Source organism: Carex rostrata, chromosome 14 (assembly GCF_964058835.1).
Source record: "Carex rostrata chromosome 14, lpCarRost1.2, whole genome shotgun sequence".
In the NCBI taxonomy this organism is placed as follows: Eukaryota; Viridiplantae; Streptophyta; class Magnoliopsida; order Poales; family Cyperaceae; genus Carex; species Carex rostrata.
This window is the reverse complement of record NC_135931.1, coordinates 909205-981293: the sequence shown is the minus strand read 5'-3', so window position 1 is coordinate 981293 and position 72089 is coordinate 909205. Positions and strand designations below refer to the sequence as shown.

General features: G+C 33.1%; 5 protein-coding genes, 1 long non-coding RNA gene and 1 pseudogene across 8 annotated transcripts; all 7 read right to left on the bottom strand.

Annotated features, from left to right (window-relative positions):
- Window positions 1–17452: 17452 nt before the first annotated feature.
- LOC144564999 (uncharacterized) lies at window positions 17453–19439 on the bottom strand. Its single transcript, XR_013514811.1, has 3 exons — window positions 19268–19439; window positions 18395–18455; window positions 17453–17648 (listed from the first exon to the last, which is right to left on the bottom strand). It is a non-coding gene; the product is annotated as an uncharacterized LOC144564999 (long non-coding RNA).
- A 2249-nt stretch (window positions 19440–21688) lies between these two features.
- On the bottom strand, window positions 21689–27288 carry LOC144565677 (jacalin-related lectin 3-like; annotated as a pseudogene). The gene is made up of 7 exons (XR_013514936.1): window positions 27088–27288; window positions 26607–26852; window positions 26169–26522; window positions 25834–26052; window positions 22847–23425; window positions 22549–22731; window positions 21689–22205 (listed from the first exon to the last, which is right to left on the bottom strand). The product of XR_013514936.1 is annotated as a jacalin-related lectin 3-like (transcript).
- A 1677-nt stretch (window positions 27289–28965) lies between these two features.
- Window positions 28966–33246, bottom strand: LOC144565467 (LisH and RanBPM domains containing protein). The gene is made up of 7 exons (XM_078315232.1): window positions 32991–33246; window positions 31101–31242; window positions 30251–30398; window positions 30096–30171; window positions 29727–29838; window positions 29438–29526; window positions 28966–29343 (listed from the first exon to the last, which is right to left on the bottom strand). The coding sequence occupies exons 1-7, from the start codon at window positions 33024–33026 to the stop codon at window positions 29299–29301; spliced, it is 648 nt and encodes a 215-aa protein (XP_078171358.1). The 5' UTR covers window positions 33027–33246; the 3' UTR covers window positions 28966–29298.
- Window positions 33247–36887: 3641 nt separating this feature from the next.
- Window positions 36888–41233, bottom strand: LOC144565214 (Transducin/WD40 repeat-like superfamily protein). Of its 2 annotated transcripts, none has more exons than XM_078314899.1 (12): window positions 40827–41233; window positions 40561–40652; window positions 40412–40457; window positions 40056–40200; window positions 39709–39846; window positions 38969–39108; window positions 38516–38563; window positions 38293–38403; window positions 37775–37953; window positions 37480–37601; window positions 37305–37381; window positions 36888–37209 (listed from the first exon to the last, which is right to left on the bottom strand). In XM_078314899.1, the coding sequence occupies exons 1-12, from the start codon at window positions 41121–41123 to the stop codon at window positions 37099–37101; spliced, it is 1506 nt and encodes a 501-aa protein (XP_078171025.1). In that variant the 5' UTR covers window positions 41124–41233; the 3' UTR covers window positions 36888–37098. The 2 variants fall into 2 exon arrangements, with proteins under 2 accessions (XP_078171025.1, XP_078171026.1); XM_078314900.1 differs by having other exon boundaries at window positions 40412–40454; window positions 40827–41208.
- A 3809-nt stretch (window positions 41234–45042) lies between these two features.
- LOC144565177 (purple acid phosphatase 2-like) lies at window positions 45043–51778 on the bottom strand. The gene is made up of 8 exons (XM_078314850.1): window positions 51437–51778; window positions 47690–47890; window positions 47320–47431; window positions 46953–47179; window positions 46485–46623; window positions 45751–45971; window positions 45423–45544; window positions 45043–45332 (listed from the first exon to the last, which is right to left on the bottom strand). Exons 1-8 carry the CDS (start codon window positions 51617–51619, stop codon window positions 45137–45139), a joined length of 1401 nt encoding a protein of 466 aa, XP_078170976.1. The 5' UTR covers window positions 51620–51778; the 3' UTR covers window positions 45043–45136.
- A 6974-nt stretch (window positions 51779–58752) lies between these two features.
- On the bottom strand, window positions 58753–61030 carry LOC144565431 (uncharacterized). The gene is made up of 4 exons (XM_078315189.1): window positions 60709–61030; window positions 60239–60349; window positions 59579–59647; window positions 58753–59078 (listed from the first exon to the last, which is right to left on the bottom strand). Exons 1-4 carry the CDS (start codon window positions 60877–60879, stop codon window positions 59025–59027), a joined length of 405 nt encoding a protein of 134 aa, XP_078171315.1. The 5' UTR covers window positions 60880–61030; the 3' UTR covers window positions 58753–59024.
- A 1527-nt stretch (window positions 61031–62557) lies between these two features.
- On the bottom strand, window positions 62558–67207 carry LOC144565064 (Vps51/Vps67 family (components of vesicular transport) protein). Its single transcript, XM_078314693.1, has 6 exons — window positions 64986–67207; window positions 64356–64547; window positions 63953–64260; window positions 63688–63873; window positions 63414–63588; window positions 62558–63082 (listed from the first exon to the last, which is right to left on the bottom strand). Exons 1-6 carry the CDS (start codon window positions 67137–67139, stop codon window positions 62915–62917), a joined length of 3183 nt encoding a protein of 1060 aa, XP_078170819.1. The 5' UTR covers window positions 67140–67207; the 3' UTR covers window positions 62558–62914.
- Between the last annotated feature and the right edge of the window lie 4882 nt (window positions 67208–72089).

Here is a 72089-nt window from a genome sequence, read left to right as displayed (position 1 = left end):
TGTGTTTCCAGAAAGCAAGAAAATAGGGAATCTACAACCCTAATACAACACTTCAAATGAAGGTGTTTGGAGCACTCTCGTCGTGTCTCAAGATAGCAAAATAATAGGGTATTTACAACCCTAATACAACACTCCAATTAAACCTGTATGGAGCACTCTTTTAGGGTCTCTATATGGCAAGAGAAGAGGCTAGTTGCAACCCTAATACAACACTCGAATTGAAGTTGTTCAGCGCACTCTAGTAGTTTCTCCAGATGTCATGATAATAGTTCATTTACAACCCTAATAAAACAGTCCAGTTGAAAGTGTTTGGAGCACTGTAGTAGTGTCTCCAGATGGAATGATAATAGGGAATTTACAACCCTAATACAACACTCAAGTTGAAGGTGTTCGGAGCACTCTCGTTGTGTCTCCAGATAGCAAGATAATAGGGTCTTTACAACCCTAATACAACACTCCAATTGAAGGTGTTTGGAGGACACTCGTAGTGTCTCTATATGGCATGATAATAGGGCATTTACAACCCTAATTCCACACTCCAAATGAAGGTGTTTGGAGCACTCTCGTTGTGTCGCCAAATAGCAAGATAATGGACATTGACAACCCTAATACAACACTCCAATTGAAGGTGTTTGGAGCTCGCTCGTTGTGTCTCCAAATAGAAACATAATGGGGTATTTACAACCCAAATACAACACTCCAATTGAAGGTGCTTCGAGCACTCTAGTAGTGTCTCCATATAGCAAGATAATAGAGAATTTACAACCCTAATATAACACTTCAACTGAAGGTGTTTCGAGGACTATAATAATGTCTCCAAATGGCAAGATAATAGGGCATTTACAACCCCAATACAACACTCCAATTGAGGGTGTTTGCTGCACTCTTGTTGTGTCTCCAGGTAGCAAAACTATCGGGCATTTATAACCCTAATACAATTGAAGGGGTTTCTAGCACTCTCGTAGTGTCTCCAGATTTCAAGATAATAGGGAATTTATAGCCCTAATACAACACTCCTGCTGAAGGTGTTTGGAGTAGTATAATAGTGTCTCCAAATGGCAAGGTAATAGAGCAATTACAACCGTAATACAACACTTAAATTCAAGGTGTTTGGAGTACTATAATAGTGTCTCCAGATGGCAAGATAATAGGGCATCTACAACCCTAATATAACACTCCAATTGAAGGTGATTCGAGCACTCTAGTAGTGTCCTTTTATGGCAAGATAATAGGGCAATTACAACCCTAACACAACACTCCAATTGAAGGTGTTTGGAGCACTCTCATTGTGTCTCCAAATAGCAAGATAATGGGGCATTTACAACCCTAATACAACACTCCAATTGAAGGTGTTTCGAGCACTGTAGTAGTGTCTCCATATGGAATGATAATGGGGAATTTACAACCCTAATACAACAATTCAACTGAAGGTGTTTGGACTAGTATAATAGTGTTTCCAGATGGCAAGATAATAGGGCATTTATAACACTCCAATTGAAGGTGATTGGAGAACTCTTGTAGTGCATCCAGATTACAAGATAATAGGGCATATACAACCCCTATACAACACTCGAATTGAAGGTGTTTGGAGCACTCTTGTAGTGTCAATATATGACAAGATAATAGGGAATTTACAACCCTGGTGCAATACTCCAATTAAAGGTGTTTAGAGCACTCTCGTTCTGTCTCCTGATAGTAAGATAATAGGGAACCTACAACATTAATACAACACTCCAATTGAAGGCATTTGGAGGACTCTTCTAGTGCCTCTATATGGCAAGATAACACGGCATTTACAACCCTAATACAACACTCCAATTGAAGGTGTTTGGAGCATTCTCATTGAGTCTCTAAATAGCAAGATAATAGGCCATTTATAACCCTAGTACAAAACTCCAATTTAAGCTGATTCGAGCATTCTAGTAGAGTCTCCATATTGAAAGACAATAGGTAATTTACAACCCTAATACAACACTTCAATTGAAGGTGTTTGGAGGACTATAATAATGTCTCTAGATGGCAATATAATAGAGCATTTACAACCCTAATACAACACTCCAATTGAAGGTGTTTGGAGCACTCAAGTAGTGTCCTTCTATGGCAAGATAATAGGGCAATTACTACTCTAATACAACACTCCATTTTAAGGCATTTGGATAACTCTTGTAGTGTCTCTAAATTACAAGGTAATAGGGAATACACAACCCTTATAAAACACTCCAATTGAAGGTGTTTGGAGCACTCTTGTAGTGTCTCTATATGACAAGATAATAGGGCATTTACAACCCTGATACAACACTCCAACTGAACGTGTTTGTGGCACTCTCGTTGTGTCTCAAGATAGCAAAATAATAGGACATTTAAAACCCTAATACAACACTCCAATTAAACCTGTTTGGGGCACTCTTTTAGTGTCTCTATATGGCAATAGAAGAGCTTAGTTGCAATACTATTACAACATTCCAATTAAAGGTGTTTGGAGAACACTAGTAATGTCTCTATATGGCAAGAGAAGAATATAGTTACAACCCTAATACAACACTCCAAATGAAGGTGTTCAGAGCACTCTTGTAGTTTCGTGTCCATATGGCAAGATAATAGGGCATATACAACACTTATACAACACTCCAATTGAAGGTATTTGAAGGACTCTTGTAGTGTCTCTATATGGCAAGATAACACGACATTTACAACCCTAATACAACACTCCAATTGAAGGTACTTGGAGCACTCTCGTTGTGTCTGGAGATAGCAAGATAATAGGGCATTTTCGACCCTAATACAACACTCCAATTGAATGTGTTTGGAGGACTCTCGTAGTGTCTCCAAATGAAGTTGTTTGCATCACTCTCATTGTGTCTCCAAATAGCAAGATAATGGGCATTTGCAGCCCTAATACAGCACTCCAATTGAAGGTGTTTCGACCACTCTCATTGTGTCTCTAAATAGCAAGATAATGGGGCATTTACAACCCTAATACAACACTCCAATTTAAGCTGTTTCGAGCATTCTAGTAGTGTCTCCATATTGCAAGACAATAGGTAATTTACAACCCTAATACAACACTTCAATTGAAGGTGTTTGGAGCACTCTTGTAGTGTCTCTATATGACAAGATAATAGGGCATTTACAACCCTGATGCAATACTCGAATTGAAGGTGTTTGGAGCACTCAAGTAGTGTCCTTCTATGGCAATATAATAGGGCAATTACAACTCTAATAAAACACTCCAATTGAAGGCATTTGGAGAACTCTTGTAGTGTCTCTAAATTACAAGGTAATAGGGCATACACCACCCTTATACAACACTCCAATTGAACGTATTTTGAGCACTCTTGTTGTGCTATATGAAAAGATAATAGGGAATTTACAACCCTGATACAACACTCCAACTAAAGGTATTTGGAGCACTCTCGTTGTGTTTTCAGATTGCAAGATAATAGGGAATTTACAACCCTAATACAACACTCCAATTGAACGTGTTTGCAGCACTCTCGTTGTGTCTCAAGATAGCAAAATAATTGGGCATTTACAACCCTAGTACAACACTCCAATTAAACCTGTTTGGGGCACTCTTTTGGAGTCTCTATATGGCAAGAGAAGAGGATAGTTGCAACCCTAATACAACACTCCAATTGAAGATGTTTGGAACACACTAGTAATGTTTCTAAATGGCAAGTGAAGAGGGTAGTTGCAACCCTAAGACAACACTCCAATTGAAGGTGTTCGGTGCACTCTAGTAGTTTCTCCATATAGCAAGATAATAGGGCATTTATAACCCAAAAACAACACTCCAATTGAAGTTGTTTCAAGCACCCCCGTTGTGTCTCCAAATAGCAAGATAATAGGGAATTTACAACCCTAACACAACACTCCAATTGAAGGTATTTGGAGGACACTCCTAGTGTCTCTATATGGCAAGATAATAGGGCATTTACAACCCTAATTAAACACTCCAATTAAAGGTGTTTGGAGCACTCTCGTTATGTCTCCAAATAGCAATTTAATGGGGCATTTACTGCCCAAATACAATACTCCAATTGAAGGTATTTAATGCACTTGTAGTGTCTTATATGGCAAGATAATATGGCATTTAAAACCATAATACAACTCTCCAATTAAAAGTGTTTGGAGCGCTCTCATTGTGTCTCCAGATAGCAACATAATAGGGCATTTACAAACCTAATACAACCCACCAATTTAAGATGTTTGGAGCACTCTTGTGGTGTCTCTATATAGCGAGAGAAGAGTGCACTTACAAACTAATACAACACTCCAATTGTTGTTTGGAGCATCCTAGTAGTGTCCCTCTATCCCAAAATTAAAATGCATTTACAACCCTAATATAATATTCCAATTGAAGGTGTCTGGAGCACTCTTGCAGTGTCTCTATATGGCAAGGTAACAGGGCATTTACAATCCTAATACAACACTCCAATTGAAGGTATTTGCTGCACTCTCGTTGTGTCTCCATATAGTAAAACCATAGGGCATTTACAACCATAATACAACACTCGAATTCAAGGTGTTTGGAGCACTCTCGTTGTGTCTCCAAATAGCAAGATAATGGGGCATTTACATCCCTAATACAACACTCAAATTGAAGGTGTTTCGACCACTCTAGTAGTGTCGCCAGATTGCAAGATAATAAAGAGTTTACAACGCTAATACAACACTTCAACTGAAGGTGTTTGGAGTAGTATAATAGTGTCTCCAGATGGCAAGATAATATGGCATTTACAACCCTAATACAACACTCCAATTGAAGGTGTTTGGAGAACTATTGTAGTGTCTCCAAATTACAAGATAGTAGGGCATATACAACCCTTATACAACACTTCAATTGAAGGTGTTTCGAGCACTCTTGTAGTGTCTCTATATAGCAAGATAATAGGGCATTTATAACCCTGATACAACACTCCAACTAAAGGTATTTGGATCACTCTCGTTGTGTTTCCAGATAGCAAGATAATAGGGAATTTACAACCCTAATATAATACTCCAATTGAACGTGTTTGCAGCACTCTCGTTCTGTCTCAAGATAGCAAAATAATAGGGCATTTACAACCCTAATACAACACTCCAATTAAACCTGTTTGGAGCACTCTTTTAGTGTCTCTATATGGCAAGAGAAAGAGGTTAGTTGCAACCCTAATACAACATTTCAATTGCAGGTGTTTGGAGCACACTAGTGATATCTCTATATGACAAGAGAAGAAGGTAGTTGCAACCCTAATACAACACTCCAATTGATGGTGTTCAGAGCACTCTTGTAGTTTCTCCAGATAGCAAGATAGTAGTTCATTTACAACCCTAATACAACAGTCCAGTTGAAGGTGTTTGGAGCACTCTAGTAGTGTGTCCAGATGGCAAGATAATAGGGCATTTACAGCCCAAATACAACACTCCAGTTGAAGGTGTTTGGAGCACTCTGGTTGTGTCTCCAGATGGCAAGATAATAGGGAATTTACAACCCTAATTAAACACTCCAATTGAAGGTGTTTGGAGGACACTCGTAGTGTCTCTATATGGCAAGATAATAGGGAATTTACAACCCTAATTAAACAATCCAATTGTAGGTGTTTCGAGCACACTCGTTGTGTATCCAAATAGCAAGTTAATGGGGCATTTACAACCCTAATACAACACTCCAATTGAACATGTTTGGAGCACTCTTGTAGTGTCTCTTTATGGCAAGAGAAGAGAGTAGTTGCAACCCTAATACAACACACCAATTGAAGGTATTTGGAGCACACTAGTAATGTCTCTATATGGCAAAAGAAAAGGGCGGTTGCAACCCTAGTGCTACACTCGAATTGATGGTGTTTGGGGCACTCTAGTAGTTCCAGATAGCATTAGGGCAATTACAACTATAATACAACACTCCAATTGAAGGTGTTTCGAGAACTCTTGTAGTGTCTCCAAATTACAAGGTAATAGGGCATACACAACCCTTATACAACACTCCAATTGACGGTGTTTGGAGCACTCTTGTAGTGTCTCTATATGACAAGATAATAGGGCATTAACCAACGTAATACAACACTCCAATTGAAGGTGTTTGGTGCACACTTATGGTGTCTCCAGATAGCAAGATAATAGGGCATTTACAACCCTAAAACAACACTCCAATAGAATTTGTTTGGAGCACTCTTTTAGTGTCTCTATATTGAAAGAGAAGAGGGTATTTGCATTCCTAACACAACACTCCAATTGAAGGTGTTTGGACCACTCTAGTAGTTTCTTCAGATGACAAGATAATAGTTCATTTACAACCTAATACAACACTACAGTTGAAGGTGTTTGGAGCACTATCGTTGTGTCTGCAGATAGCAAGATAATAGGGCATTTATAACCATAACACACCACTTCAATCGAAGGTGTTTAGAGGACTCTTATAGTGTTGATATATGACAAGATAACAGGGCATTTACAGCTCTATTACGACACTCCAATTGAATGTGCTTGGAGCACTCTCCTTGTGTCTCTAGAGAGCATGATAATATGCCATTTACAACCCTAGTACAACACTCCAATTAAACATGTTTGGAGCACTCTTTTGGAGTCTCTATATGGCAAGAGAAGAGGATAGTTGCAACCCTAATACAACACTCCAATTGAAGATGTTTGGAACACACTAGTAATGTTTCTAAATGGCAAGTGAAGAGGGTAGTTGCAACCCTAAGACAACACTCCAATTGAAGGTGTTCGGTGCACTCTAGTAGTTTCTCCATATGTCAAGATAATAGTTCATTTACAACCCTAATACAACAGTCCAGTTGAAGGTGTTTGGAGCACTCCAGTAGTGTCTCCAGATGGCAAGATAATAGGGAATTTACAACCCTAATACAACACTTAAATTGAAGGTTGGAGTACTATAAAAGTGTCTCAAGATGGCAAGATAATAGGGCATTTACAACCGTAATAGAAGACATCAATTGAAGGTGTTTGGAGTACTATAATAGTGTCTCCAGATTGCAAGATAATAGGGCATCTAAAACTCTAATACAACACTCCAATTGAAGGTGTTTGGAGCACTCTAGTAGTGTCTCTATATGGCCAGATAATAGGGCACTTACATCCCTAAAACAACACTCCAATTGAAGGTGTTTGGAGCACTCTTGTAGTGTCTCTATATGGCAAGATAATAGGGCATTTACAACCTTGATACAACACTCCAATTAAAGGTGTTTGGAGCACTCTCGTTGTGTCTCCTGATAGCAAGATAATTGGAAATTTACAACAATAATACAACACTCCAATTGAGGGTATTTGGAGGAGTCTTGTAGTGTTTCTATATGGCAAGATAACACGACATTTATAACCCTAATACAATACTCCAATTGAAGGTGTTTGGAGCACTCTCATTGTGTCTCAAGATAGCAAAACAATAGGGCATTTACAACCCTAATACAACACTCCAATTAAATATGTTTGGAGCACTCTTTTGGTGTCTCTATATGACAAGAGAAGAGGGTAGTTGCAACCCTAATACAACACTCCAATTGAAGATGTTTGGAGCACACTAGTAATGTCTCTAAATGGCATGTGAAGAGGGTAGTTGCAACCCTAATACAAAACTCCAATTGAAGGTGTTCAGTGCACTCTAGTACTCCAGATGGCAAGATAATAGTTCATTTACAACCCTTAATACAAACTCTAGTTGAAGTTATTTGGAGCAATCTAGTAGTGTCTCTAGATGGCAAGATAATATGGCATTTACAACCCTAATACAACACTCCAATGGAAGGTGTTTCGAGCACTCTCATTGTGTCTGCAGATAGCAAGATAATAGGTCATTTACAACCCTAATACAACACTCCAATCGAAGGTGTTTAGAGGACTCTTGTAGTGTCGATACATGGCACGATAATAGGGCATTTACAACCCTATTACAATACTTCAATTGAAGGTGTTTGGAGCACTCTCGTTGTATCTCTAGAGAGCAAGATAATAGGGCATTTACAACCCTAGTACAACACTCCAATTGAAGATGTTTGGAGTACCCTAGTAGTGTCCCTCTATTGCAATATAATAGGCATTTACAACCCTAAAACAACACTCCAAATGTAGATGTTTGGAGAACTCTAGTAGTGTGTCTATATGGCAAGATAATAAGGCATTTACAACCCTTATACAACACTCCTATTGAAGATGTTCCGAGCACTCTTGCAATGTCTATATAAGGCAAGACAATAGGGCACTTACAACCCTAATACAACACTCCATTTGAAGGTGTATCGAGCACTCTTGTAGTGTCTACAGATTGCAAGACAATTGGGAATTTACAACCCTAATATAGCACATCAATTGAAGGTATTTGGAGTACTATAAAAGTGTCTCCAGATGGCAAGATAATAGGGCATTTACAACCGCAACATAACACATCAATTGAAGGTGTTTGGAGTACTATAATAGTTTCTCCAGATGGCAAGATAATAGGGCATCTAAAACCCTAATCTAACACTCCAATTGAAGGTGTTTGGAGCACTCTAATAGTGTCTCTATATGGCAAGATGATAGGGCACTTAGAACCCTAATACAAACACTCCAATTGAAGGTGTTTGGAGCACTCTTGCAATGTCTATATAAGGCAAGACAATAGGGCACTTACAACCCTAATACAAAACTCCATTTGAAGCACTCTTTTAGTGTCTCTATCTGGAAAGAGAAGAGGGTATTTACAACTCTAATATAACACTCCAATTGAAGGTGTTTGGAGAATTCTAGTAGTTTCTCCATATTGCAAGATAATAGTTCATTTACAACCCTAATACAACACTGCAGTTGAAGGTGTTTGGAGCGCTCTTGTTGTGTCTCCAAATAGCAATATAATAGGGCATTTGCAACCCTAATACAACACTCCAATAAAAGGTGTTTGGAGGACTCTCGTAGTGTCTCTATATGGCCAGATAATAGGGCATTTACAACATATATAAAACACTCTAATTGAAAGTGTTTGGAGCACTATAGTAGTGGCTCCAGATGGCAAGATAATAGAGCATTTACAACCCTAATACAACACTCCAATTGAAGGTGTTCCGAGGACTCTAGTAGTGTCTCCATATTGCAAGATAATTGAGTATTTACAACTCTAGTACAACACTCCAATTGAAGGTGTTTGGAGGACTCTCGTAGTGTCTCTATATGGCAAGAGAATGGGGCATTTACAACCCTAATACAACGCTCCAATTGAAGGTGTTTGGAGCACCCCCGTCGTGTATCCAGATAGCAAGATAGTAGTGTATTTACAACCCTAGTGCAACACTCCAGTTGATGGAGTTTGGAGCATTCTAGTAGTGTCTCTATATGGCAAGATAATTGAGCATTTATAACCCTAATACAACTCCAATTGAAGGTGTTTGCAGCACTATTGTAGTGTCTCTAGATAGCAATATAATAGGGCATTTACAATCCTAATACAACATTCCAATTGAAGATATTTGGAGCACTCTTATGGTGTCTCTATATGGCAAGATAATTGGACATTTACAACCCTAATACAACACTCCAATTGGTTGTGTGTGGAGCACTCTAGTAGTGTCCCTATCTGGCAAGAAAATAGGACATTCACAACACTCATACAACATTTCAATTGAAGGTGTTTGGAGCACTCTAGTAATGTCTCTATATGGCAAGAGGAGAGGGTAGTTGCAACACTAATACAACGCTCCAATTGAAAGACTTTGCAAAACTCTAGTAGTGTCTCTAGATAGCAACATAAGAGCGTAGTTGTAACCCTAATAAAACACTCCAATTGAAGGTGTTTGGAGCACTCTAATAGTGCCTTCCGATGGCATGATTATAGGGCATTTACAACCCTAATACAACACTCCAATTGATGGTATTTGGAGCACTCTAGTAGTGTCTCTATATGGCTAGATAATATGGTATTTACAACTCTAATACAACACTCCAATTGAAGGTGTTTGGAGCACTATAATATTGTCTCCATATGGCAAGATAATTACAACCCTAATACAACACTCGAATTGAAGGTTTTTGGAGCACTCTAATAATGTCCGTATATGGCAAGATAATAGGGCATTTACAACCCTAATGCAACACTCGAATTGAAGGTGTGTGGGTACTCTAGAAATGTCTTTATATGGCAAGAGAAGAGTGTAGTTGCAACCCTAATACAATACTTTAATTGAAAGTCTTTGCAGCACTCTAGTAGTGTCTCCAGATGGCAACATAAGAGGGTAGTTGTAACTCTAATAAAACACTCCAATTGAATGTGTTTAGAGCACTATATTAATGTCTTCATATGGCAAGAAAAGATGGTAGTTGCAACCCTAATACAACACTTCATTTGAAGGTGTTTGGAGCACTATAGTAATGTCTCTATATAGCAAGAGAATAGGGTAGTTGCAACCCTAATACAACACTCTAATTGAAGGTCTATGCAGCACTCTAAGTAGTGTCTCCATATGGCAACATAAGAGGGTAGTTGTAACTCTAATAAAACACTCCAATTAAAGGTGTTTGGAGCACTCTAGTAGTGTCTCCAGATGACAAGACAATAGTGCATTTAAAACCCTAATACAACACTCCAGTTGAATATGTTTGGAGCACTCTAGTAGTGTCTCCAGATGGCAAGATAATAGGACATTTACAACCCTAATACAACACTTTAATTGAAGGTGTTTGAAGTGTTGTATTATAGTGTTGCATAATTGTACTTAATTATTATAGAATGCTTAAAGTATAGTTTAGTTAGAGTTCTCATATGAAAACAAACGAAATTTTAAAAAAAAAATCAAAGTAATAAACTTATACAAATTATGTTGAGGTAATTTCTAAATGAAAAATTAGCATAGTCTTCAAGACACTTGATTAAAATTTTAGATCTTGAAAGACTAAGGTTAAGAACACATCGATTAAAAAAGAAATATTCTTGAGAGATAATTTCCTTATACATTATATAGGTAAAATTTCTTAAGGTAGAAAATATTTTCAATAATACATCCTTTTAAATTGAGACCCGATAAAGTGGCAAAAATATAAAAAAGATATTGTTTATTCATTGTAGGTGCAACTAATAAATACAATAGGACATTAAAATAAGTCCCACCAAAAATCCAAAAATCCAAAAATAATAATTATTAGAAGAGGACCCAATATAGGTCCCACCATATTGTTCCAATTTGGGATTTAATGAAATCCTTAGGTGCATTCGAAACACATAACATCTTGTTTGTATCTATGAGTTAGAAGAATCACGCGATAAAATCCTTAGATACATTCGGAACGCATAACCTCTCGTTTGTATCTATGCGCTAGAAGGGTGAAAACAATTTGGGTAGGGTGTATTTACTTTTTTGCATTTATTTTCATCGTAGAGTTGCACCCTACTAACACACTTAGTCTATAAAATTTTTAGCTCAAGGAAGGGATTGAAAATTTAAGGGGATGAAAAATGGGTATTGATCAATTTTAGGAATTATTTTACCATAATAATTTTTTGATGTTTTGTACAAACAATAGTTTGTTTTAAGACATCCAACTCTATCATTAGGTTCCTGCCTATTCCTTCTCTTATAGTGAAGACTTTGCTATTTTACTGATCTATCCTTTATAAATTGCATAGCCTTCCTTTAGAGAAATTCTAGATTTAATCTATCATATTATTCATGAAAAGTGGTGTTCTCTGATCTGAAATGATGGGTTGTGCTCCAGATACCAAGTGGTATTCGGTTAGGTGCTTATATAGGCCTTAAACCCTGACCTAGAGTTGTAACCATTGTTATGGAAGTTATCTTATGCGGATGCCTTAGTCACATGTGGTTCACCTGTTGGTCGTACGGCTAGCATAAATCTTATGCAGTCGCTCTCTGGGTCGCATGCGGATGAATGCATCCGCACGCCCTGGGCTGGTCTCTGACTTTGTGTCCAACTTAATGCATTTCTTCTCTTTTTAGACCAAATAATCCAATATTCTGCAATTCCTTAAAATCAAGTAAAATAGCAAAAAGAAATATGATTCTTTAGAAAATAGATAAATGTAATTCGATAAATGTCTATTTTTTAGGTTAAGTGATAGGGTAAATCACTACTTATTTTACCCTTATCAGCAGGTTTTGGAGAAAGTTGCGATTTTAGGGCAAAAACAGAGCAAAAATGTCATATTAGGCGATTTTCGAAGATGGCGTCTAAATCAGACATTATATGGAGCATGCAAAGACCTCACACGAAGTGCACAACATGCGAAATGGCAAAATATCAATAAAATTTGTTAAGTCAAAAACCGTGCGGCATCATCTATGCAGCATGCAGCATAACCCTTAGGCCGCACAATTCGAGGATTGTCCTATTTTGGACTTTCTGATGGGTCTTCTAGAAGAACCTATTTTCCTAACATGCCTTCTAGGAAGAATATGTTTTAGCTATTTTTGGAAGATCATGGGTAAGCTCCATGCCCCTCATGATCACATGATCTCCACTACCTCCACTATCTCCATGATCTCCACTACTACCTCAACCTTATCCACAACCTTATCTACTCAATTTAGAAAGACTATAAATATCCCTCTTGTATTTGGATTTAGTGTGTGTGTTTTAATTGTGTAAGTCCAGACAAGAGTCAAGGGTTCTTCCATCTCTAAAAGGGTTGTATTCTATGTTCTCTTTATTTTATTTATTTTCTTTTTTTTCCCATGGCTTTGATTATTTTATTTGTTTATGTTATGTTTGAGTTTTTTTCTATACTTTGAGTTGTTTTTTTATTAAGTCCTTGCATACATAGTTCTGCCTACTATATGTCAATGTCCTACACATACCAATAGGTGCGTAGTCATTACATCCTAGTGTGAGAAGGATAGTATTGTAAGTACTAACACTTTGGATAATGAGGCTTGGCAGCGGTTCAAAGACTAGTATTAGAATCCAGTGAGCTCTTTTGGCATGATAGCGTAAGTCGTAATTTAGATTATATTAGGAGATACTTAGTTTAAGTAGGATCTTTGGGATATTTTAATTGTGGGGTAGAATAGGGAATGATCAATTATTTTTGTGTGAGAAGGATAATTACATGCATAGAATACTTAGAATTGATAACCCAAAAGTAGATCAAAAGATCAAAAAACCTTTCAAAATGTATAAGTAAATATTTTGAATATCCTGCGAGTAGTGATAGTACGTATGCGGGGTAATCTGTGGGACAATATATGCCACACATGGTAGTGACAATGCTGTATATGAGGTAGAGTGACGTTTGAATTTATATTTGTATAATTAGAAGAATAGTAAACCTGAACCCTAGAGGCTCTCTATTTATTCTAGCTTAACATTTATATTCAGCACCGCGTCAAAACTATAAAAACCTGTATAAACCAAACAATCTAAACTAGTGAAAATTGTTAATAATCTAATACACTATTATGTGGATCGACACTCTAATCTATAATACGTGGTAGGATTATGCGCTTATAATCCGATAACAAGTAGAAATTAGAGTTAAAATGTATATTAATTTATACTAAAAGTAGTAGTCACGATTTGACTCATCAAATATCAAAGTGAACTGATCACACTGCAAGTTATGTTAAATTTTATGATAGAAACTTAACTTAAAATTAACTTAATTTATTAAAATTAAATGTTGCTAGTTTAATTATTGTTGTTAATTAATTCTTGTATTAGTAAGTTGTGTTTTTTTAATTAATTTTAATCTTTGGACTTGTTTAAATTATGTTTGTTTTATTATATTATTAAATTGTATTTGTTTAATTGTACTTCTTTAGTAAAGTTTAATAGTCCAAATAAATTGTATATATGTATAATTAATGATTAGTGGTGGTGATTAAACAAAAATTTGAAAAAAGAAAATAAAAAGAAATAGTTTATATGATTAGCTGGAATTTTGAGAGAAGAAAAAACAAAACAAAAAAAATGAAAAGTCGTGAGTTCTAGCTTTTGAGAAAAAAGAACGGAGCTTGGAGTAGATTTTATTTTCCCTACAAACAATAAGGAAGTAAATAAGAAAATAACATTTGAGGATTTGAAAATAAGTTTTACTATGAAGCTTCCGAAAAATTCATAAATAAAGGTATCAAAAAAATTTAAAATATCTAACAAAATCTATGAGAACTACTGTGGTGACAGGGCCTTAATATTATAGTTTTGGTTGAGAGTAGGGCAACACAAAAAGTTTGCATAATTCGATTTGAAATTAGTTCATTCTGAAACAAATTAAATCAGTTTGGTTCAAATCTTATTCAAATCAAACTCAAACTGGATATAATTTGTTCAAAATTGATCCGCGAACTAATTAAGTTAGAATCTCAAATAATGCAACTAATGGATTCAACCATCAATCTTTAATAATGTAGGAACCAAACTCATATCAGAGTTCATAATTGTTAATATAATAGTAACTTATAATAGGAAAATGTTTCGGTAGCATAACAAATTAACAATTAAATAATTTCCATTTGACTAGATCTATGTTGTGATTTTAATCAATCCAGCAGCGTAAAAGGTAAGAGAATCTTGAGCTAATCCATAATCCATCAGTGTGAATTCGTGAAGGGTAAAAGGAAACTGTGTGAATTTTGTTTCGCGAGAAGAAAACTAATGCATATACCAGTATAACTAGGGATACTAAAAAAAATGTAGTTCATAATTTGGTTGACTTCGATTCGAAAAATTTGTAGATTGCAATTAGTTCGATTCGAAATTAGTTCGTTCTAAAATAAATCAAACCAGTTCAATTCAAATCTTATTCAAACTAAGATAAGTTCGATTTGATTCGTTTGCAGCCTAGTTGAGACCCAACCGTACCAAATTTTGGGGTCAAAGCTGGTAATATAAGAGTAAGGCTACGGTACTATGGGTTGCATAGAGGGGTCTCTATGCAACGGCTCAATATTCGAGTTTTCAAAATCCTAACGGTCAATCCAAACTGTTCAACATGATCTCCATATGAATATGTACTTGCAAACCAAATTTTATATTTTTTAGAATTTTTTTACTATTTTTTAGATTGGTAAAAAATCAAATATCTGAATGGTACATAATTTTTTAAATTAAGTGATTTTCTATCTATCTAAAAAAATAGTAAAAAAATTTAAAATTTAATTTACAAGTACATATTCATATAAAAATCATGTTAAACGGTTCGAATCGACTGTTAAAATTTTAAAAACTCAAATATTAAGCCGTTACATAGAGGGCAACCCATCGTAGCCTTACTCATATTTCTTTGTTCTTTCTTTCCAAACAACTTCAAAAAAGTCGATAGCAAGCAATTTGAGCACAATTTTCACGAGATAATATTGCATGTATAAAGCTGCCATCCGAAGTCCCTGTCCTAACTTTTTTTTTTTTGTTGTGGTCCTGTGATATAAAGGTCTTATTTGTGGATACCAAGAAAGATATGCGAATTTATATCACCTTTTTCTTTTTGCCGATTATAATTAAAATAATCAAGGAGCATCTATGGTACAAAAGGATTTGATATTTTTTAATTTTAAAGTCTAAATATTCAATTCGAACCATTTAACATGATCTTCATACTAAAGTGTATTTCGATAACAAATTTTAGAATTTTTAGAATTTTTTTACTAATTATTTAGAGAAGTACAAAATCACTATTTTTGAATGGTGCAAAATCTTCTAAAAACAATTATTTTGTACATATCGTAAAAAAGTGAAAATAATAAATAAAATTTTGTATCCAAGCACATTTTAATATGAAGATCATATTAAACAGTTCACATCGATTGTTTAAACTTTGAAAATAGAGATAATAATGTTGCATCATAAATGTATAATAGAGCACAAAATCAATAAAATATTTTAATCCTACTCTAAATCGACTGTTTAACTATTAAATCCACCGATGACGGTTTCTTTCTCCAATGTTCTCCTTGTACATTTTTATAGCGTTTTCTGCGATCACAATCGTTAATTTTTCATATATAAAATTTTAACATTAATTTGATAAAAGACAAAGCTAAAAATTCCAATGCCACAAGTTTTTGGCGTCACAAAATGTCATAATCACACTTCTTCATTTATTTATGTTTAATTTTAAAATACAAATATCTAATTCAATCTGTTGATCTTGTTCAATTTTAATAAAGATGTTTTCACGTGTAACTTTATATTTTTTTGGAATCATTTTTTTAACATCTTGATTTTGTATAAATTGATCTTTAAAAATCATAAAATTTTGTATCTATGAATCTCTCCCACAAATAAACAAGATCAATTTTGGACTAAACATTGAAATGTCGAAATATTAATATTTTTTTTATATTTTGTGACACCATAAACTTATGGCACTGAAGTATTACTAAAAAATAAAGAGAAATTATCTGGTCCCGCTTTTAGTCCACTAAAAATCTCCTAACCTGCTTTTTTTACTTTTGAACTTCTGTAACACTTTTATTTTTTTTTTATCAAATTTAACATTTTTTGCACGCATACTTATATGTTAGATATAAAAATATTTAATATGTTATATATTAACATTTGCACTGTAACACTTACATCACAAATAAATATATATATATATATATATATATATATATATATATATATATATATATCATTTTCTCTTTCTCATCATTTCCCCACCTTAGAGAAGGTTTTTTTTTTCTCTCTGTTCAATCTTGCACATATTTCTAACGATATATAAGTAATTTAACAAATCTAAACTACGAACATCTTGGACTCGATTTTCTCTTTCAAATAAAATATATATTGAAGTACTTTCGGATTTTAGTCGCTCCGTTTTTTTTTCTTGATATGCAATGTATAAAGACTTACTATACTAGATATAAATACTTGAAAATCTAACTATTTAGACTTAAAAGCTCAAGTGTAAAATTTAAAAGCATATATGTATAATGAGTATGGTTAAAATACACCATTGGTTTTGTGTTCTAATCCCAACCATATCTCACATCTTTATCTCATTTTTCAAAGTTCAAATAGTCGATCCAAACCACTCAATATAATATCCATATTAAAATGTGCTTAAAGACCAATTTTATATTTTTTGGAAAAAAATACTATTTTTTAAATATGTACAAAATCACTTTGATATGTTAGATATAAATGCTTGATATGTTATGTATAAATACTTGATATTTTTTTGGACATGATGAAAAGTTTAAAATCAATGTTATGTATAATGTATCAACACTTGCATGTATATGTATGTTCGGTTTTTAGAAAGACTTAATATGTTAAGTATAAATACTTGAAATGTTATATATTAACACTTGCACGACAACTGTAAATTCGTTGGTGATTTTTTAGAAAGTAGTTCTGATAAAAAATAGTTAGAGTTGGAGGATTTATAGAGTATATTTTTGTCACACCCCGAGACAACCCGCCACGTATTTATACGTAAGGCGTGTGCACATCACATACATTATCAATAATAAATATTCATGCAATATTTACAAGTCAAACAAAGTCTTTTAACATCACCAATAGTTCAAACACATAACATACATTTAACATGAGTTCAAGACAAACATGGCAAAGAAATCGATAATTGCCACGTCAGTCAATGTATCCACTTTCAAAGAGATAATTAAAGTTTAACTAAAAGGAAAATAAAAAGTCATCTGCTCGTTGACTTCCTGATCCGCATCCCTTCTATTCGTGCTCCTCGTCGGTTTCATCATTTCCTGGAACCCACATAAAAGTGGAACGGGTGAGAGATCGAACAGTCTCTCAGTACGGGATTCAGTTCCAGTCACGGAGTTTGTCAAATTTACTTATTAACACAAAAAGATATTAAAATTATATCCTCACATGCTATATTACTAAAGCATATTTAAAACACACACACACACACAAACAGACAAGCACACACACACTTTTTTAGTTATCTTTCATGTTTTTAACTGCCTCACCAGGGGGACTCAAACCCCACCAGATCTTGGTTGTGCCACTAGACGGGGACTCTAACCACCGCTAGATCTTCTTTGCCTCACCAAGGGGACTCGAACCATCCCAGATATTGGCGTCTCACTAGGGGGACTCGAACCACCACTAGTTCAACTGTGTCACTCAACGGGGACTCGAACCACCGCAAGATATTGACCCGTGACGGGAAGTCCAACCAACGTCACGTTAACGAGAGGTCCAGTCGAATACTAGACCCAATGTATACATTCCAACACACGTTCAACGCATATTGGCCCCTGTTCTTTAACTTATCCGTTACATTCCATATTCGCTTCATTAATCACACCAGCGTCACACTCAACACAACACATCCTATAAGTCTCTTGATCAAACGAACAATCCTATCCTAGTAAATCTAAACAAAGCCAAAGGGATTGTTCGATTCAACATGCATAATTTCCTAAATAAATAGATGTAAACAAAACGGTAAGTAACAATTTGACAATGTCCAGGAAACCCGTACCTGTTATCGTGGGGCAGTTCGTTGTTGTCTCTATTGTTTTTCCTTACTTTGACACTCAAACCTAGACCACGGAACATGATTTCTAAATTAATATTTATTCAAGTTTCTAATTAAAAATAATAATATTTGTTTAAGTTTATGATCTGTGTAAAATTCAGAAATCCACGTGAAATCCAGAAATATAATCTTTACCCTGAAATAAGACAATTATACAAATTGTTTTTCATGAAAAATATAATTTAATCATTTGTAAGGATTTAGAACTAGACTTCTTACTATAAAATAATTCTAGGGTCATCGCTAAATAAAATCTCAAGATTCTTTGATAAAAAGATAACCCTTTAATTAAAATAGTAGATGCAATTCTCTGACAATCGAAATCATTATACGATTTATAAAATTTATTCGGTGAAAAGTAAGGTGTTCTTATATGATTTTTTAAAAAAAATGATGAATAGACATATTCTGATTTGTAAAACCTACTCAATTTATTTTACCTATAAACTCATCAAGCATCCAAAAGTTTGCTTACATTAAATTAATAAAAATAGAAGAATTGATCTTCATGAAATAAACCAAGATACATTGTTTCATGCAATAAATGAACGTAAATTGAAATTCATTAGTGAATTCAATTATTTGTATAAACGTAAATTTCATATTATAATATTACCAAAGAAATATTTGATAATCAATTAAATTTTTATTCGAAAATTACTTTTAACTAATTGACCAGACTTATAAAATTTCAGAAATCAAACTATTAGTCAATAAAACAAATATATATAATTTTCAGAAATCTTATCAACTAAATCAATATAAAAATTATTTAGTCTACTTACTAACAAGAACCTAAGTATAAAATTTGGATACCTTAATGTTTTCATCACTTGATTTTTGGGCCTTTTGGCAAGAAAGATGCGGCTTGGGATTATGAACGAAAGAGGTCTCATTTCTAATTGATATGAAGAAAGCAAAGAGAGAGAGAATGGACAGATGGGATAATTTTAATTATAGGAGCAGTAGTTGAAGAGGCGCTAGTTGAAGAGGCGCTATTTGGAGAGTAGTTATTTTGGAAGTTATTATCTTCAGTACGTACTTAACATATAATAAATCGTGGGTTGCTAAAAATAATATATTAAATCATACCTTGTGTTTTGGAGTAACTTATAAATATACAAACTATTTTAATTAGTGATGCAAATCGGACCACAGAAATTTCTATTCAAGGTGGTCATTTTGGAGTTACTTGTTATTGCTAAATTAGTCGATTTACATGATAGAAAATAAGTATAAAAATATATATATGTTTATGTTGTGCTTTTATTTTAGTACTTCAATTACGTGACGCTAGATTTAAAATATAAATGTTTAATTAGATTGAACTCAATTACTTGGCGTTACATTCCGCCCCCCCCCCCTTTAAAGTGAATTTTGTCCCCAAAATTCCAATAATAAATTGTAGTTAATTTACATTAAAAATATACCTAATTGGTAAATGTTATATTCTTCACTCCTTTAAAAGAATTTTGTCCTCAAAATTCAAACATACGGGTGCGTTTGGATTGGGTTAGAATAGCACTAACCCAGGAATTGCTCCACTATTCTTAAATTGTGTGATCCAAACGTAAAGCTGGGTTTAAGAATAGCTCAAGAAATGTGCTATTCTGCTATTCCAACGAAAAGCTGGATTAGCAAATTTCTCATATGGCTGGGTTAGCAATATTAATAAAATAATAACCTACCCATATTATTTTAGATTAAATATCATATCATAGTCATTTAAATAATAAATATAATATAATATTAGTTTAAATATTATATTAAATAAATATAATACTATATTAGATTAGTATTAAATAAAATATTATATTAAATATAATATAATATTAGTTTAAATATTAAATGTAATACAGTATTAGTTTAAATGTTAAATGTAATATAATATTAGTTTAAATATTAAATGTAATATAATATTAATTTAAATATTAGATTAATAATTAAATAACTATAATATCAAATTAGATTAATATTAAATAAAATATTAATTTAAATATTATATTAGTATTAAATAAATATAATATAATTTTTTTTTAATATTAAATAAATATAATATAATATTTTTTGAATATTAAATGTAATATAATATTACTTTAAATATTAGATTGGTATTAAACTAAATATTAAATTAAATATTAAATTAAAAATAAAATAATATTAGTTTAAATATTAGATTAGTATTAAATTTAATATTAATTTAAAAATAAAATAATATTAGTTTAAATATTAATATAATATAATATTAATTTAAATATTAGATTGAAGTATTATTGAAAAATATGATGCTTTATATATATTTAACAAGTCATTATAAATATAAAAGTTAGTTGAAAAAATAAAAACAAATAAATCATTATTATATTTCTTCCCTTCATTTGCTATTCCTAACATACAATCCAAACAACATTTCTACAAATTCGGAATAGCCAAAGTTAGTGCTATTCTTGAATCCCTTGGATTAGCACTATTCTCAATCACTAATCCAAAAATCGCTATTCTTGAGCTATTCCTTGCATGATCCAAACGCACCCGTACATAAAGCATATAATTTTAATTATACTATAAGCATAAATAATTTTTACTATTTTTTTTTTCAAGGTATCACAATTTTTCTTGGGAGACTAATAATTAGATTTAAAAATAAAATAGATTCACAAATTTAATATTATATTTAGTGTCCATATTACAAAATGGATCCATAATGCTATAATTTTTGTCATGGTTAATTAACCATGAAGCTTTTTTTTAGATCTAACAAAGAAGGCAGCGATCTATCGTTAATACTATAAATAAGCATCGTTTAACACAGCAGCAAACTAGGATCATTTTGAACTCTCATTATCACACATTATACAATGTTTTATTAAATATAATAATAATAACAGTTGGCAATTAATGTGGCCGAACTCAGAAGACATGGGTACACAAACCTAGACCATAATAGTTCAGCCCAAAAAACCAGGTTGGGCCCAATATGACAATTTTCATACCTACTGAATCTGTATGTATCAAGCGGCTTTGATCTAGCATTGGCACTGACAAGAGCATGTCAGATCAGATAAACAAATTTAGGGAACTAGATTGTTATCTTTCTAATTTCATTGTGTAAACAGACAAACAACACTTCTCATCCTTTTAGTTCTTAGTAGCAAAACATGGACTAACTTGTTTTTAATTTTAACAAAACAAAGAACATTGTTTTTAATTCGCAAGCAGTAAGGTGTGAAAATGGTATGTCAAAATCTCTCATTATTAGGCTCTTTAGGAATCATAAAAACAAATTCACAAGCAGTCAGATGTTTTACAACATTACACACTCAATAGTGCAAACCATAAAAACTAATATTATAAAAAAACAACAAAACATGCTATTTACATAAAACAAAAAAAAAATAAAAACACAACAACACCAGCTAAGTTTCTAACAGCCAACTGATTTGCATCCATCCTCATTCCTCCAAACAGCAGCATCAGAATAAATACTTGGAGAGAATAATTTTCACAGTGGGTCTTCACTAACCAAGTCAGTGTTGTATGTGAACTCCGATTGCATCGAGATATAACCCGCTTCGGCCATGAAAACCGACCACCTTCATTTTGGTTGTGCCTGAGGCGAAGTACGTTCCAACCTCTTCACCAAGCGGGCCATATTTTCCCTGATTACTGTAAAGAGATATTGATCTCAAGGCAACCGGCCCCTCATGGGGATTTGTGTTGTAGTAGCCCGTTATGTCGGGTAGTCGAATTTGATCTGTGGAGTGTTAGGCATAGAAAATCATCTTTTAATCTGAGAATTTTAAATTTTTATGTTGGTTGATATGGAACAAAGCACGGCATATTAAGCTCCAATTAGTCATATTAATCTCACATTATTGGCAAATAGTTTTCTTCTAAAAGGAAATGTTCCAGTAATAAGGAGATGATTGTACTAAACAGTCAGAACAAGCAAATGCACTAATCCACTTAACCTTTTATAAAGAAGATTTGATTAAGAAAATTGCCAATGTTTAGGAGGTATATATGCATGTATAGATCAATCATTTTTTTTTTTTCAGTTGCATTGGCAAGCACCGTGTAAAATGGTTTTCACTTACTCTATGACAGAATTCTCCGGTGCCTCCATGTCTTGAAGACCATACAGATTGGCCGCTGTGATCATACTCGATTTGAATGGAGTGGATAAACTTGCCTCTTGTAATTAATATTTGCTTAATTCCTGTGTAAACCCCGTCATCCCATGGCCGACAGTCATCTTCTTTCAGCACACCAAAAGTCACCTGAAAAACATGTCCAGTAGCTCCAAGTTGAAGTCGGCGTAATAAAAAATATTAAACTTTGGAATTTTTATGAGAAGATTTCTTTTGGAATTTTTCTCTAGTTATAACCAATCACCTCATATCCTCCCTTTCTCAGTACAAGAGAAAACTTGTTGGAGTCGCTTGAAATATCACGTGAAATCTGTCTTTGATCTGTACCAGTACCACCAATTGTTTGTTGTGAAATCTTTCTTTGATCTGTACCACCGATTACTTCTTGTGAAATCTGTCTTTGATCTGTACCACCAATTACTTGTTGTGAAAAATGTATTTGATCTGTACCACCGATTAATTGCTGTGAAATCTGTCTTGGATCTGTACCACTTATTAATTGTTGTGAAATCTGTCTTTGATCTGTACCACCGATTACTTGTTGCGCCAAGACCTTTCTCTCCAGGACATGAACCCCGATACTATCTATGTACCAACCCTCGCGGCCATGTAAACCAACCACCCGACCCTCAGTCAAGCAAGATGAGAAAAACTTACCATGCTCGTGGCCGTAGGGACCATGTACCATCTTCGTAGTGTGACCATGTACCATCTTCGTAGTGTGAAATGTGAGAGATTTTATCACTGTGGGACCCATCAACATTGTGTGGCCAATATAACCGGTTATGTGTGTTAATATCTCTGTTGGGAAATCAAATTTTATCTACAGCGAAATGTTTGTAAAAACATGATATTAAAATACAGTGTGTAAGAAAAATATTCCGTCTTATAACTAGTCAGTTTTCGATGACAAATGATTCATTTCTTTACTTGTGATGTTTACACAGTGATATTTAGGCGTACGCCTATGTATAAATCACATTTAAAGAAATAAATCATTTGTTTTCACAACCGACAAGTCATAAGACGGAACATTTTTCTTACTCTAACTACATATTTTTATTTTATTTTTAATAAAGGGTAAAATTGGTACTTTCTGAACTGAAAATGAGTTTCTGTTTTGATAGAAAAGAATAGTTTGAGCAAATTTGAGTTTTTTTTATATTAGAAGGGTAATTATGATATTATGAATTTTAGAGGCGATAATACGTAATTTTGAAGTTGTTGAGAGGTATTAATGAAATTCCTCCCATAATTTAAAGTTGAAACCCTTTCTGAAAAAAATATTGTTTCCAAGTTCTCCATCACAAAGAGAATCTATTGTTAACGATGGAAAATTAAAAGAACTACGAACTAGATAAGGAGAATTTGGTTCCTGTATGATGGCTGTTTGAAAAAGGAAGAAAAAAGCTAAAGAGAATTTCTAACCCTTTACTGTTGACTTATCAAAAGAAATTCGGTACCTATTGTAGGTACGGAGGATCTGTATTAAGATCCGTGCCAGAGTTAAAGGAACGCAAATTTTGTTAACTATAACGTAAAAGAAAAAGAAAAAGAAAAATCAAACAAAATATCATATTGCTAAAATTTTAAAAAAATATCTGATTTTGTCAACAGTATGCTTGACCTCTTATTTATCGCTAACAAAAGTTGGCGGTATTCACAAGGCATGATTTTATTTCCGATATATTTTGCTGAAGATTTTAATAGCTAATTGGGTCATAACCGCTTTTCCAGGTATACTCAAAAAAGAAAAATATTTATCTCAATTATTAGAAATTAAAATAATGAAAATTATAAGTCTTTAATCTAGTACTTAATTAGTTAATGAATTTGAATCCAATTAGTTATTTAAATCTAATTTGTTATTTTTTTGCCTCTTCACCCCTGCATTGAGCCCGTCGAAAATTCTAGCAAAAAAATAAATAAATAAATAATGTTTCCACGAACTATCAGAAATTCTTGTGACCCGAAAAAACAAAATAATTTTCTTTTTCATGGAACAAATTTTACTTGCTTGCTGCCAAACTAAAAAGTTTCTAGAAACACCAATTTTATATTCTGAATTTCTCGACCTGCTTTCCTTCTTTGTGTCGATCAGGCCATAAAAATCCTCGAGAACCTGTTCCACATCATTCTCTCACCAAACACAATGTACGAGCCCTCTCTCTCTCAATGTTTGTTTTTTTAAATAATAACACTTGGCAAGTCTAGACAATAATATTTCAGCCAAAAAAATCAGGTTGGGCCTAGTATGACAATTTTCAAATGGGGGCAAATCAGCCTGAATATGTACAGACAACAGCATGCCAGATTCGATAAACAAAATTAGGGAACTAGATTGATTGGTATCTTTCAAATTTCCAGGTGTAAACGGACAAAGAACACTTACTAGCCATTTTAACAAAGCAAATAACAATGTTTTCAATTCTCAAGCGGTAAGGTGAGAAAATGTTATATAAAAAAACTCTCATTATTAGCCTCTAGCTAGGTGTACACGCATTCACGCCATTGACATATAATATGACAATAGATAATTAAAGAAGAATATAATTTTATCAACCCTCCTTGGTTCCTTCTTCAAATCAGAATAAATACTTGGAGAGCATGGATTTCGTAGTGGATCTTCTCTCGCCAAGCCAGTGTTGCATGTGAACTCCAATTGCATCGAGATTTAACCCGCTTCGGCCATGAAACCCAACTACCTTTCCTTCGGTTGTGCCCGAGGTGAAGTACGTCCCGACCTCTTCACCGAACGGGCCATATTTGCCCCGACTACTGTATAGAGATATTGATCTCAAGGCAACAGGCCCCTCATTTGGATTTGTGTTGTAGTAGCCCGTTATGCAATTCAGCACCTCATTCGGGTAGTTGAATTTGATCTGTGGAGTGTTAGGCATAGAAGATCATCTTTTAGTCTGAGACTTTTAGATTTCTAGGTTAGTCGATATGGAACAAAGCACCACATTTTAAGCTCAAATTATTCATACTAAACTCACATTATTGGTAAATAGTTTTGTTCTAAAAGGAAAATGTTCCCGTAATAAGGAGATGCTAGTACTAAACAATCTTAACAGGCAAATGCTGAGAGTTAAAAGTCAGGGCTCTTATCTACTTAACCTCTTAAAAAGAAGATTTGATTAAGAACATTACCAATGTTTAGAAGGTATATATGCATGTATAGATCAATCTTCTTTTGTTTTCAAACCATATAAAATGATTTTCACTTACTCTATGAGAGAATTCTCCAGTGCCTCCATGTCTTGAAGACCATACAGATTGGCCGCTGCGATCATACTCGATTTGAATGGAATGGATAAACTTGCCTCTTGTAATTAATATTTGCTTAATTCCTGTATAAACCCCGTCATCCCATGCCTTACCGCCATCTCCTCCCCATGGCCCCGGCCCTATTGGCACCGGTTCTTTCAGCACACCATAAGTCATCACCTGATCAAAAACATGTCCAGCAGCTCCAAATTGAAAATTGGCATAACAAAAATATTAAACTTTGGAACTTCAATGAGAACATTTGTTTAGATTTTTCTCTCATTATAACCAATCACCTCATCTCCTCCCTTTCTCAGGGCAAGAGCAAACTTGTTGGAATCGCCTGAAATATCACGTGAAATCTGTCTTTGATCTGTACCACCGTTTACTTGTTGCACCAAGACCTTCCCCTCCAGGATATGAACCCCGATACCATCCAAATACCAACCCTCGCGGCCATGAAAACCAACGACCCGACCCTCGGTCAAGCAAGATGAGAAAAACGTACCATACTCGTCGCCATAGGGACCATGTACCGTCTTTGTAGTGTGAAATGTGAGCGATTTTATCACTGTGGGACCCATCAACATTGTGGTGCCGAAATAGCCAGTTATGTGTGTTAATATCTCCGTTGGAAAATCAAATTTTATCTACAGCATAAATGTTTGTAAAAACATCACTACACACATCACGAATAAAAGCAATAACATTGAATTCTTGCAACATCAGCATACCTTGTCAGATATCCCGACTGTACCATTGTACCCGTGCTTATTTCCCCAAACGGCTTGACCATTTCTATCGTACAGAATCTTAATCGAACATATTCCAGAAGCACGTGTCAGATTAATTTGTCTGATGCCGGTGTACATGCCATCATCAAATATCGTACCGCCACTACCGCCCCAAGGGCCATATGTAATAGGAGTCCCAATAGTTATTGATCCACCGTCTCCTATATAACTAGGAAACGATAGCATCTGAAAATGCCGAAATTAAGCCTCGGTTAATTGTCAGTTGTACAATTTCACCTTATTTTTCAGTTTATTTATGATTGAATTAGAATTCATATATCATGACTCTTTTGGGAGATATAACATTGTATATAACATTCTAGACCAATAGGTTTAGAAATGCCTCACTTCTACACAAAAAGAGAAGTACATCAAAAGCAAAATTAAAGTTTCAAAACAAATGCAATATGCTATTACATACTCTATTATGCAAATTTGCAAGAGAACTAGCACCAAATCCTTCACTTGCATAACCATTAGTCACTATTGTATTGTTCTCATAGCTGCTCTTCATACTTACAAAAAAGACTTGAGAGTAAATTGATGCTTTTGATGGATTCAGATTTGAGATTTGGTATGGATAAATTAAAATGTGGCTAGCTAGTTCACAAAAGAAGAGTCTAGTTTTCTCATTAATATAGAAGAGCTATTGCCTATTAGAGTGTTGCATTGCAAAGCAGGAATATTATGTGCACTGTCATTAGTCATTATCAATACTGGAACTTTATTCTAAAGTGATTTTGACAATAAGAAAGCAAGTATTCATAATTTAAACTATTTCTGAAAAAGAAAAAATATACTGTTTCCAAGTTTTCCAAAGAATCTATTGTTAACGATGGAAATTAAAAGAACTACAAACTCCTTTTATATGGAGAATTTGGTTCGTGTATGGTGCTTGTTGTAAAAAGAAGAAAACAAGATAAAGAGAATTTCTAACCAATTGATGGATCACATTTTTGTCTCTGCCGCTTTCATTTCTTCGACTGATGCCAGAAAAATGAACAACGGCATCATTTGGTCTAATTTTTTAGCAGATGAAATTCGTCTAATTTTTGACAAACATTGATGGATTTTAATTCACCTCTCAACAATTCAAACTAAATATATTACTTTTTTTTTTAAATACAGTACCAACCAACACTTGACTCTTGATTAGTGGAAATAAATTCTGCCAACTGTAACTAAGTGTAAGTAGCAATTTATACCTCTCTTGATAATTGTTATATTTATAACTGAGGAAGAATCCCTGACACTTTTTTATATTGACAATCTTAATAATATTCATAAGTAAATTAAAATTAAATATTATATGCATAATTTATATTATTCACATGTCATGTCAATAAAAAACGAAGAGGGTTCAAATGCCTTTATTTTATGTGCCTCCATCATGTCTCCATTTTTAATTTTCCAATAACATAAATTTAAACTTATATGTCAAAATAAAATTGTTAGATGTGATATATATATTATTTTCTCTACATACACATAAAAAATTTATTAATTTTCGGTTTTATTTTTATATGAATCGATAAGTTGAAAATCAACGTTCATAATTTATCTCTATCAATGTATTTTTGCAAGCTCTTGATATCGATCAAGACAGTCAAAATATCATAATATTTTATATGTGCATAGTGAAAATAATATAGATCAAATCGAATGATTTTATTTTGATATTTGAGTTTTAAATTTTAGTTTATTAATGTTTAAAAAATGAAGACACATTTGAGTTTTAAATTTTAGTTTATTAATGTTTAAAAAATGAAGGCACAATGGATACGCAAAAAATAGAGACATTTGAACACTCATTAAAAATAATGAAATGTAATACATATTTCATTATGCATCAAGTGACTTAAATTTCGACAGTCTAAAGTTAACCGTCTTTAGTGCATCATTAAACAATTCTTGAATTACATAAAATTTAATTTTAAGATTGTCCATGACCAATATCATATTTATATATTTGCTTTTTTATTTATAATTTTATTGGAACTTTTTGAAAAATAATTGTCAGTAAAATAGGAATGAGATCCGGTGCTTTTCTTTCCATATTATTCCCGTGCTCTTCTCTCTATCTCTCTCCTCTTACTTTGGGGCCCACGTAATTTACTTTCTCTCTCTTCTCTTCTTTGAAGAAAGATATAGAGAGAAAATGGAGAGCAGCCGACAGCTTTTAAAAGCTACTAAGAAAAGCAGCGGATATGGATCCAATAAAATAAACATTGTTCGGTTATCCCACCTGATTGTAATTTGAAAGCTTCCACATTTTAGTTTCATATACTTCGGACAAAAATGCGCAAAACCAGAAACTAAATAAATGTCATGGATACACACACAGCTTCGCCATCATCTCAAATACACATACAATTATAAATGAAGTAATTCACTAAATTATCTATATACAAATTTGGCCATAAAAGACCAATTACAACTAGAGTCCATGAATAAGAAAAAACAAAAGAGTAAATCATTTAACCTACAATGTTCTAACAACCGTTTGGACCATGTATTAGCCTTTTGCAACTTGCACCACCACTGAAAGATTGAATCTTAATTCAATACCTTCGGAACCTGACAAGACACGCAACATGGTACCACCAATTTCTTGAGCCCAATTACCTCCCAATTATTCATTCACAAACGCCTTCAGTGAAAATGGTGGATGTGAATCCTGTTATAGTGGGGAAAAGAAGTGTGTGAAATTGATTACCTCATATACATCAGAAGAAGAAAAAGGAAAGAAAACAACAATAAGAGATGTTCACCTTGTCAAACTCATGAAGATATTGTCTAACCACAGTTGCTTGTTGTGCTAACCTTTCCAGTTCCGAATGGGCAGGCATGTTAGAATGCTCTAATGAAGGTTAAATTGTCACAGGATAAACATAGGAAAAATAGAGGCTAAGTTTATGGTCCAAATAGTAAATAGAGAAGGAAATATCAGATGCATATAAAGAGAAGTAAAAGCATACAAATGATAAATTGAAGTATATAGGATGTTACATGTTACATTTACCTCAAAATAATGAGTGAAAAATAATAACTACTATGTACCTAAAATAGCTTGATTGAGACCATCAGCAACACTCTGACGGTATTCTAAACTCAACAAATGGAACATAGGTGATTTCTCTGGGTCTTCGTACGCCATTAATGCCATCACATCCTATTTATTTTTCATGTTAGAAGAAATACATAATGTGATAATTAAAGTAATATATGGCTATCATCACAACCAAACCAATTAAATATTTCCATTGGATTTTTAGTACGATATTTTTGGAGCTTAGAAATCAACCCCTGCACCCTGGTCAATAGAATGTGAAAGGCAACCCGTAGTAGTTGACCAGATACCAAACTTGTCTGCCTGGTACCTTTATGTACCGATATGATCGGTAAAGTATACAAACATTGGAAATGTACCTCCATTTTCTCAATATACTTTTGAACCTTTCCAAAGCCAATCAACTTCTTTTGACCGAACTCCAAGGCCTCACCACTGGATTAGAGAAAATATAAGCATAACCAAAGAACATGAATCCTTCCATAATAAAATTGTAAAATAGCCAATTCCTCACCATTTTCGAGTGCGGATAAGATCAATAAAATGAAGAGTTAAAAGGTCAAAGTGCAAATCCATGTTTGACTCAAGTAATTTTGGTGCCAGCTGCTCTGTCATTTCTATAGCATCTAATACCTTCCCCTCTTGCACATGTTGTAAAATCACTGAAAAAGAACATTCCAATGCCCAATTATAAAATTCAAAGGAAGGTATCTGGAAGAATATATCACAATCATTACTCCTGAAAACCCTAGAACATTTTAGGACTTCCCATTGTTGATATTGATTTTTCACTTAATACTTATGTAGACTATTTACTACTTTATATAAAATGCATTATCCGGTTCTTTTTTTAATCTTCATTCATCTTCAGCCAGAGGACGCACTTTTATTTGCTGAAGTAATCAGAAAAAGGATGGTAATAAGAGAACAGATCAATTACCAGGTAAGTAGGTTATCATCATCCAACCCTACTGTTCTTCAAAAAACAAAGTCTCAGTGGACCTTAGTTGGAACATATGCTAGTGTGCTGAAAATCAACACTATCTACTGTAATTCTCAACTCTATTATAGGTATCCTGAAGTACTTAAATTTAACAATAGGAATGCTAACTGCTTATGTCGTGTTGCCAGGCTAATTACTCATTTGATAAAACCATAAAGAGAGAAATGTTGCACATATACATCACATACACAATGTACTCTTTCTACTTTACCAAAACTGTCAACCTTTTCCTACATTTACAGAAGAAAGTATAACCACTTTAAAAGTTCTTATACTTTTCTTTTTCTTTCAGAAAACCACAAAAGAAAACCCTAATTATCTTAACAGAGTACATTCTAATAAACTAACTATAGGGACTTACGCTTCCTTGTGTCCATGTCCAACATAGGTTCACTAGAGTTCTTTATTCCTGCAGTGGAGAGAAATGCATTGGCCGTCTCTTTATAACAATTATGCACCAGATATGACCACACAATGTTCCGCACATCATCATCGCAAAGATTCTGTAATTGGCTCAGTATCATCAAAAAAATTTCAGAAATAAAAAAAAAAACAAGGAGAAAGCCTGAGAGTAGCTAGGTTTTCTTAAGCCTTGTTAACAACACTATGACTGTCAAAAAGGATTTCAGATTCAGTCTCAGATAAGCAATAGCAAGGTTAACTTTGAAATCTGTCTCATTGGCTCAATTTAGGAGGTACTAGTAACAACAATATAGGTCAAATTTGGAACTGCAAAGCAGCTCCACAAATTAGAGCTTGTGTGGTGTTGACCACAAAGGTTAAGATTTTGGCAAAAGACATTTAGCTGAAATAAATATGGTATAGGCACCCTAATTATCCAATTTATTGTCAGGTGGATCTATTGATAAACTTTTTTAATAGATATGGTATAGGCACCCTAATTATCTAATTTATCGTCAGGTGGATCTATTGATCAACTTTTTATGGTACGTGCAGCTTACCAGCCCATTCCGTTCTAGTTTATGAACTATGGCAATTTACTGACAATTCAGAGGTAATAGGGGCCGTTGTTTTGAAAAAATGTTATGTGTCACTTATTTGGGAGGAAATGAACAGGTTATGTTTTATAGAAGGACTAATAATCTCTCTAGTTAAACATCGACAGGAACCATTGTTTTGGAAAATTTGGTTATGTATCAAGTTGTGGGTTATTTGGGCGGAAATGAACAGGTGTTTTATCCAAGGTATACTTAGTAATAGAAGCTTAGAGCTATGAAAGGACTAATAATCTCTCTTAAACATTAATTAGGTATAGATATTGATTGTAAGTGATGACAGGTGTATTTAACAAAGCTGCTACCACTACAGCTGATCCATGCTGAGACAGAAGAGATGATTCTGGTTCAGGGATGAAGTAACAATAGAAGCTGATATGAAGTGTTTAGGAGTTCTGTTCTTTTAAATATCTTAGTTTCAATCAAGTGAGTGTACACGGGCTTTCTATTAATTCAGAGTCAATCCTCATAGATTAGTGGTTTTCTAACAAAGTTGGTTATAGTATGGAATGTTTATTATGGATTTTTATTGGGAAAGTTTGGAGATAGAAGAAGCTTCCAATTATCGTTGTAAAGAAACGCTTGTAGCTGTTTCTAAATATCCAAATTGCTGTCAATTTGTGAGTGTACACAGGCTTTATATTAATTCAGAGTCTATTCTTCACAAGTTATTGGTTTTCTAACAAAGTTGGTTATAGCATGGAATGTTTATTACGGCTTTTGTTGGAAAAGTTTGGAGATCGAAGAAGTTTCCAATTAAGGGAAAGGGTTAATTAGGCTTAATTGTAAACCCTTGTACCTGTTTCTTTTCAATTTGAAACAGGAGCAGGAACCTTCTTTTTTTTTCAAATGAAGAAGATCACAAGGAGAATTGTGCTCCTCAATAGAGAGAAAATTGAAAGTTGAAGTGCTTTATAAATATTCTATCAAGTGGATTCAGAAGTCAGAACCCTAAACTTACCTTGTTTCAATGTTGGTAATTCAAGCACAAAACCAAAACTCGGTTCCTTTCTCCACTGAACAGTAAAAGCCTCAAGCTCAACAAACAAAACATATGTTACTCGATAACAGCTAGAAATTCAACTAAACAGAAGCTGAGTAACTCGAATGCAACAAAATAGAAAATTATTGTTCCAGCGAAATGGAATTTGGCAGCCTCAATTACCAAATTGAGCTAAGATTTAGTTAGAAAGTGGTACGTAATAAAAGTAAACAGAGACGGGAAGGAGACGCACCACTTGCTGGTATTGCTTTGGATCCAAGTCCATCATTGCTCTCTCAAGTCTCAAGAACGAGAGAGCGGGAGAGAGAGGGGAGGGGGGAGCGGGGTGGAAGGAGATCTTGTAAAAAAAAAATTTCTTTTTTTTTTTGTTCCTTTGTTTATTTTGTATATACTTTTTGTTTGTTTGTTTCTTCTTTTATTGGCACTTTGTACATGGTTCGGGTCATTCGGGAGTATCGGCGATGAGACCAGTAAAAAATGGTTTTGTGGGTGAGAGGCAGAGAGGGTGTAAGACTGTAAGGTAATGTAAATGTTGTGTTATCAGTCAAAACCCTAATCTCTAAACAAAAGATGAACCGCTGATGATGAAATGTTGAAACTTCAAAATCAAGGTCATTGAAAAAGCTAAGTTGAGGAGATAGGTAGGTAGATAGGTAGGTAAGTATAATTTTTAAGGGCCTGACTGAAATGAGTACGATACGAATTGAAAGCATTTTCATATTTTTATTATTAAATTATAAAAAAATCTTTATTTATATTAAGTTAACGAAATTTTTTCTACTAGTACTTATCTTATCAAATAAAATAAAAATCAAATAATAAAAATATGTTATTGGCACTTCTATTTGTGCCCTAACTCAAAGCAAAAGAAAGGAAAAAAAATAAACTTTTTTAAAATTAATATTATATCATATATATTGAAATCATAAATACAACTTATATCATATCATCCGTAGGCCTATATAAATTTATATTTATATATATAATTTTACTTTTTATAATTACATATAAATTTATATTTATATATATAATTTTACATTTTATAATTACATATAAGGTAATAGATACAAAATAGTTTTTTTTTATTGTATCTTTATACATTAAGCTAACAAAAATAATTTTATCTATATCTAGAGGCAGAGGCCGAATTTCAAACTATGGGAATCAATTATATATTAGAATTGGTCATATAAATTTTTTATATTGAAAATGAGGATTAATTGATCTTATTCACTCTATATTTGATAAGGTAACGAAAATAAAAATCTTATCCATGTTTGTCTTATATAATACAAAGATAACAGATAAAAATATGTCATTAGCTTACTGGCACCCTACAAAAATAGTAAATTTTTCTTTTTATAATCTTTTTTTCTCGGAAAGGTGTAATAGACTTTTTGTCTCCATATACGGAGAGCTCCCTCGAAAAATATAACAAATAAAGAAGAGTGAGTCTATGGTACTATGCATATCACGGGTTATTACTGTGCTACGGCTCTATATTCGAGTTTTCAAATCCTAACGGTCGATTCGAACCGTTCATCTTGTTCTCCATATTAATATGTATTTGGAGACCAAATTTTATATTTTTTGAAATTTTTTACTATTTTTTTAGATATTTAGAAAATCACTTGATCTGAAAATTCTGGATCATCCAAAAATAGTGATTTTCAATAAATCTAAAAAAAATAATAAAAATATTTCAAAAAATGTAAAATTTGGTCTCCAAACACATATTAATATGGAGAACAAGATGAACGGTTCGGATCGATCGTTAGGATTTGAAAACTCGAATATAGAGCCGTAGCACGGTAACAAATTGTAATATGCATAGTACCATAGACTCACTCAATAAAGAATATTTCCTTGTTTGTTTAACTACATGAAGAAATTCATCTTCCATTTCTCAATTAAACTTACCTCTGAACTACAAGATTTAAGATTGACGCCCTGGATATGGACTAACACCATGTTTGGTTGTGGCCTAAAGGGTGGAATAAGAAGTTTAGGCCTCGTTATTCCACCAAACGTGTCTTAATTGAGTCGGACTAAGATGGCATAAGCCGATCTTTAGGCCGGCCTAAATTAAACCACCTCACATGATGGTTTAATTTTTATTCCACCTCGTGGCCTAACTTGAATGATTATAATAATATTTTATTTGTATATAATTAGTATATTATCATTAATAATTATTATAATAATATCCTTTTATTGATAATTATTATTAATAAATAATTATATAATTATTATGTTATATTGTTAATATATTAAATAATTATTATATAATATTGTAATATATTATAGTTATTATTAATGTATTAATATTGTGTAATTAGTATCTTATTAACGATATATAACTATATAATTAATATGTTATATTGTTAATATATTAAATAATTATTATAATAATATTATAATATTTTATAGTTATTATTAATATATTAATATTATATAATTAGTATCTTATTATTAATAATAATTATTAATATATAAGTATATAATCAATATCCTATATTGTTAATATATTAAATAATTATTATAATAATATTATAATATATTAATATTATATAATTAATATTTTCTTATTCATAATTATTATTAATATGTAATTATATAATTAATATGTTATATTGTTAATATATTAAATAATTATTATAATAATATTACAATATATTATAGTTGCTATTAATATATTAATATTATATAATTAGTATCTTATTATTAATAATTATTATTAATTTATAATTTTATAATTAATAATTAATATTGTTAATATAGAAATTTTTTATTATAATAATAGTATAATATATTATAGTTGTTATTGATATGTTAATATTATATAATTAGTATCTTATTACTAATAATTATTACTAATATATAATTATATAATTAATATTTTATATTGTTAATATATTAAATAATTATTTTAATAAGATTATATAATTAGTATCTTTTTATTAATTATTATTAATTTATAATTATATAATTAGTATTTTATTATTAATAATTATTATATAATTAATATTTTATATTATTAATATATTAAATAAATTTTATAATAATATATAATATATTACAGTTATTATTAAGATGGGGAGGGTTCAAATGCACCCAAATTTTTGTGCACCCAAATGCACCCTATCTTTTAAATTCTTTTTCTCCGTTTTCAAAGTTCAAATAGTCAATCCGAACCGTTAGATGCGATCTATATATTAAGATGTGCTTGGAGACCAAATTTTACATTTTTTGGAATTTGTTTACTATTTATTAAACCACTTTGAAAATCGCTGATCCAATGGTCCAGAAAATGTAAAATCAGCGATTTTTCAAAGTGGCTTAATAAATAGTAAAAAAATTTCAAAAAATGTAAAATTTGGTCTCCAAGCACATCTTAATATATAGATCGCATCTAACGGTTCGGATTGACTATTTGGACTTTGAAAACGGAGAAAAAATATTTGAAAGATAGGGTGCATTTGGGTGCACAAAAATTTGGGTGCATTTGAACCCTCCTCTATTAAGATATTAATATCATATAATTATTATCTTATTATAAATAATTAATCAATTTAGACTTTCAAAACTTTAGTCCTCCACCAATTCTAACCAAACAAGGAATAGTTTAAGCTATGATTTAACTTTAGGCCTCAACCAAACATGAATAATTTAGACTGGCCTAAGTTGGAATAACCAATTTAGGCCTCCTTAGCTTTAGGCCACAACCAAACATGGGGTAAGAGTTTTAAGATCTTATCTCCAATTTAGGTCAAGAAGAACATAAATTATTTATATTCTATATGTATTTGACGGATATAAAAATCATATTCACATGCACAAAAAATTTTGAACAAGTCAAAACTATTTTTCAATAGCTAGTAACAATCTTGATCTTTCACACTCTTTGAAAAATCCTTAAAATACACTTTCACTATTGTGTTAACACACATTTAGTTTTTTTTTTTTTTTTTTCTAAAACTTGTCTAAAAACAGTTGAAAATTATTTAGAAGGTGAAGAATTAGAGACTACATATAATATTCCTGTATATCAGTGTAGTTACAATGGTTCATCTTACTGGTAAATGCTAATACCTGATTCAAGTGCATGCAGCATGATCCAGAAACTAACCAAAGAACAAATGTGAATTTCAAAAGACAAATATAGGGAAGTACAATAATTATGATACAAACAAACAAATCAAATCAAATTACATATGACTTGTATCACCTTTCCATTTCTCTGACTATCAGAAAGTTTTACTTTTTCCCTGGGATACAGCCATCCGTATCATTTACAAGAAAATTTTCTGTACGACATTTTTGTATGCTAAAAAATACCATCAACCAATCTTTGCACGTTTCCAGACAATAACCATACCCTCTGAATCAGATGAAGCCAGTAAATTCTCACCATGATTCCATGCAACACCTATTACCGGCGCACCATGCCCCTGGATTGGAAAAAAGGCAAAATAATTAAAAAAAAAATGATTTCTCATAAATTGGATTATGAAGTTCGATGGCTTTCACATCATGTAATACTCACCTGCAATTTATTCACACAAGAATGCTTTGGTCGAGTCAAATCATAGAAGTAGACATTTGAATCCTCACTGCCAGAGACTACACAATTCAGGGAGTATAGTAACTTCATTAGTTAAAACAAAAGGACTAGAAAACCAGAAGTAAAAAAAAAAAAAAAACTTCTAATAAGAACATACCAATAAATTCGCCTTTTTCAAGGGAAAGGAGAGGGCAGAAAGAGGAACGAAATTTGTAGATACGGGGAGCTAGTTTCAGACCGCATACAAGTGTCAAATAACCTTGTGCCTCCATTGCAACACTACACAGGACACATCCAGTTAGGAAAAAGAAGATGACCAAATGCAAAATTCCAGAAAATCTCATGTAGTCATGTTGCTCCACACAACATATCATAACCTGGAAGGGTTGTACCAATGTATCTTGCCCAGAGCTCTTCTACAGTTCATGATAATTAAAATTATGAAAAATTACCTGAAAAATGAAAGGTTGCCGTCTTGGGCACATACAAGAAGTACAGGACATCGTGCCACAAGAGAGAAAGTTCGGTACTGTACGGTCGTAATTGCTGCTTTGCCCCTCATGCTTTTGTTCTTGTGTGTTCTGGATATGGAGCCTGTATGCGAGTTCACACTTACAGTATATATGCATCCCTGTATTACATTATGAAATGGATACATGCAATTCAGAATTTTAGCTCCCAGAATTTCTACATCTCGAATTACATCAAAGCTATTTATAAGAATTGAGCCTTTTCAAGGGTTCAAGAAAATATTAAGTAAAATTTTGGGAAGTTGGGAGCAAAGAGCAGTTTTGGCCAAGTCTTACTACTGATTTATGTCCGTACAAGCAGATTCTTCTTTCTATCAAAGCAGCAACAGGGAATTCACATGTGGAAACATAACTTTTTAGGAAGATTATCTAAATTCTAACATATAAAATTGTGAAATTTGCCCAAAGTTAAATATAATGAAAACCTGTAAAAGCAGTACCTGAGCATCACCGGCAAAAATAATCTGCCCAGTGTGATCATTATCCATAGCTGTGATTTCATTATCCAAGTGGAGTTTACTAATTACTCTACCTGTGCTAAAGTTAATCGCCTAGGCACACATGCAATATCAAAATCAAATAAATCAGTAATCCTAATTCCATGGCAAGCTACGACAACAAGTCCGCAGTAGATCATGAATTCAAAAAGGGTGGATAATTTACATTGATTTCTTTGTTTGAATTCCCCACCAGCAGGAAATTGTTGTTAACCTGAGAAATAATGAATAGTGAGTATGAATAGTTAGTTGGGCATCTTTTAAATAAAAAAGGGAATGCAAGTAGCAATACGTATAATAATTTTTGGTTCCCAAAGACTGAAATGTATCTCATGCAAAAAAAGAAAAAACACATATGCTATCTCTTCCTTTGCAGAAAATATCCACCATTATATAAACTTTTCACAGCTTTTGTAAAATTGGGTAAGAAATAAACAAACAAATACAGTTTTGCATCTAATATCCATTTTCTTCAGGGCCAGTTTTAAATTAAGAACATGAGTGTGCCTTTTCATCTCTCTTTGTACAGGTCTCTTATGAAAACATAGATAACTGGTGGCCACTGTTACCAAAAAAATCCCAAGTAACAACTATTATCTTATTGAGTTGCACACAATACCGGATGAAAACGGATGCATAATTGTGAAGAAACCCCATAGACAACTCTTATGCAATTCCCTTTGAAGACATCCCAAACACGCACAGTTTTATCCATTGATGAAGAGGCCAGGTACTGGTTGTTGGATGTAAAATCAAAATCTGTGATGTTGTCAGCATATACTTCATATAGAAAAAGGGAACGGTTTCAAGAGAACAAGAAAGAAAATATTTTCTTTTACATATTAAACTTGTATTAACTCTTATTTTCTTCAACCGATTCACAAGTTTTAACTATATTAAGAAATATCAAGAGGCAACTTCTATTGGATTTTATTTTCCGGAAAGGGCATTACCTGTTTTCAAAGTACATAAGTTATAAAGAGAAGGCTCTTGTGCAATTGGTTGACAATTTTGGGCTTTCTTGGACATTATTAAGCGAAAACAATTAGGCAAAACCAGGGAACATAGCTTACTGACAATGTGTATCATCTGAGTACCAGTCCACTGCACCACTGAAGCAGTTATGCCGATCTAATTTTATGTTCTTTATGTTTGATTCTTCGTTGTACATGAAAATTAAAATGACCAAAACATGGCTGGGCTCCTCTTTTATTATGTACATCTTCAATTTACTATACCTAATCTTTCTAATATATAATTAGACCATTTTCTGTCACTCTAACTTTATGCTTATAATCACAGAGGTGCTTTTCTGACCTTACTTTTTGAAAATTTAATTTATCAATGATCAAAGTCTACCTGTGATATCCTTGGTGTGGCCCTTTAGCTGATGAAGAACTGATGCTGGTTCTGAAACTTGACAAATTGTCAGACTGCCATCAGATGCACCATAGGCAAGCAGATCCGAGCTCATATACCCAAATTTCAATATTGTCACTGTAAATATTAATCAGCACAATCCAGATTATATATCCTATTTAAAAAAAAATCTGGAGCAATGGAAACAGAATATGCAATCCTGGAAAGCGTCTGAAATATGACAAGCATTACCATTTTGCAATCTTTATATGCTATTCATTGTACCATTTTGAATAAGATGAGAGAATGTTAAAACCAGTATTAACAAGTTCAGTACAGAAGAACACCTGAGAATTTACAGTTGTCAAAAATGCAATGCATTCCAATGAACGAATAAGCAGGCTCCCCTAATCGAAATTGACGTTCAGAATCGCTCGCTGTTGAGCTGAAGCTGATCCGATGGCTCACACCTAAACTATTAGTCCTTAAATCCTACAATATTTCACTGAAGTCAGAATTGATTCCCACAAGGCACATCAATATTGCTATCCTATTTACTAGTGGTACTATACCATTATCACACTTGTTTGTTGCATCACCTTAGCACTCAGTTTAATCATTTTATATAACATTTGATTTTTCTTTCGGTGATAATTAAAAAATAAGATTATATAATTAATGTATAAAGTTAGGAATTACCAACCCTGCTAGAATTGAAGCTGTCTGTCTCAAACAAATTTCGACCACTACTGCAAAAACACAAGAAATTTAACATTGCAAACCTAGAAGAAAAAAGTATGTGGAAAAATTATAAGTTAAATGTAAGACCAATAAAAATTTATTATTAACCACCTGTGACCAGGAGTGCTTGGCTGACTAGTATCTCTAGGTCTTCTGATAAAGTTCCGGTATGCCACGTATCCTCTACCATTGCACCTCCAATCCTTCAGTCATAAAAGATTAGAAGCTTCACCCAAAAATGGAAAAACTAACATATTCGAACCGGCATAATGAGGCGTCGAGTAAGGCTTAACAAACTTCCAGTAAACAATTTCTATTTTATCAAGCTAGATTAATAAATAAGAAAAGGATAGAATGAGAGATGGAAGCAGTAATACTTTTCTATGGGAAATGGCGGAGGGATTAGATTGCCCTTTACGGAGTAGCAAAACCCGCCTCATGGCAACATAATCGGAATCCTGGTGAGAGATCGGAGGCTGAAGCAAGCAGCAAACGAATTCCAGTTCCAGGTCCATGGCATCAGTAGCTGATCCAGCGACCGCGTCCTGTTGATGCGATTGCGATTGCGATTGCGATTCAATCCCGTCTCCGCATTTAGTTGATGCGGTCGCAGCTGTATGCGATAGCAGCTGAGTGTCTGACTCTGAGTTGAGTTCGTCAACCTTCACTTCCATCGTTAGAGGCTTCCTTGGATCTCGTGATTCTTCTCATCGGAAACCAAGTCCGGGCTCGGGGAGCACCTCAGCAGCATGGATTTTTTTACCAATTTTACTCATAGCCCCTCGGAGCTTACTTTATTTTGTTCTCAGAAAATTATATAATTTTCAAAAAATTAATTGATTTGACATTAGAGCCGAAACATCAAATCAATTTTTTTCAGAGTATATTAGAATTTGAATGTATCAGGTTGTTCACGGTAATTTTTTTTTATTTCTCCACAAGTTACTTTCGAATCAGAATCAATAACTCAGATTCAAAATATTTATATTTTTCTCAAATAACAAACAAAGAAATATTTTAATTTTTCTTACAGTCGCAAAAAATCTGATCTGAAAAATATTAATCCGAGTTATTTGTCGCAATATTTCTAATAAATTCAAATATATAGTATTTCATCTATTTTAAAAAAAATATAAAAATAAAAGAATCATAACATTTTCTATTTAAATAAAATAAAAAATCAGAAAATCATATTTCCGGTAAATAATTTACTGGAAATGGTGTTTTCACAAAATAATTTACCTGAAATACTATTTCCGATAAATATTTTATCAGAAAGAGAAACTTGAATCTGAGAAATTATTTTGCAAATTCAGGCTCTGAATCCAATAAATAATTTTTCGGATTGAATAGATTTCAAAATTTTTGCAAATCGAGTGTAAATTTAGAAATTTGATATCATTTTTGGATTAATAAAAAAAATTCAGCAGATTTGATCTGCACGTAGGGGTGAAAACGGAGCCGGATTATCCGGCGGATATCCGCTCCGTATCCGGATATAATCCGAATCCGGATAATCCGGATTCGGATAATTCCCGGATACGGATTCGGATAATTTTCGGAAATCCATAAAAGATCCGGATACGGATACGGATTCGGAGTCCTAAACGGAGCGGATATCCGGATTATCCGGATTCGGATAATTTGGCCAAACCCATATAAAAGAGAAATAAATATTTGCTATAGGTGGGATTTGAACCCATGTCCTCCCATCTCAATGCCTTAAGACCAAGCTTCAAACCACTACACCACAACATCTTTTGTTACCATACACTTATTTGATATATATATATTATATGAATAGATTATCTTTCATCTCTTATAAGTTCATTAATATTTATATTTAATGTTTTAATTAATATTTGTATTTTAGAAGTTCATATATCTTAATTATCCGACCATTATTCGTTTTATATCCGTATTCGAATCCGTATCCGTGGACTATCCGTTCCGTATCCGTATCCGTTTAAGGCGGATTTGGTTTTGAATTTTGATATCCGTTTACTATCCGTATCCGTATCCGTATCCGCTCATTATCCGACAGATGCGGATATGGTATTAGCATTATCCGCTCCGTATCCGCTCCGTTTTCACCCCTATCTGCACGGATAGTAATTCATGATTTTTTTTCAGAAGTCAACGAATTTGCGCAAAACTATGAGTTCTAGGCAGATTTAATCTGCATGGATGGTAATTCCAGATTTTTTTTTTTTCAGAAGTCGATGGTAAGATGGTAACTAGTGTATTTATACTCGGGCGGGTACGGGTATGGGTATGGCGGGTATAATTTTCAAAAATCATACCCTATCCGTCCTATACCCTTACCCGTGTACCCTTGACGGGTAAGGCGGATACGGATACGGGTAGAGCGGGTACGGTTTTTTTTTTTTTTTTTTTGTTGGTTTTTTTTTGGTTATTTTTTTTTTGCTAGTTTTTTTGTTGGTTTTTTTTTTTTTTTTTTTGCTTTTTTTTTTTCTGGTTTTTTTGTTGGTTTTTTTTTCTTCTGGTTTTTTCCTATTTTTTTCTGGTTTTTTTTGTTGGTTTGGGGGGAAAAAAAATCAGATTTTTTTAATTTTGAAATGGGATGAACAGTGGTTGGGTATACGGGTACTCGGGTAGTCGGGTACGGGTTTAGTCGGGTACGGGTAAACTATGGTAGGGTATGGTCGGATATTGGTCCAAAATAACGGGTCCAGTCCGGTTTTTGCCCGTACCCGCGTACCCGAGTATCCGACCCATACCCGGGCTCGGACACGGGTACCCCGGGCGGCAGGTACGGGCGGGTATGGTCGGGTATACCCGACCCGGGTTTTATTCAAACTCTAATGGTAACTAATTTTTTCGGCTAAATGATTTGTTATTTTTTTTTTCCTAAAAAGAAACATAAAAAATATAGTAGGCCGAAGAAACATGTGAATTAAAAAGTCAATGGCGGAGGCACATGGATTCAGAGCGACACGGTGACACTTTTCCCTTCTGGCCCAAAATAAATATTAAATACGAGACTTCTCTTCTTATTACTTTCTATCAAAATAATAAAAATATTTAACAATCCCTATTTAATTCAATGAGACTTTCTGTCTTAAATAGGCTCTCCTCTAATCGTTATCCCGCGTTGTCAGAGTGTTTAGAGGATTTCGCATAAGAGCGGTAACGACCGTTTAGAAAGCAATCACTAAATCGCACCCGCACTGTACGGGTACGAGAACAGTGACCGTAAGTCGAGTCCGGGCTGGACTCTTGTCGGATAAGGCCCGGTTAGGCCTTGTCTAGTGAGACCCATTTAAGCCTTGTCGGACCGAATTGTTTCCAGATCATGAGCCTTGTTTTATTGGACTTCGGATTGGTCCCAGATGGGGATCCGAATCTCAAATTATTCTTGATTCAAAACTGATTCTGTTAGGACCTTGTGTACATGGTCCTATCATCACCCGCTCTGTCTCCAGCACCATGCATGATCAGCACAATGTGCATATGTGTTTTTTTTTTTTTTTCCTATGGTAAACACTTAGATCTGTCAGAAATGGAACGATCGCAATGAACTGGACTATGAGTGCGCGCGTACTTCCTTTACAAGAGGAGCAGCTATAAACAAGGTTGATCTTTTTCATTTTAATACTTCAAATTATTTTGTGCAGCATAGCATGCCAGCTTCTTAACTATTATAAGATAAATCCTGAAATTCTTCTATTTCATGACCAATGCATCTACCTCGTGATGTTAATTTAACTTCTACAGAATGTAATCTATGTGACAAGTAAACAGCTAGAGGCTTAAGAGATCCAATTAATGAATTTTTTTGTTCAGAATAAATGTAATCGTCGTTGTGCAGAGCTCTCATGTCCAGCGTAAATTGGACACACAAAGGAATTACACATTGCACAGCGTAAATTGATTTTTACAAACTTAAAACCATAGCCAAGGAGTGATTTTTTATTTCTAGTATCCATTTGTCCTCCGGAAAACAGAGCTGATGTAACTTATGCAGTGAGAGTAATAAGTCAATTCATGCATAATTCAAGTGAAGATCACATGAGAGCTGTTACACGTATCTTACGATATCTGAAGGGGACACTCGGCAAAGGAATCAAATTTGAGAAGAATGGACATACAAAGATTGAAGGATATACAGATGCAGATTGGGCAGGAAATATTATTGATAGAAAATCAACATCGGGTTACTTTATTTTCGTTGGAGGGAAACTTGATAATATGGAGAAGTAAGAAACAAAATGTAGTCGTCTTATCTAGTGCTGAAGTCGAATTTAGAGGCATGGTGAAAGAGATTTGCGAACTATTATGGCTACGAAAAATGATCAATAAATTAGAATTGGGAACGGAAAATGAGATGAAGTTGTATTGTGACAATAAGACTGCAATTAACGTTCCAAATAATTCAGTGCAACATGACAGGACAGAACATATAGAGGTAGATAGACACTTTATTAAATAAAAAGTTAATTCTCACATTATTTCTCTTCTATTTGTTAGATCAACAGAACAAGTGGCTGATGTTTTAACTAAGGCGGTAGCGACTAAACCATTTGAAAAAATGCTGGAGAAGATCAGAATGGTTTTTTAAGATTACTCAAAGGCATGGTAAATTTACTTTTATTCACTGTTCTACACTAAATTAAATCATCCTGCTATTATTTTGGAAAGGCAGAACTCAAACAACAATTCTTGTTCATGCTACATTTGAGGAATCATCAGTCCGAAGCCAAAATCGGTTTGTAAACCACATCGAGTCAGCCATGACCTTCTCTCCGTCTTGATTGCGGTGCCATGTGTAGTAAGCATGTGTTTTATTCTTTATATCAAATATTGCATGACCAAAGCTTGCCTCTCTAAAAGCTGAGTAGCTCGGCTGTGGTTCTGTCATGCTACATTTAAATTAACCAAAAAAATGAATCAATTTTTTAATTTTACAAAAGGGAATCACATAAAAAAAAAAGGGAAATTGAAGTGCATACTTGCTTGCAAGTCCTTCTATATTTCCACCGTCTCCAATTGTGATATAAACAGGAGCATCCTGGTTTGGCACCGGAGTGCATTTTCCATTTATAATATTATATGCTGTGTTTGATATCCTATGCTGAAATTTAAACAAATGAAAATTAAGTAGATTGCATCTCTTTTTTCTGAAACCAATGAGCCAAAAGCCGCATATATTTAAATTATTGTCTAATTTGTGCGATCAAAATTGATACTGGATAAGAGATCCTAGTATAAGAATACTGGTATTTTTTTGTACAGTATGAGCAGATACAAGTAGAATATATCCTTGAAATAAACACTTACACTTCGTTCGTAGGCATGGACATGACCAGCAAAAACCACGTCAACTTTGTATTGCACAAACCATTCTTCATACATAACACGCATGGTCTCTCCTTCCATGTAGTGATAGTTGTAGCTGTTGTACCATGGTGAGTGCATCAGAACAATGAGCCATGGTGTTTCGCTTCTGTTCACTTTTGGCAACTCCTCATATAGCCACTGGTATTGCGGTGTGTACTTCCCTGAGAAAAAATAAAAGGAAAAAAAAAATTAATGCATAAAACATAATGGACAAGACACAAGAATCTAAAACTTTATAAAGTATAAACAACAAGATATTGATGAATTTAATTAAAAAAAAAAAATAGTTGATCTTAGTGATCAGTACTGTAAAGACTGTGCCCAGTACTGGTCAAAATGATTTGGATTTGAATTTTGTTAACAATATCCCCCTAATTTATGTGATTTTAAATTTTTTGATCAAATACAGAACACAAACAGTAGAATAACTCGGTAACAAACTGTCGAGTACTGGCTATCACATTTCCCAATTCCCAACAAGATAGCACGATTAATATAATAACATAAAATTATGATGGTTTGCTAGGGTATTTATGTAAAAATGTAGACTTTACAACTCGTACTTGCACAAAAGAAGCTCTTCCCTCCAAACTGATTTTGGGAGATACAATAACTCACACATGTTGAAATAAAATGAAAAAAACAAATAAGATGGAAGCAATTAGGTCTCATACCATATGCAGAGTAGGATGAGAGGACGATGATGTAAGCCGAACCACGTTTTATTGAGTACCAAAAGGGGGCAGTGCTGTTAGAAGCTTTGTATGGTGTATGATAACGATTCGTGAATGGTTTAAATGGAACCATTTCACCCTGCGTATAAAATCATAAAATTTTAGATTCCAGATAAAATATGGGAATATCACCCACCATGCCATGCCTAATTCATTCAGAATACCCAAAACACCAATGCTGTTGCTCCGTAAATATTGAGATGTTTATCCAGGACAGTAGTTCCGAAGAAAAGGAAATAAAGAGGTTGAATTTTTTATCCTTCAAATCGAGAGGTTGAATCTTTTACTCCTCTCCATTCACCTCCTCTATGCAACTCAAGAGGACACTCTTAAGAAAAATGGTGAATTTGGTGTATGATAAGTGATGCAAGAAAATTGTCCACAAAAAATAGATTTATATATACTGACAAGTTCAGGTGCGAAATCAAGCTCGTGATTGCCCGCTGTCCAGATCCAGGGTTGGTAAGCAGTGCTCCTCTCAACGAAGCGACCCCATGAGTCCCACCTCCGGTTGTCATGATCTGAGTAGTGGTCAGCATATGATAGGTCCCCCACAAAGAGCACGGCTTCAGCGTCCATGTTTGACTCGTAATGCGATAGCGTTATGTTTGAATCATAGGTCTGGCCAAGATCGCCTTTTCATTTTGAAAGGAAAAAAAAACATAAAAGGAAATTGTGCAAATGATTAAACTCAGGATATGACTGCTCATGTGGTGTTTGTATATGTGTGTGTGTGTGTGTGTGTAAGAGTGAAATACAGAAACAATGAGAATACCAATGAGTCCGAAAGTGTACGGTACATCTGGACCTACTTGAGGAGGTGTCTTAAACCAGAATTTCCGCACTGTTTGCCCAACACCGACAGCATAATAGTACTTTGTGTCATACTGAAACCAAATTGAAAAAAGAATAATTAGTGAACTTCTCAATCATTTCAAGTTTCAAAAGAAGGAAACATTCATTTTGCCAATTAAAACCTCATACAACCTTTCACTCAAAAACTCAATTTATTTTTACAGAAATTAAAGAGCATAATTGAGCCTTGGGATTATATGGTATAATCATATTAGTATATTTGAAACTTTTTTTGGGGGTGCAAGAAAATTTTCCTTTGTACCACATATAAAAATTAAGAGATCTCATACCTTCAAATGTTTAAGTGTGGCATGGTGAATGAAACCTGATGTGTAATTGTAGTACTTGTACTGTCCATGCTTTCCTTTGGCTGACTTGTCGAGCTTGTCTTCGGAAGTTCCATAGAGAACCGTACTTGAACCGGGCTCAGTTGGTGTTACCCATGACACAATCACAGCATTACCATTGAGGTCACCTTGTGTAATATGCACCTTTCAAAGAGGAGGAAATAAGATATGCAATTTGCACATGAGAAAATATACAAAGAAAATAAAACCTCATCACCTAGCATTTTATAAAATAACCTTTTTTTTCAAATCATCAAACAAAATACTTCTCTTCTAAAATCTTTTATATGCTACATATATATTTTTTTTTCTTAATAAAGATTAAAATGGGTACTTTATAAATTTAAATTGAGTTTTAATAGAAAACACAATAAAATGTATATATTTGTGAGTTTTTTTAATATAGAAGGGTAACTTGGAGGGTAAAATATAATTTCAAAGTTTTTTAGTGTACATGAAATTTATTTTCTTTGACAATTTTGACCAAGATTACAAACACGATCGACATTTATCATGTCAAAATAATTATACTTGATTTATGTTCTTTTGTTCCTCAAGCGATTTGAATTTTGAATATCTTAAAATAATCTATTGGCAAACGTTAAGTAAATAATTTTTTTACCTTAGATAAGTGCGTAAACTTTGACGACCGTTTGATTTTGATTTTAGGCGAATGAAGCGCTCGGCCAACCACAAACGGCCAAACCAAAAAAGGCAAATTCAAACAGACTTGTTGCTTTGCTTAGAGTGGCCCCCAATTGGGCGAACACGTATCCTCCGCATTAACTCAAAGGAATCTTTTGAGTTAATGTATCTGGACCATCTGATTTTAAACTGAATCAATTCGACCGTCCGATTTTAACACAGAGACTTTAATATTAGTGCAGATCTTATTTGCACGGATTTTAAAGCAGATCGGATGGTTCAGATATATTAAATCAAAAGATTCCTTTTTGAGTTAATGCAGTGGATACAAATGCCAATTGGGCGACATCCTAGTGTTGTAAAAAACGACCGTTTAAGCTGATTAATTGACTGATTAGTTGTTAGAAGTGACAAAATTATTATAAATTTTTCTAACTAATCAGTTGATTATTTCTGATTATAATCGATTATTCTTAATTATTTCTAATTAATTATTTAGTGGTACTATGTTTTTCCAACGACCGCATACTGTTATTTACAACACTGGTTGCCACCAAATGATCAATTCGGATAAAGATAATTCGTTTACAAGCTTATTAAGATTTTATTATTTTTTATTCGGCTCTATATTTAAAAAAAAAATGAGAACCTAAATACGGAACTATATAATTATAATATCGAATTATTAATCATATGTCTGAAATAAAATGACACAAAAATATAATTAACACAAGTGAAATATAATAACTTTTATATTAGGACAGTATAAATTAAAACTTTACTAAATTAATTTATATGAGTAATTTTAGTTTAATTATTTGAATATACATGATATATAGCTTTGAAAAATCTCAAAACATATTTAGCATCCATTTATCCACTTTTGGAGAGTAAATAACAAACTGTGGTTGAGATTTGTTAAGAGACTGGATATCATTATCAATTTACTTGGAAGTTGTAACAATTTCCAAAGGTATTTCTAATTTAAAATTTTACATTTAGAATATATTATTATCATTAATAAATGGTCATTGATAAAATAACAATAATTAATGTTACCTATTTTTATAAGTCGAATAATACTTTGGTTATGGTAATATGTACATTACACAATGACTAAGTGCTATAGACTCATATTTCTATTTTTAAAGTTTAAATTGTGGATTTAAACCTTTCAATTTAATCTTCATATCAAAATGTAAATGAAGGCTAAATTTTATATTATTATTTAGATTTTCATTAATGTTGTTTTTTTTTAAAAAAAATAGGTTAAAAATCACTTGATTTGAAAATGGTAGACTATCCAAAACCAGTAGTTTTGGATATATTTTGAAAATTTTAGATAAATATATAAAAAATTATAAAATTTAGTATGCGAATATATTATAATGAGGAGGGTTCAAATGCACCCAAATTTTTGTGCACCCAAATGCACCCTATCATTTTTCTCCTTTTTCAAAGTCCGAATAGTCAATCTGAACCGTTAGATGCGATCTATTTATTAAGATGTGCTTGGAGATCAAATTTTTCAGTTTTTGGAATTTTTTTACTATTTATTAAGTCACTTTGAAAAATCACTGATCCAATGGTCCAGAAAATGTAAAATCAGCGATTTTCAAAGTGACTTAATAAATAGTAAAAAAATTCCAAAAAATGTAAAATTTGGTCTCCAAGCACATCTTAATTTATAGATCGCATCTAACGGTTCGGATTGACTATTCGGACTTTGAAAATGAAGAAAAAAAATTTAAAAGATAAGGTGCATTTGGATGCACAAAAATTTGAATGCATTTGAACCCCCCTCATCATAGAGATGATGTTTAATAGTTCCGATGAACTTTTTAACTTGTAAAGATAAAGATATAAATTCACAGCGCACAGGTCGATATATTCGTAGGGGTGTGAACGACGCTTTGTAATATTAAGTCAACAGATTTTCGTGTCCAGATCTTTAAAAATTGCAAAATTATATATATATTTTTTTCATTATGTTGTTTAGAAGCCCAAAATTAGTATGCTAATTTATTATCAAAGATTTGAACGGTCATGAAGTCCCATGCACGGTCAGCGTGCCCTGCCAGTCTACCACCCATTTCTCAGTTCAGTTGTCACCCAAACCCAAACCCAAACCCAAAAATATATATATATATATATATATATATATATATATGAGTAAAGCTAGCGTGTGACATGCTCACCAAGAAAGTTTGGTGAGCATAACTCCAAAAGTATATCGGATCGACGTCAAATGCCAAATCCAAACCGTTGAAATCCATGTACTTCATGAGTGATGCTTATACATGCAAAATTTTGAAAGTTTCGAGTTTATTTGCTACACGGTCAAGTGGTCAAAGAAATAATAAAAATTGAATATATAAAATAACTTATAATAAAATGTTCATTTCTTTGACCACTTGACCGTGTAGCAAATAAAGTCGAAACTTTCAAAATTTTGCATATATATGCATCACTCATGAAGTACATGGATTTCAACGGTTTGGATTTGGCATTTGACGTCGATCCGATATACTTTTGGAGTTATGCTCACCAAACTTTCTTGGTGAGCATGTCACACGCTAGCTTTACTCTATATATATATATATATAGAATTTGGCAAATATGCTATAGGTAGCTAAGAGGTCTCCCGTGCTACGGCTTAATATTCGACTTTTCAAAATCCTAACTGTCGATCCGAACCGTTCATCTTGTTCTCCATATTAATATGTGTTTGGAGACCAAATTTTACATTTTTTGGAAATTTTTTACTATTTTTTAAGATTTATTGAATATCGCTGTTTTTTATGGTCCAGATTTGTCTGAAAAACAGCGATTTTCAATAAATCTAAAAAAATAGTAAAAATTTTTCAAAAAATGTAAAATTTGGTCTCCAAGCACATATTAATATGGAGAACAAGATGAACGGTTCGGATCGACCGTTAGAATTTTTAAAAGTCGAATATTGAGCCGTAGCACGGGAGACCTCTTAACTACCCATAGCACTGTAGCCAAGTCATATATATATATATATATATGAACAGTGTGTACCTGTTGCGGAGCATTGTACCCATCCGGTACGCTGAAAACATCGCTGTCGAAGGGCATATCCTCGGTAGCCTCAAGCTTTCTTCGAAACTTACTTGTAACTCCTTCGCATCTCGATGCAAACGCAACCAAAACCACCATTAAAATAACAAACCTCAAGCTGCGACAACACCCGCTCTGCTTCATCGCTCTCTCTCTCTCTCTCTCTCTCTCTCTCAATGCAGCTTGGGTTTGACTGGATCGGGCTGGCTGGGTTTAATTTATAAATACACGGAGAGAATATAAGGAATATCCGAGAAAAAGGTGCGCAAATTTGATGTTGCTCGTGCTCGAGTGTTGAATATGAAGCAACGCGATAAATTTGGGAATTTTATAACACAAAAAAAAGAGATTTATTTATTTGGGAAGGGAGAAAATTGACTTTCGACGTACGAAGTTTTTGGCCGGACTCGCATATTAATTTATCTTTTCGAAATTTCTCTGGGCACGGATTCCAATTACAATGTCGGATTTATTGTGGCACATATTTTGTATCCTCCCATGCGCGAGTACGAGCATCCTTTATTTTAACATGAGCGCTTCGTGTTATTAAAAATATAGAATATTAGATAGATTGCATTTGTATTTTATTTTATTTTAATTTTCTAAAGGAATCGGAATAAAAAAAAAAAAAATTTAAGGGCATCTGCAGTAAATGGTATGGTCCTTAAAATAACTGAGTATTTTTTTCGGGTCCTTGAGAAATTTGTAAAGAACCGAAACAATTCAATTTCTTCTGTGAAATCAAAATATGAATTCAATGTATCTAATATTCTCTATTATATTTATATAATTTCTATAAATAAAAGTTTCTGGCATTGCAGCAAAAAAGAGGCGTAATATTGTACTGGCTACAGTCAATAAATGTAATTGGTTCTTGTTTAAATATTAATTATTTTAGGAAATAAACGTCAATTCCTGCTTGTAAAATGTTGATTATATACTAATAATGACAATCGAATATGTGTAGAGTATAATTGTTGACTCGCTCTGAGTCTTCTGACAAAAACAAAAAAATATTCACAGAGAAGTAAAGATTACACTGCTGAATTTTGTTTTGTGGTAACAGTAACGTGGAAGATCAATTAATAATTGTGGTATTAGTTGACTAATCAAAACAGAGGCATGGGATTAAATGATTCTTATTTTATTTTTTTCAAATTTTTGTTTTTATTTATAACTTTTAATATAATTTAGAGTAAAATGTCATGTTGTAAAATTAACTATTATTTTTTATAGAAATTTTTCATATGATTGACTCACATTCTGTATTTAACTTCTATAATTCAAAAGTCTAATTTCGTCCTTGAGTTAAAAGTAAATTAGTCTTAAGCAATTCTTAACTTGCCCTCGACTTCAAATTCCTGCTCCAAATACCATTTTCAGAAAATTTTACTTTAATTGTTTCCAAATGCCAATAAACTTTTTTTATTGGAGGACTACCATATCAAATGTTAGTATAAATATAAAGTACATGTAATTATCACATCAAAATAAGTAACTATGTGTATATCTCTCTGTCCACCGACTATTTTATTGTCAAAGAGCAGGGCTGGTTCTGAAGATTTTGAAGCCCAGAGCGGGAGAAAAGTTTGAGTCATTTACATAGGGGCGTTAATTCCTGCTTGTGAAATGTTGATTATATACTAATAATGACAATCGAATATGTGTAGAGTATAATTGTTGACTCGCTCTGAGTCTTCTGACAAAATATATATATATTCATAGAGAAGTCAAGATTACACTACTGAATTTTGTTTTGTGGAAACAGTAACGTGGAAGATCAATTAATAATTGTGGTATTAGTTGACTAGTCAAAACTCAAAACAGAGGCGGACCTAGTTCAAAGGAATGGGATTAAATGTTTCTTATTTTATTTTTTCAAATTTTTGTTTTTATTTATAACTTTTAATATAATTTAGAGTAAAATGTCATGATGTTATAAAATTAACTATTATTTTTTATAGAAATTTTTTATATGATTGACTCACATCTTGTATTTGACTTCTATAATTCGAAAATCTAGTTTCGTCCTTGAGTTAAAAGTAAATTAGTCTTGAGCAATTCTTAACTTGTCCTCGACTTCAAATTCCTGCTCCTATTATTTGTGCTGTCATTTTCAGAAAAATTTTACTTTAATTGTTTCCAAATGCCAATAAAGTTTTTTTATTGGAGGACTACCATATCAAATGTTAGTATAAATATAAAGTACATATAATTATCACGTCAAAATAAGTAACTATGTGTATATCTCTCTGTCCATCCACTATTTTATTGCCAAAGAGGGAAAGGAAAACTTAAGAAAAGGAGAAATAAGAAAAAGCGAATCGCTTGTCTTGGATAATAAGATCTCCGTAATGAAGAGACGAGGTGGTGAAGGAAGCGAGGAGCGGTGTCTAGATTCACTATGCGGAAATACCGAGAACAGTGGCTATATTCACTAAGGGGAAGCACCTGCTCAGACAGAGGACGAAGCAAAGAGCGGTGGCCAGATTCACTAAGCGAAAACACTGAAAACGGTAATTAGATCCACTAGATAAAAGTACTTGCTCAAACAAATAGACAATATAGAGTCAAAAGGTGAACTGGAGCGGTGGGTGGAAGGGGAGCGGCGATATCGTCATAGGCGATTGAGAAATTACGTCTAAAGGCGGTCACTGCTTTAAGCAGTATTTTTAATTAATTACGTGAAAGAGGAATGACCAGATAATTTCAAATAATTTCCGAATTAGATCAAATCAAATCCACATTTTATATGGATGTATAATTATGCTATTCTAATTAGGACAGTATTGAAACTAATTACAGGCATTTAAAATAACCATTACATAAAATTTCTAGTCAAGTGGTTTTACATATATATTGGCATTAATAATCATTGTTATAACTTAAAAATAAAGATTGGTGTTTGCATCTCATCAAGTGCATTGTAGTTTTTAAATTGTAGCCGTTGTTTATGCGTGTGAAATCAATTCTTTGGACCCCTTTCTGAATGATTTATACACTTTGCATGATTTGTCCACTAAAAAATGCATCGATCATAGCTGATAGAGTCTACATCCACGGCCATAAATAACACAAATAGGGAATTTCTTTTTTACATCCTATATATGATGAAAATCAAAAGTTGCAAATTACACTTAATTTGATTTCTTAGTTTGGGTTTGCATAATCAAATTTAAATTTTCTGGTACGTGTTGATCTGAATACCAATGGGATTGTCAATTTTGAAGTATCACCAATTTAGAAAAAGAAAAAGATAGACGGATCTATATAGCTCCTCTTTTTATTATTATTGCGGAATCTTTGATTGATCATGCATCACAATCCAACTTGTCAAAAATTTGCTTTTTTTAGGCCTTTTTCTTTAATGGCTCTACAGTTTCAATGAAGTCCATTTTATCCAACCAATATCATATTCACCCAACCGAATACAAATTAAAATATTTCGTTAAATTATTAAATAAGAATATTGATAAGAAAAAAAAATTGACTTGTAGATTAGGATAACGAATAAGTTCTATTTTGTATTCATTTGTTAGGTTTTTAAAAAGAAGTCAGAATTAAAAGAGAAACAATAGATAAAATTTTATGTGAAAGCTCGATTTTATTTTTTTATTTCATATTATATAAAGTACAAATAATTTATTTATAACAATATAAATTCTCTAAAACGAGAAACTTATAACTTCTTCATAAAATACTCTACAAACTAAATGCCAAAAAACTTCCTCCTTAACATAGCTTGTCAAATATAAAATTGCTATATCTGATACTCTACTAAATCAAACTTGCAGTAAATAGATGGTGAGATGAGAGACATACACAACAATCATCATCCTATTGACTTGAAATCTCACCTTGAAACAAAATTCAAAAATAACTCCCAAAATAAATCTTGAATTTCAGCAAAACTAGCTAGCATCGCTGAAATAAGTATCATTTTGGTTTGTCTTCTATTTATTCTTGAGCTTGAAACAATCGGTCTTGATGTGTTATTTTTTCTTGCAATAGTTGCAAATTAGGTTCTTGTACTTAGATCTTGAATAAGTCGATGATGAAGTCAAGTTGTTTTCTTTTTTGTCTCCCATCATCAACAATCAAACCAACATGTTGGTGGTCATTCTCAGCCCTTATCAGATCACTATCGATGTTAGACTTGGCCAACAAATTATTTTTCACATCCTCAAAAGTTATTGATTCCTTTTCATAAAACATGGTTTCCTTAATAATAAAGTAGAACTAGGGTGTTCTTAAGTTTACCAAGTGATTCTATAACAATAATTAAAATTATGTAAGTTTACCAAGTGATTGAATAAACTAGGGTGTTTGCAATAATTAAAATTCTAGTAATTATTGCAAGCATTAAAATTCTGTGAAAAATAATTAAAATCACTTGGTAAACTAGGGTGTTTTTTAGATAGGTAGAAAATCACTTGATCTCTTGACAATAATTATTTTAACAATTTTGTCAATAAATATTAAAAAAATAAAATAAAATTGATAAATAGAAAGTAATTTATAGGTATATTATTGGACATATAGATAGCCTAACAATCAAATTTAATGTAATTTGAGTATTATTTTATGATGCAAATAAAAAAAATAAAAAAAACTTTTTCAATGCTACAAATAAAAAAATGGGACCTACAATTGTAGCAAGCACTTGTGGACCGATGCGACTTGATGAAGAAAAAAAAAAAAAAAAAACTATATTATATTCCCTACTGGCTAGCCGCAATAGCACCATACACATATTAATAAGGCACCACCGCAAATATTTTAGAATAGCTGACAAAAAATAATACGAATAGCTGTTAATTATTTAATTTTTGATAATTACCAAATATAAAATTTAAATTACATAACATATATGTCATATCTGTACAAAACGATAAAATTTTGTGTAATTTTTACGATTTATCAGAGTCATGTAATTTTAATATTATTACAGTTGATAAATAATTAAAAGGCATTCGAATTATATGAGATTTAAAAGATAGTAATTTTATGTTTAATGATATATTTAAAAAAAATTATTCAATCTCTTAAATTTAATTTAATTTAATACTATCAAAATAATTATATTGTCATAGAAATAGCTATCTCTGTTACTTAATTAATATTGATAATTCTCATATATAGAATTTAAAAAACATATGTCATTCTATAGAAAACAATAAAATTTTGTGTATTTTTACGATTTATCGGAGTCATCGTAGTTTTAATATTATTACAGTTGATAAATAATTAAACGGCATTCAAATTACATGAGATTTGAAAGATAAGCTATTTATATTTTCAATAATATATTTAAAAAAATTATTCAATCTTTTAAATTAAATTTAATATTATCAAAATAATTATATTGTCATAGAATCATATAGAGAGCGGCATAATTTTTCTGGCTGATTGCAATTCTTTCTGAGGCAAAAAAAAAAAAGAAAAAAAAAGAAAAAGAAGAAGAAGGGATATATCTGGAACAGGTGGGGCCTAGGGTATCGATTTGAAAAGAAAATATAAAGAAAAAAAGTTGATTGCATAAGGAGATACTTTGAAAGGCAAAAAGCAAAAGATCCGGGACCAATGTGAAAGGTGACAAGCAATTGACGCACTTAATAGCGATCAAATGCTGATTGTTACTTTGTTAGCTTTACCTGTCTAGGATGGCACCAATTGAACCCTATCTGGGCTCCCCAAATCACGCACAATATTTTCTGGTCAGAGCTACATAATTAAGTGCATAGAGACCTTGTAAATATTTTGTTTTCTTGTCAATATATTAATAATGGCGCAAGCTATCTAATCTTCAAAAAAAAAAAAAAAGAGTAAAGATACATGCATTATGAATATAACATGGGCTGAATACAATAATAAAATTAAGTGTTAAAATATTTTGAGAAAGTATAATAATTATGTGTCTTTTTGTCATCGGAAGTGCTTATTTTTATTCGCAAAATTATTTTCCGAAAAAAAATAGAATCTAAGTTTCTCAACTTATAGTCGCAAGAAATCGTTTTATCATATTTCACAATTTCCTACACAAAGAACATTGCCTTAGACCAAAATTGATTCTCCTTTCCGACAAAACTTACATATAATAACATAGTATCACACTCAAAATATTTTTTAATTGTGAATTATTTTTTAAACTCCAACTTAATAACGAAATTAACAAAAAAAAAAAAAAAGTACGTGCACTAAATATTGATTTCTGAAGAAACTAAGGGCCTGTTCGGCTGCACCGTGAAAATCACTGTTCACGTGGGAAAATGAAAATTCACTCAGACTGAATTTTTTTTTCCCACGTGAACAGTATTTTTCAGTTCAAAATTTTTTATTCCCGTACCCATTCCTATTCCCACTGGTGCAACCGAACAGGGCCTAAGTATGAATGTTAACAAAAGAAAAGGAAAAATAAAAAGTGCTGGACATTAACAACGATCAAGGGACTTTTTTCAATGACGTCCCTATTATCACCTTTAATCCACTATTTCTCTTCACTTTTTTCTTCAATGATGTTATCTAGGAAAAGTTTCCTTTATGCAATTTAATTTTTATAATTTTCATAAAGTGAACTTTGTCAACTCTTTCCACAAAAGTTAATTCTGTCACTTTTTAAAGAAAATTAGCAAATTCATTTTCAGCTTCAAATTTTGGAAGAGAAACTAAACGGGATGCATCTAAGACTATAAAGAAAGAAAAAAAAATTCAAAACAAATAAACTGATATTTATTAATAAAAAAATACATCCTTTTCTTAATACGGTCAATGACGATAAGTAGGGACCAGTATGCAAATATTTTATACTTTTGTAATGTTCACATTATTCAATGATTGATTGATTTGTTGACTTGATCTGAGTCAAATATGTAGCTATCCGGACTCCTAAGAAAGCATCTTTCAATATTTTCATATGTTATTAAGAAAATATTGTTCATCTTTGAAGGATGAAATATTCGATTTGGCATCTTACAAATTCATACTTCGTAATCAATAATAGCGACGTGTGAGCTCCCAATATAGAAATTCACAGATGAAAATAGTTGAATGTCACCAAACTTTATCGTATGCCACAAATTGATTATGGGAAATTAATTTAAATCTTTAAAATTAGTTTTCTTGTAGCCACTTGTTTTTTATTTTATCTAACTAGATCATTATCCAAAAGAAAGAAACAAGATTTGAATGTGATCATTTTTTTTATTATTGGGCTTATAGCCCACAAAACTAAGATTACAATCCCAGAAAGGTCTAAGCCCAAAAGCCCAAATTGATTTAACTTCAATTTTCTGACCCATAACAAATTTAGAGCATATAGACTTGGATTTTTTTTTTTTTTTTTTTTTCTCTTCAAGTTCCCTATCAGGCTATCATAACAAAACATGTTTTGCAAAAAGAAAACAAAAACTTATACACACTACAAGCATTGACATTTTAGTCGCCTCCATATATGATATATGCATAAAAAGCCTGTCTAAAATGCCATAATGGCTTCTCTTCATTAGATATGAAATTAAGTATTATTTACAGCTCCATGCTGCCAGGATGCTTACCTTTCTTCAATAGTTGAAGCATTCATGGGATTGAAAGCTGAATCCATGAACTGTTTTGTATAAAAAGGTAACAAAGTGAAGAAAACTTTTGTCAAAACTAAAATGAAGAAAACAAATTATCAGCTTAGTATATAAATAAACCAAATAAAATATCTATCTCAGATATTGGCAGGGGCAGAGTTCAAACTATGGGGGTCAAAACGTGAATGGGATCAATCATATAAAAATTTTGTGCTGTGAATGGGGATCAATTTTACACTATTATGACATTTTACTCTAAATTATATAGAAAATAAGCCACAAGTACAAAAAAATTGAAAAAAAAAAGTGGGGATTAATTGATCCAATTCCTTCAACATGGTTCCGCCACTGGATCTTGGTATATGGAATCCAAACTGGCTAGAGTTCTTATTTTCTATTAGTTGTTTGCCTAAACTAGTTTTTAGTTGGTATTAATGTGGATTTATTGTGATTATCAAACAACTCTCCAAAGTCTGGTAAAAAAAGAACAAGTATATTCACAATAAATTGTTCATAGATAACTACCTACCTTTCCAACAGACATCAACTGTTGATTGACGGGTTTCATAAACTTCAAGTTTACATCAATAGGCCACACCTACATAGAACAAACATATCATTGGCACCTTTATGATCTTATTTATTCCTCCCATAACCCGAAGCAATTACAAAAAGAAATGATCAAACTCTCAACATACCAACAGAATACTTGATTAATTGACAGGGGCAGAATTTTTTTTTTTTTAGTTGAAGCCCGCAAGCGAGGGGAAGAGTTATATCGCCTCATATGCGGAGGCACTGGCTTCCCTTGAGACAATAAAATAGTACACTTTCCAATTTAACTAAATAGCAAGAGAAATGGGGGTTTCTGACATGGTTTTGGGTGTGTACTGTATTAGGAGCCTAGGTTGGTAGGGCCAATATACTTGGCCTTCAACAAATTAACAGTATGTTATAAAAGATATTCCTGTAATTCAAAATAATTGTAAGATTACGCCCCATGGTACGATATTTTTTTGCTCGGCCCTTGTTGGTTGAAGAAGAAGAAGCCACTTCCAATTGGGTTTCTCAACTGGTATGATTCTAATACAAGAAGATACTGGCACCATTTTATACTTATGAGCCAGCCAATTCATAAGAGAAACCTTGCATGGGATTCTTTTAAGAACTAAATCTAAGAGATTCTCACTTTTAGACCGAGAAGCCTCACTGGAGCCACCTGTCCTGGTACAATGCACTCTGGGCCTGCGGCTTCCAACTGAGCCTCCAGTGCAAACCCTTCCCTTATTGGATTTGGATGCTGAAAACAAAAACCCAATTTCAGCCCATTACCTTAATTCAGAAAAGCAACACTTTGTATGGACATGGCAATATCAATAATTCAATAAATCAATGCTAATAACTTGATTCAGGCTCTCTGGAACGCATAAAAAAAAATGCAATTTTGAGTACAACAGATATCCTTTTATGTACTGCTTGAGTCAAACTGTTCAATTCCCAGTTACTGATAATACTTAAAATATACAATTTCGAAAATAAGGAATCCTAGCCTAGGTTACCTCGATCCAGGACAATTGGAGAAAAGAACAAAAAGAGTGTTAAGGGTTTCAACCAAAAGAGCACAAAAGGCGCACAGAGAGGGAAGACTGAAGAGGATACCTTCATGACTTGAATAGCGTAAGCGGAGGTAGGGTTTTGGGGGACGCGAAGCACAGGGCTGTTGTGGATTCGTGGCACCGACTTCATCCCGGCGGAAGTTGATCGCCACGGCACATCGTCTGCAAGAAAAGAGTGGTTGGAGACGGAGGTTACTCCGGCGACCGGAGACATCGGTTAGACAACCACTTATTTATGTAGATAAGTATTGAAAGAACGGAGACGACTCCCTTTCAAGTCGGGAAAGAAAGGTTTTGTTTTTTGTTTTCCTTTTTCATTTTATATGAAATTATTAGAGGCGTACTATTTGCGCGGGTGAAAATTTGGGATAAAGATTTTAACAGAGAGCTTTTCTCTTCATAAAGCGCAAAACCATATGTAGTACAGTTTTGATTCCATAGTGAGTGAGCTGTATGAAGTCAAAACTACTCTGTTAATATCTTTACCCGAAATTTGGAATTTTGGATGAGAAGATACAGACCAGACGTATGGGTGTGGGAATATTACTGGGGATTTTGGAAAGGAAAAAGATTAATCTTTATCTTTGTTTGATTAAAAAGATAGGTGATGAATGAAGTAATGGTTGTAAAGTCAGTTTAATATCTTTATCTTAGTATGTATGAGTATGACTGTTGTAGTCATTTTCATGAATTTGGTGGTTGTAAGTTGTAACATTTTGGTTGGTGGGACTGGGATGCTTATTTCTTTTTGCCTTTTGGGGCTGCTAGCAAATATGTTTACCGTATCCGTATGTGGTCAGGTTAGTCATTCAAAATATTGTAAAGGTAAACAAAAAAATAAAAAAATAAATGTTCCACTTAATTAACAAGGTAAAATCAGTGTTTATATATTGTTTAAAACATAAATTTATACTATTACTGTATGATAAAGAACATGCTAGAGTTAATATGACTGGTATTTATAGCGTTGAAATTGCAGTTTATATTACTTAATCTTGATGTTCATATTATTAACGCTTTTGTTTTATTAAAATTGATGCTAGTGTTTATAGTGTTTTTTTAATGAAAGAGTTAGAAGTCAAGCTACCGAACATTAATTCTTTATAAATTTTTATTATTATAACAAAGGATTTTGTCAATCTAGATTTCAAACTCATGATCTCTTAGATGAGATACGTGTGTATTTGTCATAAAATTCAAGGCTAGTTTTTTGATATTTATAGTGTTGAAATTGATATTCATGATATTTAATCTAGTGTTTATGTTGTTGTTGGAATTCAATTGGCATAACCATCTCCATCTCCCTCTGTCTTCTTCTCCATCTTCCTCTTTGTCTCCGTCTATCTCCATCTTGCAAAAGGCTAAAGAGTTTGGAGATGCGGAGGGGGGAAAGCCACCGGGGTTAAAAAAGATTTTCACTTATTATTATTTCTTTTCTTTTTTTCCTTTTCTTTTGACAAAAAAATGACTCTTCTGGACTCTGGTGGCTGATGCCACCTCACGCCTAAATGGGGTCCATGGCTAAAGACCTTCGAGGAGATGAGATCCAAAGGCTGCTCAGATCTAATTAATTGATTTAGGACTGATTTATATTTCTCTTAAAAAACCAGTGACACTGCTCTGCATAAATGATGTATTTGGTTTTTCTGTATTTAATTCTTATTTTGCAATTCACTTATATCTTATTAGGAAAAATGTTCAATATTTTATTTATTTTTCTCAATACACCATTCTCTTGATACCCAATAAATCGACTCTTTAATGCCGCAACAGGCAACACAAAAGACAGTTAAAAAGCACTTGTCAAATGAAAACCAGCAGATTTAAAGCATCTCCTCTCGAGGATAAGGTGTTCTTGTCACCACCAAGTTCCAATATAAAAGATGGAAAAATTAGTTACAAATGAAGTAGAAATAGCATCAACTTATATGCTCGCTCGTAATATTACAGGGATGGAACTACAAATAAACCAAGAAAACAAAACAAAACTAAATTTCACATGCTCTTTACAACCTCTCCCCAAAACTGTCTCAATTTGTCTAACATAGAGGGAAAAAAAAAAACGAACAAATTCAATATATATCACCAGATAAAAGTGTACCAACAACATAGAAGTGTACCAACCAACACTTGGATACAGACAAATGTGCCAGAGCAGCTTTCATGTCAGCAAGAACCTCACAATCCACATATCCATCTCTCCTACAGTTCTGATCCCACAGTGTGCTGTTGTATTCTTTAGCTAGTATCTACGAGTCAAAACGAGCCCCAGATGTCAGAGAAGAGAGGAGGCCAGCAGCAGATCCTGGGATAATGTCACCAAAAGAAGACAATGATCTGTCCTTTAGCCTAGTAACCTGGCCGTCAGAAAGCATTGAACCTAATCTTGAGGTGCTCTCCCCAAATTTGCTCCCCATCTGGTTATTTCAACAAATACAGCAAAAAGGAGATCAATTCATTTTCCATTAAACCTTGCTTTGTTTTCCTGTTTATTTTCCAGAGACCAGTTTATGCTCAATGAGGTAATCTGAGATTAATTACGTTAATTGAAGTCAACAAATTGAGGGTTGGTTAACCAAGGCTTATTAACTCATAACATGATTGGAAATACTCCTAATAGACTTTCCTGAATATATAATACATGGTTACCACATATGACAGTGACATTTTCATAGGCGAGCCCGAGGCAAAATTGCCTTGGATGATTGTTAGCACGACTCTCAGTAAAAATTTTGAGGGAACGTGTACCTGGGTCATGAATGACTTGAGTAAGGGAGTACCAAAAGTGGCACCATCATCGAACTCCGAATTTTGAGGTACCACATCACTAGAAAATGACCTGTATGGGCTTCTAGAAGTTGTGTCGTCAGATGAAGTTTGTAAAGGTGACTTATGCACAGCTCTTGAAGATAAAGCAGGAGCACTGAAATTTAATTTAGGAAATAAGATGCAATATTACATTAATTTCTACTCATCAGCATCAATCAATAAAAAAAAAATTGTAGAGATTTTAAATGAGTACCTGATCGGAAGGTACTTGAATCTCGGAACTTGAGAACATCTCATTATATTCAAACCTGTATTTGATTTTGTTGGCGACTTCTGAACCACATCAGTGTACATTCGATTTAGTTGAACCAAGAAACCAAATAAAACCACATAAGACATGTATGATTGCTTCTCATTCTCCCACAGATATGGCTCGTACCTGTTTCACATAGCAAATAGTTACGCATATAGCATTGAATAACATCCAAATTTTCTTCCTTAATTTTTCTGCAGCTTACATAGCCCAGTCAATCGGGTCAAGTCTAGCTGAAAACTTGTTGATCAACTTTGAAACAGGTACAGCAGCAGGGGAATCTGAATGGAGAATTGATTGCCGCCTCCTAAATGGAACCTTCATGACTGTAGCTTGAGATAGTTGATCTTGTTTTAGGGATGCATCTGAACCATTAGTTGAAGGATTTTTTCCCCCTGAGAGGACGTCGCCAATGAAACGTAGGTCGAGCAAAATTTGTAACAGCCCTTTTTCTGAAACCCTAGATTTGCTTGATTCTGTTGTCTCGAAAAAGTTCTCATAAATTTTCACAACCTGTTGCAAAATTGAGACAGTTGCACAATGAAAAAGAATGTATAATATAAGGACAAGTGTATAAAGGAGTTCCACAACATCAATGAGGAAAAAACCTTGTCAAGCAGCTCCCAAGAAAAATTTTGCAATATGATTCGGTCGAGGATGTGCCCTCCTATTCTGTGAATCTCTAAGCATGCCAGGTAAAGAAACGAAATTACATAATGGGAAGGCATCGAAGGAAGAGCTAATTGTAATTCTAGCGGACCATCACTTGACTCTTGCTTTACCATAGTTACCTCCCAGCCCTGGAGAAAAGCCAAAGAGAAACATAAGGTATTAAGAATGGCCACTAACACTACCAAGAAATATAAAAACTAACATGCACATAGTTTGCATATGTTAAGGTAAAAAACAGCTACCGTACTGCCAGTCAGGAATTTTAGTCTCATAACTTGTATACAGTAGCAATTGTACAGTCAAATATGCTATTGATCAACATTTTTTATTGTGGACACGTGCAACAGGTGGCTTCGTCAGACATAGTATCGGTACGTGCTGCATCCTACCAGTCAGGTCTCATATAGGGACAATAATGACAATGCTCTATTTTCTATTGAGTTTATGAATAAACTGATACTTCATGATAGATTCAATGCTTTGTTATCAATTTGATAATTAAACAGTTAGGTGCAAACCCGTGTTTAAATAAAAAATATATATTTTATTGCCCAAACAAATAATACCCTTAAAGGAGTTGAGGCCGACAAAGCATCATCCCTCTGAAGATCTAGCAAGAGCATATTTGATAGCTCCTTAGAAACCCAATTAATCCAAACACCATGTGCCTTAATACAAAGCATCTGCAAGGTCTTATTGAGCTCATCAAGTTTTGGGTTGGATTTGAAATCCGAACCAAAAAGAGCTGCCACAGCTGCAAGTGTTTGTCTTCTATGGTTTTCCATAATAGATCTATTTGAGATTCTGGGGCTGTCAAAAGAGTACCTTCTAGGCGTAAATGGAGAGCCTTGTTTTGTCAGAGGAGATGAATTGGTAACACTGTCTCTGACCCACTGCCTCGGTGTACCAAGTATCAGTGGTATGTTATTAGAGTGGTACCGCAATGCAAACAATAGACGGCCTATAAAGAGAGATCTCTCTACAATCACCGATGGTAAGATTCCACCAGTATCTAACAAAGAGGAGATTTTCAGAAGCTCATCCTCAAGTTCTTTTAAAATTGAGCATATGGTAATATAACACTTATCTTGAAGAAACGGCACTAATTCCTTTAATCTTGAGCCTGAATTGTTTGATTCAATAAAACTCAATACATCTTCCAATATAGCCTTGCATTTATTATCTACTTCATCCCTTATTTTGGTTACCTCAGGCCCAAAATAAGAACTCAGACAGGTTTTTAAATCACTCTCATCAGAAATTGGTTTCAAATTTGCCAAAATCCCACCTTTCTTTTGTTTCAACTCTGAAAACCAGAACCCGCCATCCACATGAACCTTTTTCAAATAAGCATTGAAATCTCCTTTTTGGCCATCGTTTGTATCACTAAAAATTTGCTCAAGCACATCCCTCAAGTTAACAGATTTCCCAAGATTTTCAAATTCTAAATGCACAATATCTTTCATTTTATTAACAAGTGCCTCCTCCATTCTCTCCTCTAAAATATCCTTTGAATCTTTCAAAATCAGACCCCGAATTTGATCCCATGGGGATTCAGTTTCGGTGCCAAACACACTCTTTAACCAAATTTCTAAACTCTCCTCTAGTCCTTCCCTCCCATCTAAAACAACTTTTACAAGCCTCTCACTTCTACCCAATCCTTCTCCATCTACAATTGCATTGATCAGCTTCACTCCTCCTGAAATGTCCCCAAAAATTTCACGACAACAATCTTGCAGCCATGAGGCACAAGTACTAGCCAGATATTCATGCTCAATCAGTACCATTGTAGTTTCTAACCTCTCCATGTGCTCTTTCCAAAGCCAAACCTCGTCTTCGGGATTTGGTATGCCACCGAAATATTGCGAACCAGGTGGGGACCCAAGAACCGTTTTGTAAAACAATGGCATTTCATTCAGAGCGAGAAGAAAGAGCTGACCAACATGACCTAAGCTAGCCCTAATAACACTTGCAATGTCACAAAGCGCCGTTGAAGAATTCACCTCTGGATCTGAGGAAAATTTTGACAGCTTTTGCAAGACCCAGCCTTTCCTTGAATCCAGAAACAAAGACAGGATCTCTTTAGGGTTTAAATCATCAATTACAGAGACTGCAGCTAGTGCATCAGCATAAGAAGAGAGACTCAAACCCTGATCAGATAATCTGTCACGACTACGTTGCGAGATCTGAAGTTTAAAACTTCTCACAATCTGCCATTGATGCTTCAATAGAGGGAATCTATCCAGATCAGTCGATTGCATAAGCAACGAATGCACTTGCCTGGCACGGAGGTACCTTCCAGAAGCTTCCCGGAGCATTGACGAATCCGGGTCATCCAAGCAACCCCAGATGTGCTCCGGCGTATCCACTACATACTTCACACGAGCAGCGACTGAATACAAACGGGATCTATTAGGATTTTTAGGTACAGTTTGGTGTGATTTGGGCGGACTGGAAAGAGACTGGAGGGAGGATGAAATGGAGGAGAGCGTGGAGGCAATGGATTGTGAGGAGGAATGGATCAACATAATGGAATCGGCGGAGTCAATTAAGTCTCGATAGCTCCGACCGACAAGGAGACGAAGCTCATCAGTTTTGCGGTCGATGTCTTGGCGTGTAGCGGTTTCTATGGAACGGATCTCGGAGATCTTTTTGGAGCGGAATAGAGATTCTGCGTCGGTGACGGTGGTGCCTCCGGCGGTGGAGGCTGGAAGTTTCATCGGAAAAAAGAGAAGAGTTCGTTGGAAGCGAGAGAGAGGAGAAGTGAGATCAGAAGCAGAGGCAGAATTCCACGTTGAGAGTGTTTGTTAGACGGTCTATGTCGATCTCTGCATTACCGCACCGTATGAGTTTACATCTGATCCGTTTGCTACATTAAAACACGAATCTTAAAGACAGTGGAGCTACACTCAAACAGTGCGTTAATGCAGAGGATGCGGAGTTCTAATTACAGCCATACCATGCAAAATATTTGTGAATTGGAAAGATATACACAATTTGCAGTGGCCAGTGTAGGAGACTAACTAAAAGGGGAATGCAACCTTAGCGAGTTGACCTGCACGGCTCCACCTCTGTTTTTGTCGATTTTTTTATTAATCGAAAATAAAATAAATAAAGTATACGAAAGGAGATCTTTACTATAAAATTGAAATATAGAAAAAACGAATTAATTATGCTGTACAAAATTTTCCATTTAGATTATTGTCCCGCTAATCTCGTTAATCAGAAAAAAAAATTCAACTTTTTTTTTTTGGTTAGATCGCTAATTAGGATCAAGAATAATGGAACGGGATGGTTTATCCTGTCCAGCCACAGTCTGAATGGAATAAATCATTCTGTTTTCCTTAGATTTTCTAACAAAGTGATCCCCTTTAGCGATACTTTTTTATTTATTTTTGATTAATAAAACAATTGGTTGTTTTTGAAGTCCCTTTTAAAAAAAAAATTAAACTCTGCTTGCCATAAAATTTTAAATTTTAAGTACCTCTATTTCTACAATCTACAATTATAAAAATTGAATTTACTTATTGCATCAGCAATTTAATATTTTTTCCACATCAGTTTAAATTTAATATTTTTTCCACATCATTTTGCTGCAACTTTGTCTTTTGTGGATTAAATTGTTCATTTGGTGTTGCCGATTATAAAACCCCCTTTTACAATTATTGAAAATCATCTGATCCTGGTCGGATAGTGCAGAATTATTTCTCATGTTTTTTTCATATTTTTGCTGGGACTTTTTAAAGACAAAAAAATTGTGCGAATTTCTATTATTTCTTTAAAGAAATAATAGAAGTCATATTTATATTCATATATATTCCAAAACGTACATCTTGCTAATTACATAGTTTGTTATATGAAGAGAATGCTGTAATAAAACTTTTAGAGAAAAAAAATTACAATATGCTGCAACTTGCTGAACAAGTGGAAACACAATGGAGATATAATTTATTATTTATTATTTTGTTTTTATAAAGTTAAATAAGTTTAAAAAAATCGGACCGGACCGCCCTGCCCCCCGCGGGTACAACGGGCACGGGTATAAGACGGGCAGAGCAGGGTTTTTGAAAAAAAAAACCGTGATGCCCGGCCCGTAGTACCCGTATACCCGCTGTGCCCGTGCCTTGCCCGTGATCCAAACACTATACGAGACTACATGTGAATGGGTGAACTATCAACTCGTCACATACTAAAAGGGGAATACAACCTTAGCGAGTCGACCTGCACGGCTCCACCTCTGTTTTTGTCGATTTTTTTATTAATTGAAAATAAATAAATAAAGTATACGAAAGGAGATCGTTTTACTATAAAATTGAAATATAGAAAAAACGAATTGATAATGCTGTTTTTCGGATGGCACAAAATTTTCCATCTAGATTATTGTCCCGCTAATCTTGCTAACCAGAAAAAAAAATCCTCAACTTTTTTTTTTTGGTTAGATCGCTAATTAAGATCAAAAATAACGTAACGGGATGGTTTATCTCGTCCAGCCACAATCTGAATGGAATAAACCATTCTGTTTTCCTTAGATTTTGATTTTCTAACAAAGTGATTCCCTTTAGCGATACTTTTTTATTTTATTTTCGATTAATAAAACAATTGGCTGTTTTTGAAGTCCCTTTTAAAAAAAAAAAAGAACTCTGCTTGCCTTAAAATTTTAAATTTTAAGTACCTCTATTTCTACAATCTACAATTATAAAAATTGAATTTACTTATTGCATCAGCAATTTAATATTTTTTCCACATCAGTTTAAATTTAATTAGCGTGACAGAATAAGTAAAAAGTAATTTTCTATAATTATTGAAGAGTTAGGCTAATATGACACTAGTGTTATATCAAACTAAATAACACCACATCTTAAACCCTTAGATCTGCTTTAAGATTCGTACAAAATGAAGTGCTTGAACAGTACAAGCGGATAGTACGAATCTTAAAGCAGATCTAAGGGTTTAAGATGTGGTGTTATTTAGTTTGATATAACACTAGTGTCATATTAGCCTAACTCATTATTCAGATGAAGATGATAATATCATTTGTGAAACAATTACAAAACAAAACATATGATATTTTCAGAAAAAAGTTACTAATTTAATAGTCTTACTAAATTAATAAATATTTCACACCTCTACAATTAAAATACAAGTATCATGTCATCATTTACAATTGATTTACAAGTGAGATAAAAGATATTTTCAACATGTTTCCAACAGTTGAGGGTGGTAACAAGAATAGAACTAGGGTGCTCTTAAGCTCACCAAAGTGTTTGGTGAGCTTGACTCTAAAACCCATCAAATCAATTTCTAATGACGAATCCGAACCATTGAAATCCGCCTACCTTACGTGTGATGTGTTTACATGTGAAATTTTTAAACATTCGAATTAATTTAGTATAAAGTTAAGCGGTCAAAAAACGTTCAAAAAATGAATGCACTAAAATTAATTTATTAACCTTCTAATTTTGACCAATTGACTTTATACTAAACTAATTCGAATGTTTAAAAATTTCACATGTAGACGCATCACACGTAAAGTAGGCGGGTTCTAACGGTTCGGATTCGTCATTTGAAATTGATTTGATGGGTTTTAGAGTCAAGCTCACCAAACACTTTGGTGAGCTTAAGAGCACCCTAGTTCTACTCTGGTAACAATCTAGAGAGTGTGTAGCTAGTAATCTGCACCGTATTCGCTGCAATTCCTAAGAATTTGTTTCCGGAGAAGTAAAAAGAGAGGAGGGCAAAACAGAGGAAAAAAATTACTTCCCAACTTAATAAAATGGAAGCGAAGAAGAAAAAAAAGTCTCGTCTACCACCCAAACGAAATACTTGTACCGTCCAAATTAATGGATAGAGAAATGCTGGATAATTAAGATATCTCGTTGGAAGTGTTATAAAATAGAGATCAACAAGCATAAAGAATAATAAACAAGATAGAGAGAAAAAAATATGACAATCTCTTTATTCATACATTTCTCATATGTGTACAATACAAGAGTACAAATACTTTATTTATAGACCACAAATTGTGAATGAAAAATCATCTAAATTAATTACAATAATAAATGAGAGAATTAATTCCAATAGTAGTGGGATATGAATTATTTTTCCTCCGACTTGTACTACAGATATATTAGTATAATTAAAGCATATGTTATTGTCAACCAAAAGTTTACAAACAATAATATATTTATAGTTTGGCATGACCGGTTGGGTCATTCCGGATTAATAATGATGCGAAAAAAAAATTAATGTGAAGACTCATCAAAGAACCAGAAGATTCTTTAATATGATGAATTTCTATGTGTTGATTTTATTTCTAGAACGTATACAATATGATATTTGTGAAACATTATATTCAACATGTGAACCATTTGAATATGTTATGATTTTAATTGATGCATCAACAAGATGATCACATGTATGTTTATTATCAAATCGCAACCTGGCGTTTGCGAGATTACTTGCTCAATTGATTTGATTAAAGAGCATAATTTTATGATTATCCAATTATGAAAATAGGTCTAGACAATGTCTAAATTAATGTTGAACATCATGTAGATGACATGATATTTTACAAGCAACAACACTAATTTGCATCATGCCAACTAGATATTATAAAACTTCCCCATTATAATTGATTTTTGGTCACATACCTAATATTTCTCATATAAGAATTTTTGAATGTGCGGTATATGTTCTAATTGCTCCACCACAACGCACTAAAATAGGATATCAAAAAAAGTTGGAAATTTATATTGAATTTGAATCTCCATATATAATAGAGTATCTAGAAACATTGATGGGAGATTTATTCATGGCTAATTTTGTCATTTGTGATTTTGATGAATAAAAATTCCCAACCTTAGGGGGAAAAAACTATCAGCTGGAAAAAATATATCAGTATGAATTATCATTGTCTTATTTTGATCCTCGTACTAAATAATGTGAACTAAATATTCAAAAGATAATTCATTTGCAAATATTAGCTAATAAATTGCCAAACGCAATTACAGACGCAAAGAAAGTGACCAAATCACATGTACCAGCTGCTAATGCTCCAATTAAAGTCGATGTCTCTGTTGGACAGACTAATTAGAACACGCATGAAGCATGGAAGATCAATCGGTTCCAAAGATAAAAAAAAATCCTCAAAAAAAGAGAGCAAAGAATGAAAATAGTCAAATCCGGGATATGATAATTTCAGATAAAGCTCCATAAGAGAATCAAATTTATAAATAATATTGGAGTTCCAGCAGAAACTCAGGTATCTGAAATTCATAAAAATAAAGATATCTCGATAAATTATATCATGAATGAAATAAGATGGAACCGAGATGAAATTGATATCAATAATATTTTTGTATATAATATAGCACTAAAAAATATTGAGGATCATGACTAGAAGTTTATTAAAGAATGTCGACAAATAAATAATTGGCCAAAATAGAAAGGTGCAATTGAGGTAGAGTTAAACTCTCTTGAAAAATGAAAAGTTTTTGGACATGTTGTCCTTGTTCCTCAAGGTATAAAATCAATAGGATATAAATGAATATTTATGAGAAAATAAAATGAGAAAGGTGAAATTTTGAAATATACTAACCTGTGATGGATGCAACAACTTTTTGATATATAATTAGTCTGGCAGTCCATGAAGGACTCAATTTGCACCTAAT

Bases quoted from the DNA above. Each gene is read 5' to 3' on its own strand.
- LOC144565431 (XM_078315189.1), bottom strand. From the start codon at position 60,879: ATGTCTCCGGTCGCCGGAGTAACCTCCGTCTCCAACCACTCTTTTCTT. The intron at 60,350-60,708 runs GTATCCTCTTCA...TTTTGTTTTCAG, and splicing joins ACGCTATTCAAGTCATGAAG to CATCCAAATCCAATAAGGGA. The intron at 59,648-60,238 runs GTGAGAATCTCT...TGTTCTATGTAG, and splicing joins TGAGGCTTCTCGGTCTAAAA to GTGTGGCCTATTGATGTAAA.
- LOC144565214 (XM_078314899.1), bottom strand. From the start codon at position 41,123: ATGGAAGTGAAGGTTGACGAACTCAACTCAGAGTCAGACACTCAGCTG. The intron at 37,954-38,292 runs GTACTGCTTTTA...AATGTAATACAG, and splicing joins TTTTTGCCGGTGATGCTCAG to GGATGCATATATACTGTAAG. The intron at 37,210-37,304 runs GTGAGTATTACA...TTTCCAATCCAG, and splicing joins CTTGTGTGAATAAATTGCAG to GGGCATGGTGCGCCGGTAAT.
- LOC144565467 (XM_078315232.1), bottom strand. From the start codon at position 33,026: ATGATGGACTTGGATCCAAAGCAATACCAGCAAGTG. The intron at 30,399-31,100 runs GTAAGTCCCTAT...GTTCTTTTTCAG, and splicing joins GGACATGGACACAAGGAAGC to TGATTTTACAACATGTGCAA. The intron at 29,344-29,437 runs GTGAACATCTCT...CCACTATAACAG, and splicing joins ATCTTCATGAGTTTGACAAG to GATTCACATCCACCATTTTC.
- LOC144565177 (XM_078314850.1), bottom strand. From the start codon at position 51,619: ATGAAGCAGAGCGGGTGTTGTCGCAGCTTGAGGTTTGTTATTTTAATG. The intron at 47,180-47,319 runs GTATTCTCATTG...CAAAATGAAAAG, and splicing joins GTACACTTTCGGACTCATTG to GCGATCTTGGCCAGACCTAT. The intron at 46,624-46,952 runs GTCAGTATATAT...TTTTATACGCAG, and splicing joins TTGATTTCGCACCTGAACTT to GGTGAAATGGTTCCATTTAA.
- LOC144565064 (XM_078314693.1), bottom strand. From the start codon at position 67,139: ATGAAACTTCCAGCCTCCACCGCCGGAGGCACCACCGTCACCGACGCA. The intron at 64,548-64,985 runs GTATTATTTGTT...GCTTTTCTCCAG, and splicing joins CGGCCTCAACTCCTTTAAGG to GGCTGGGAGGTAACTATGGT. The intron at 63,874-63,952 runs GTAAGCTGCAGA...TATGTGAAACAG, and splicing joins GACCCGATTGACTGGGCTAT to GTACGAGCCATATCTGTGGG.